The sequence below is a fragment of the Poecilia reticulata genome, chromosome 9 (genome assembly GCF_904066995.2).
Source record: "Poecilia reticulata chromosome 9, P_reticulata-male-v2, whole genome shotgun sequence".
Taxonomy (NCBI): Eukaryota; Metazoa; Chordata; class Actinopteri; order Cyprinodontiformes; family Poeciliidae; genus Poecilia; species Poecilia reticulata.
Window position 1 is genome coordinate 15,408,551 of NC_088838.1, and position 56,737 is coordinate 15,465,287.

At 39.6% G+C, this 56,737-nt stretch overlaps 1 protein-coding gene across 4 annotated transcripts; it reads left to right on the plus strand.

Moving 5' to 3' along the window:
• The first annotated feature begins 2,338 nt into the window (after positions 1-2,338).
• rhobtb4 (Rho related BTB domain containing 4) lies at positions 2,339-49,062 on the plus strand. 4 transcript variants are annotated; one of them, XM_081610594.1, is made up of 13 exons: positions 2,340-2,591; positions 2,815-3,272; positions 3,371-3,497; positions 30,914-31,115; positions 31,417-31,520; positions 34,949-35,134; positions 37,084-37,903; positions 38,258-38,477; positions 39,118-39,236; positions 42,680-42,830; positions 43,088-43,176; positions 43,323-43,428; positions 43,649-49,062. In XM_081610594.1, exons 4-13 carry the CDS (start codon positions 30,924-30,926, stop codon positions 43,825-43,827), a joined length of 2,166 nt encoding a protein of 721 aa, XP_081466720.1. In that variant the 5' UTR covers positions 2,340-2,591; positions 2,815-3,272; positions 3,371-3,497; positions 30,914-30,923; the 3' UTR covers positions 43,828-49,062. The 4 variants fall into 4 exon arrangements, with proteins under 4 accessions (XP_008417133.1, XP_081466720.1, XP_008417131.1 ...); XM_008418909.3 differs by lacking the exon at positions 2,815-3,272; XM_008418911.3 differs by lacking the exons at positions 2,815-3,272; positions 3,371-3,497 and having other exon boundaries at positions 2,339-2,591.
• The last annotated feature ends 7,675 nt before the right edge of the window (positions 49,063-56,737 follow it).

Below are 56,737 nucleotides of genomic sequence, written 5' to 3' on the forward strand. Positions count from 1 at the left end.
CTTTTATAACCACTGGAATCAGCAGTTTACTCCTCTTCGAAAAAGAGAAAGAGTGAGGGCTGAACCACGTGGATCCCTCATTGTACCTCTATTGTCCCCATGCGGCTCTATCAATAGTGCTATTGCCGTGTCCACGGGCAAGAGAAAAGTGCTGGAGATGACACTTTGAGATAAAAGCTGGGAGCACCTATGTTGTGAAATGAAGAAGAGTGGAGAAACTGAGCATAGCAAATGTTCGGAAGCAAACAAATGGCACGGTCAGTGATGTGTCCTTTGAGCAGCAGTTGTCAGCATAATTTTGCTTGAAGTGCTTATCCTAAACTGATACATGACTACAGCATGTTCCGCTACTTGTCCACCACTTGTGGGTGTGCGCCCGTGCGTACGTGAGATGACTCCGTGTTTGGTGGCCACAGCTTGGGGCGGTTGCCTAGAGCCTGCATCCATGCTGACACTGAAGCAAGCCTGGGCAGGTTGTACCATTACCTGCCTAGGACTGTTTTAATCGTTTGGCTGCAAATGTGTTATAGGGAATTGCAGAGAGACAGATGTTAATATATGTTCTTGTAGTACTTATTACGCCCCCTGATCTTTTGCTGATGGACTCAGTAAAAGTTTATAAACTAGAAATCTTTGGACTCCCAAGCTACACTAAATAAAATTGTTGTAGTGATGTTTTTCTTAGGCTATATTTAGCAAAAAGATAAACTTAGTCATTTATTTATGTTAAGAATGCTTCTAGACTTTCACATCTGGAAGTAACTAGTACTGTTGCAAGCAGTGGAGTTTACGGCAGACTTCTGCTTCTACTTTGCAGCGGTGCTTCGCCAGCGGATGTCTAAATATTACAGCTGTCGCTGTTCCTTTTTCCCGTTGTCACGTATTTATTGTGTAGGTCTGTCTGCACAGCATGAAGGCCTCTATTGATAGCAAGTTCCAACTGTGCTCTCTTCAAAACCAAAGGAAAGCCGGTCACAGACAATAAGTCACAATCTGACGTTTCTCTATTGGCAAATTCGAATGAGTTTCAACTGTTAACTGATGCATCTATCATATGGGTAAAAAACTATGAGAAACAGTCTGAAATACTATTGGAAATCGTAACCTAGGCATACTGCTGAATATTGACTGCTGATTAATACTTTCAACTTAACCCTCCTTTAAGTCTTTGCTAAACAATAGTTTTAGTTGGTAACCTCCCACAGGGTGAAAACACCTGTTCTAATCTGATCTATATCCATGGTCCACCCAGCAGTTTCAAAATGTCTTACATCAGCTTTGACAATGATGAAACACTGGTGAAGGCTTTACGTTAATTGCAATTGGTTAGCATCCTGCAGCCTTGCATAAACAGACTGACTTGGTTGGACATGGACATGGTCTGAGCATGTAAGCGTTAGTTATATGCTCAAGTACTAAAGTGCTCCAGTGAAAAAATTATAATGTTTCTGTACCTATTCCCAAAGCATGCGAGATTCAAAATTTGCCAAACGGTTTACCGTCACGGGCTGCACAGTGGCGCAGTTGGTAGAGCTGTTGCCTTGCAGCAAGAAGGTTCTGGGTTCGATTCCCGGCCTGGGGTCTTTCTGCATGGAGTTTGCATGTTCTCCCTGTGCATGCATGGGTTTTCTCCGGGTACTCCGGTTTCCTCCCACAGTCCAAAAACATGACTGTCAGGTTAATTGGCCTCTCCAAATTGCCCCTAGGTGTGAGTGTGTGTATGCATGGTTGTTTGTCCTGTGTGTCTCTGTGTTGCCCTGCGACAGACTGGCAACCTGTCCAGGGTGAACCCCGCCTCTCGCCCGAAACGTTGGCTGGAGATGGGCACCAGCAACCCTCCCGACCCCACTGAGGGAAAAAGGGTGCAAGAAAATGGATGGATGGATGGTTTACCGTCACATCCATCTACTGTCTACATTCATGGGATGTGCAACCCGATTCTGTTGACCCTCCGCCAACAGAATGACCATTCAGTCCATTCAGCAAAACCTTAATTTTAGATTAAATATATTATTATTTAAATAAACTAAATCATAGACTTGCTTATAGTGAATCTATTTAAAACAAGAGTTTCACTTATTGAATAAATTACCTTTTTTATTTAATTTTTGGTGATAATATATTTAGATGTGTCTATATGAAACAGAACTGTAAATGCATGCAGGGTTCAACAAAAAGTCAATGGACGAACACAGCAGTGAGCGTGAGAGTTACACGATCATCGAGCACTACACGATGCTCAGTCCTTTATCCCCAGCTTCCATAGGAACTCGGTGGAAATTGAACCGCCTCACGTCGGCGCACACCGTCCCGGCTCGGAGAGGCTGGCTCCACTTTATGAATGGATGGGTGTGGCATGAGTGTCCATAATGAGGCTGTCGTCACCGCGCTTGTTGATAGGCTAGTGGCGTGCTGGGAGTGAAGGATGGTCCTGGAGTGAAACACAGCTGCACCTCCACCACGGCGGTCACAAGAGACAACGAAGGAAAGGAAAACAGAGAGAGAGAAAGAGAGAGAGAGAGAGAGGAGTGGAGAGCGCAGCGTCTTCACCCACTGCCCCTTCGAGGACCAAACTTCTGGGTGACATTCTGGTGAGGGCACATTTGTTTAGGGTGCACCTAAACAGAGCGCACAGCGAGTTTTTGCTTTGATATGCGTGCTCACTTTACATGCAGCGTCCCCGAAAGTGTAAATCATGTGATGGTCAAATGCGAGTTGGTAAAATCCTCTCGTCCGCCGTGTGTGTGTGTGTGTGTGTGTGTGTGTGTGTGTGTGTGTGTGTGTGTGTGTGTCTGCATCGGATCGATGATTTAGGTTTAGGTTGGACAATATGCTGCAGCTAATGCGGTGAGGAATATTACGGAGTAAAAACTGGCAGACAAAAGAAAGTCGATGCGAGGTCTCCCTCCACCCCATGCGATCCCTCTTTGTAGGTGTGACAGAAGCAACAAAGGGACGCGGAGCAAACTCGCATCAGGACCACAAGCGGGACAAGTCTGCCCAGACAGAGCACACAATAGCGGTGGGGCGGGGTGTCGGGGGCTTGCAAACAACAGTGCGTCTGCGGGTTTTGCAATATGCAGCAGTATTCGTGTAATTACCCTCCTCCTGGCGTCTCTCGACTACAGAAGTCGGGGATATTTTTCTCCTGTCAGCGCTGGCAGATCTTAACCCGACACGAAGCTGAACCGATCATTTGAAGACTTTTTTTTCCCCCAAGTCCGGGCTAAAAGCGAGAGAGAGAGAAAAGAGGAAAAGAAAAGAGAAACGCCGCAAGTGTTACAATATGCGAGTTTTGATCTTATATGTTGTCGTCTTAGGCGGGACAGTATTGTTCTGAAGCGACCTCGTTTTTGTTTGTTCGTTGCAGTTTAATAGGGAGAGGCGAGGGACGAGCGCTGCTCAGAGTAAACTGGAGAGATCAGAGCAGAGAGGAGGTGTGAAGTCAGAGCGGACGGCAAGACCTGAGCTGAACACAGAGGCTAATGCGTTAAAAGGTAGGAGACTCCATGCAGGACTTGTGATATAATCTTTATGTTCCTTAAAAAAAAAAAAAAAAAAATCTGCAGGATAGAGCAGATTACATGTGGACAGACAACGAGGGGGGTTGCATAACGGTTCAGTTGGGGCTATTCAACTGCTCTGCTCTTTATCGACAAAACCTTCACCCAGGATCTGCACAATGATTCCACTGCTTTTTAAAGTTCTGCTCCACAGTGATTGATTTCCCAGCAAAGCTTAGGCACTTTAAGGTTCTGCTAGTGGTCTAATTTAAGAGTTTCTGTTTTGTTTCTATGGAAGTTTGCAAAAAAAAAAAAAAAAAAAAAATAGCATGGGTGTGTCACTTGAAATTAATCCAAGACAAAAGCCGCACCAAAGTGATAGCAAACGTGGAGAACGAGTGAGCAGAGAGAGTTTCAACGTTTGAAAAAAAAAAAAAAAATGGCTATGGAGGACCAAAAGTGCCACAATTTAAAGCCATCGCTACCTGTTTATTTTAAGTGTGTGGTCAATTGATTCAAATTACTAACAGATCCATAAATGACACTATGCAATATAAAAACAGCTAGATTATCCACTAATATGATGCCTGTTTAAAGGGCATAAATATATTTTTTTATCACATGAATTTCTTTTTCAAATGTGATTGAGCTTGTAGTTATATAGGTATGATAATAATATCCGAAAATATAAAAAAGTGAACAAAACAAAGCAAAAAAACAACGACCCCCTCAAGCCCCCCCTATCCTATCCCCATCCACCACTCCAAAAATAACAGGAATAATGTAGCTGAATAAACAGACAAAGGTTGCTAAAGTGGGAAGATGTTGCATCTGAAACACTATCCCAGACAGGTCAGTTTCCCAGTTGCTCTACTGTCCGTTTGAGCACGAAAGGCTTGGACATCTCTACCCTGGACCCTGGGTAGAGATGTCCAGGGTCCGCTAGATTTCCTGATGGATGCCGATGCACATTCCAGATTTTTGTGTTCAAGCTGGTTGTGTGTGCAGACAGCGAAAATAAGACGTCTGTCCACAGATGTTAATGAAAACAGTCTGTCCAATCTGGAGCTAAACAAAGACAAAAATGGCTGTTTTTCCACCAACATAATGTGGGGAGATTGGCTTTATCTTTCAGTTCTTTTTCTTTTTCTGCTCCACTGAATACACTGTATGTAAACAAATGCTTTATCTCCCCCTATGAGAGACACAGTGAAAAATATATTCAGGTTTTGACAACACGAATAGTCACACGAAAGAAATAGCGAAGCGTCCGTCTAGAATTTGAGCTCGTATGGTGAAGACCTAATAGTGGTTTGTCTTGTATTGAGGAGGAAGTAAAGATAAAATATTGTCTACGAGTTAGTGGTGCTAGTTTGAACCTGCCTGATAAGAAGGCTTTGATGTGGCACATGAGTTGGAAGCTGTGAATGAAACTAGCTTAGGTGACACTTTTTGCCCTCCAAAGTTTCAGGCTTGGTTCTTGAATTAAAACATTTATTTTTTAGCCTGAAAGAGATTTCTGAGAAAAATCATGGAGTGATAAAGAATTTACATAATGAATGCAACGTCAATGTAGATCAGTTTTCTTTTTAACGTCACGTCTAATGATTTTACTCTGAAACGTATCACGTAAAGCTAATGAGATTTATAAAGTAGCCCTCAAAAGTGTGTTTTATCTTCAATAAAAAAAAAAAAAAATCCTTTTAGTTTTGCAAAACAACTAGTTTTTCAGCTTAGTTAAACACAAAGTTAAATCCCTCCTCCACCTGCACCACGCATTAGTGAGTTCAGCCTGAAGTCACTCTCTGTGTTTGCTGCAATTTTTGGCCCAAGCCTGGAAGGAAACTCTGTATCTGTGACAACAGCCAAAACACATATATCCCTGCTGCCTGCATGACATTTCCTGGATTTTTTTCCCCTCGCCTCTCTCTGCCTTTATCATTCCTTCCTCGCAAAGCCCCGAAAATGGAGTGGGTGTGGGGATGGTTCGAGAGAGCTGACATCAGTTCCTCCGTTCCGGCCCACTCCTCAGTGTTTTTCTATCAGCTGTGGAATTTAAACCATTCTTTCTTTGGGGTGAGGCCCGTCCCTCTGTCTGCCCCTTGCTCATAGTAACATGTTGTTTCTGAAGCGCCTCTGTGTATGCATGTGCATGTGGCTGGGTGGGTATGAGTGGGGCTTTCCAGTTGGGGTTACACACCAAACATTTCTGGCTGCTGGATAGCCATCTAGTGAGCCAAGTTCACACAGCTGGGAGCCGAATAAGAAGAAGAGTCTTTGTGAGGGCTGATCAATGTCCCACACACATGCGGGGTGTCTTTTAGTGCTTGCCTCAAATCGGTTTTGCAGTTCTGCCTGGCTTATTCTGCATTATAAATACGGATTTGCAGCAGTGGTGAGTTGTAATTATTAAGGTTGCATTCTGAAAAAGAGTCCCTTAGATGCATGCAGAGTTCTGCAGAGGCCAGTGTTCGCTGAAGAGCCAAAAGTATCTAACAGAGACTCATAGTCATCGCTCACAAGCGTCCTCCTTTCTCACCCGAACCACATGATGTTCGTCCTGTTTAGCAAGTCCTGAAAGGAGGAAAGGGAGAGAGGGGGCAAAGAATAACAAGAAAAAGAAGAAGAGGTGATGGCAAAGAGAGTTTGTTTCTCACTGGCTGCTTCTTTCTTAAACGAGATGTCAGCGAGCAGAAGTTGTGTACGGAAAGAACGGAAAGCTGGTCAAGTTTGTCGAAAGAACTCCGGGGCAGGGTGCTAAGAGAGGAGGAGAGAAACAAATAAAACAGAAACCAAGCTGTGGAGAAGAGAAAGAAGGGAGGGCAGCGGAGGGCAGAACCAGAGGAAGAGGGACACCAAGGGGTTTTGGCTGAGGGGAAGTAAGTGTCGAGGTTGCTATGGTACTGAAAAGCAGACAGTAGGGGAGAAATTTCCAGATTGGACATGACTGTAAATATAAAAGAAAAATCATACAAAACATGTTGTTTGCACCACTCCTCTTCCTTCTTCTTTGTTTAAATAAAATAAAATGTAATTATTTAAAAGTTACATTCAATCTATCAGTTTAGTGGGGTGAGGGTAAAAATCTATACTGTTATAAATATACATTTATGTGGATGTATGGTTGGTTGGGTTAGATTAAAATATATTTTCAATTTAATATTTTTAATCAGGCTTAGTTTGAATGTCCCGGGATTAAGAATTTTTAAGAGACTTTTTTTTTTTAAGTAGGTAGGACTTAAATGATCTTACAGAAAATCCCCCAAATACCTTGTAGATCTGTGAGAAGTGGACTTTGATGACAACAGAAATGTTGGTGGTTATCTGGATTTTGTATGTGGGACGTATAGCAGTTCCGTCTTTGATATTTAGAAGTCAGATTTCAAAGCGTGGCCACACTCACATGCTTTAGAGTCAACCTTTTCATCACTTAAGTCCAGTGCTTCTCAATTCCAGTTCTCAGGCTCCCCGGCTCAGCAAGTTTTAGATGTGCCTCTATTCCAGAACAGCTGATTCAAATGATTGCATGACCATCAAGTACTGCAGAAGCCTGTTAATTACCAAAATATTCAATCCAGGTGTGTGACAGAAGGGAAAAACCTAAAACATGCAGGGCAGGGGGGGGCTGAGGACAGGAATTGAGAAACACTGCTTTAATCATCAATGCCTTTAAAAAAAACCTTTTAAGGTGGTAAGCAGAGTTAATCTCAAGTCTCAAGTGTGAAGAAAATTAAAGCTTTGATCCAAAATGGCTGACCTCCTGTAGGGTTTGGTTGGACTTTGACTCTATTGCTGATTATAGAAAAATACATGTGATCCAAATGTAATTTACATCAGTCAAAGCAGCAAGAGAACTGAATGCCTCTTAAAGGTGGTGCTGTAGTTAACATTTTACCATGCCCCGTACATTAATAAGATATGTAACTTCCTGTTGTCAGTGAACCAGGCATTTACAGGTGATATCAGACTGTAAATGTAGTTTTGTTGGAGATTCAATCTGAATAATTCTTGGAAAGTTTGGGGTGACTCTGATGATCTGTGAAAAATGTGTCTTTTATCTTGAGATTTTCTGCGATGGACTGGCAATTTGTCCAAGGCGTACTCCGTCTCTCGCTCAATGATCACTGGACACCCGCGTGGCGACCCTTCAAGGAAAAGTGTGTTTAGATAATGGATGGATGTTGAGATTTCAGAATTTGACATTAGGCAAGCATACTCTGCCAAAAACCGATGCTTTTGATAACTTTAAACCCCACAAATATCATAAATATAGTGAGGAACATGGAAACATTCAAATTGACAGGAGTTCAAAAAATTCATGATTGTATAGGTTTTGGTTTTCAGCTCTATTCAAAATGGCTGACCTTCTAGTTGTTGAAGGAGATAGCCTCAAGGTACTTTTGTGAAGGTTTGGGGTTCATACATGTAAGTGCCAAATGTCCCCAGCACAAAGACAATTCAAATATATATATATATATATATATATATATATATATATATATATATATATATATATATATATAAAACATAAATTTATGAATAGATGAAGTCAGGATCTCACAGCTTGTGGGTGAAGACATAAGGAGTTTATGTGGTGAGAGAAGTGGATAAGGAGGTGTCGCATTATGAGCAAGGACAGGACAGACCAGAACTGGTAGATAAGAAAACTCAGTTCAGTTACGAGTGGTTGTCTCCGTCAAGTTATGGCTGATGAAACTCCTTTGGGCTGGAGTAAGGCCAGGGCCTGAAAGAGGGTCTGTGTCAGGAGGTCCAGGAAGCCTTCGTTGAGAGGGAGGAGTATTACACAACATGACTGCTGATAGTACATACTATGTTGGATGCCAGAAAGATCAACGCTACAATTTGGATGTCTTCATTCTTGATGGTGATGTTAAACTAAATAAGCTAACTAAAACAAAAACGTCACTGATTTCCCTTTTCTTATGAATGTGAGTGTCTTTCATGCCCCTCTGGTTTGGCATAACTTATATTCTACACTTTAACCCGGAGGAAATTCTGCCTGGCCACATTTTCTGCATTGCATAATTTTAAAATAACAGCCTAAGAGAGGTCCGAGAGATGATTGGGTCAGCTAGAATTACTACTGAAGACGAGATCTGAAGATGACCAGTAAACAAAGTTTCAAAACAGGCATTGACCTAATGTACACTTTGACTGTACTTAAGCGCTTTTTCAAGGTTCTATATACCAAATGCTGTGTCTTAGTCTGTGCCTGAGCAAGGATTGCGCATTATGGTCTAAACACCAAGGTGGGACAAATTTGTTGCTTGGCAGTACCTACTTTCTATGTTTGTTTGTATTTGTGTCCATGTGATTTTGTGTAAACATAGCACTGCAACAAATATATCCTCCTGTGTGTTTGTTTGTGCAACTCCTATATGCAATTTAATCCCAGGGTCTCTATTTTTCAGCATCTGCTTCACTCATTATGGCAGAAAGTTGATCCCCCTGGGTGAATTGGCCCCGACGTCAAATGACTGAGGGAATGCCAACTAGGAATTCAAGAGTACATGTGTTGAGCAATCAGACATTCAATTTCAGGCTATATATAGTAAAGTAATGTTTTGATAGTGGACGTTGTACATGTTTGTTTGCAGTAGGGCGATTGATTACAGACAAACAGGTGTGTTGTGTTTCTGCATCCCCTGCAGGACCCTGGAACTTGACCCACACACCATGTCCTTTACATGTCTGCATGGTCCCAAACACTCCCATATGTCAGGCTTCTGTGTTGTTCACACAGTGGTAATCTCTAGCGTCTCTCATTTTTAGTGCCTGCAAGCCTTGGCTGACTGTCTGCTTATCTTCCTGTTTGTTTTCCCATCTTGCCTGCCTGTCTATCCATCTGGCTTTCCTTTAAAATGAAGCTGCGGAACTCATTAACCGAGAGTCAAGAGAGCCCCAATTAGCAGCTACAGCGGCGTAGACAGTGTCAGTGCTTGGAGGGGAATATTAGAGTTAGTAAAAGATCAGAGTTTGGGGATTGTCCATGAAAGACGTGCGAGCGGGGAGGAGGGTGTCTGAGAGGATGACCCTCCATGTTAGATGTCATCACTTGGGTTTTGTCCTTTTTTGGAACTAATTACAGCTAATTTTGAATAACGTAAAAGTGATTTCTGTAGTCACTCTTCCTTCTTTGTGCTTTTATATCATGACATAGACACAGATTAAGATTCAGATTCAGATTAACTTTATTTTGGTAAATTAACAACATAGAAAAAGAAAACTCAATAAAAAAAACTATTTTACAGAAGCAAAGGCTTATACTTGCATTTAAAAGTCATCTAACACACCCGAGCACGTACACACAGTGACACAAACAGTAATAAATTTTTAACTCCAAAACAACTACAATGACAATGACAATGACACAATGAGACGTAAATGTCTTTACCCGGTTTGTGGGCACTAATCTGTGCTCTTGTATTGGAGGCTTTAAACTAATGTCCAGAGAAGGAAACACCCAAGGGTGCCATTCCTATAAACCAGGGTAAGACTTGTTGTTCTCTAACTAATACTGTCATGAAACCGCAAGACTTTAATTGTGATTGTGTGTCTATAAATATCAGCTAGTTAAGGTGTTTCCCTTAGCTGCTATTTTCATACATTGTTGTGGGTCTGCCCAGTTTTTTTTTCTTTTCTTTACAGTTTCAGAGTGCTGATGCAACCTGACTGACACCCTCTCATCAGCCTCTCTCTCCATTTCTCACACATTCCTGAATGGATGAGTCAGTTATGGAAACCAATGGTAGCAACTCTGAGGACGAGAGCTCTGTCATCATTCTCGTCATTGATTGCCTGGGTCAGGTCTCTGTGGTTAGCTCCCAAATGAGTCTCTGAAACTGACTCACTGCGTACATTCAGATGGATGGGATATTTTTAGCTTACCTACCTTCAGTTATGAGATTCTTAATGGGGATTTTATCTAAAAAAGTCAAACCCCTCACACTCACCCCCCCAAAAAAATTCTGTCCCAGTCCAGGATCTTCTGTACACTCTGTACACAACAGGTTTTTGTGTTGTATTCTCATATATTTAACTTCATCAGTTATCTGTCAGCTCAGATCTACTTCTTTGTCCCTGCTGAAAAAGCTTCCTGCTGCCACCACAATGTGGCCAAAGAATGTTTTTCATTATGGGAAGACAGGTGATGTGTAATGAATATGGGTTTTTCCTCTCATTTAACAAGAGCATTTTTATTTACACTGATGTTAAACACAGCATGACTTTATTTTCCATATTAGTGACTTCCGACGTGATTAAAGACTGCTGAATTTAAATAACTTATTCACTGATAGTTTTTCTTTTAAAAGATTTTGAAAACTCTATTGTTTTCCTTCCACTTAACAATCATGCACTATTTTTGTATCACATAAAATCCTCCAAAAATACATAGAGATTTGTGATTGCAGTGTGACAAAATGCAAACTCTTCAAGAAGTATGAATACTTATCTGAGATACTGTAACTTTTGTTGACTTCATTTTATCACAAAAGTTGAGTAATTAAAAGAATTTCAGAATATAGAAGATGAAGCATGCATTTTTAAACTGGGAAATTTACTGGTGACAGAAATCTGTAGAATTTTTCCAGGTGCAGTAATCTGAAAACAGAGTGCTTTGCTGTTCATTTTATCCCCCTTCTGTCTCTCACTGTAGAATGTATTACCCACATTTTAGCATAAATATTTCATCAAGCAAGCCATTATGATACTAAATATCAGGTGACACTTAACTTTGAAACATTAGACACCATCAGATACCAGTTTATGGAGAAATATTGACTTTTTGAGTCATCCTAAGCTCCATTATGTCTGTTTAAGGTTTCCTAGTCAATTGCCATTTACTGTCCCTTAGATAGAACGATAAGTAATACTGTGGGGTTTATTGCGGGACATTAAGGCCTCATTCATCTGTTTTCTGTCTTGAGTTAAGTTTGCAAAGGAGAAAGATCCAGACATCCCACTCCTCAGTGAAAATCTCCAGCTCATTTAGGGGGGCTCCTCACCGCAGAGGGAATTTTTAATCTCTCTTGTGAGTTCTGGGTCTTCCTTCAGTGGGATGTGTTTGGAAAACCTGCCAAAGGGAGTTGCTGAGGAGGCATCCTACTCACATGTCTAACCCCCCCCAGTGATCTCTGTTGATGAAATGGAGCAGCTGCTTAACTCTTATAGGTGGTGCAACTTCAAATCTTTGCCTACAAGGTTGAGTCCAGCCTCCTTATGGATGAAGCTCATTTTAGCCAACTCTGTATGGGTTTTTGTTCTTTTGATCATGTCAAAAAATTAGAATATTTTGAAAATATTCTCATTTTCAAATATATTTTATATATTTTTGTCACATTTGAGAAAGTGAAGCATATCTCAAAAAAATATGTGAAATATTTTATGCTTTTATCTCCCAAATTCTGAGATCATTTTAATGTTGTGAAAAAGTTAAGTATTGGAAACTTGTACTGTCACCCCCTAATCAGCTAATTAACTAAAAACACCTGAGCCTCTAAATTTTCTCTCACTGAGCCAGAGTGATACAGCCATGGGGAAGACTGACGGCTTGACAGATGTCCACAAAACAGCCATCAACACCCTTCACAGGAAGAGAAGCCACAAAGGACATCGCTGAAGAAGTTGGTTGTTCAGAGTCTGCAACCGAGCATAATCAGAGAAAGTTGAGTGGAAGGAGTAGCAACGTTTTCACCAGCAACAATTATAACAACAGGCTAGAGAGGGTTCTCAAGCAAAATCCAGTCAAGAAATTGAGGGAACCTCCCAAGGATTGGACCGGCGCTGGAGTCAGCGCATCAAGCGCCACTATGCTCAGAAAATTTTCCAGCAGGACTTGGCATCTGTCCAGACTGGCAAAAGTACCAAAAGTTGATTCATTGACCAGTGGTCAGTTTGCTGACAGACTAACATGACCTGAAACCAATAGAGTTGCTCTGGGGTATTGTCAAGAAAAAAAAAAAAAGAGAGACACTACATCCAACGATGCAGACGAACTGAAAGTCGCTATTACATCAACCCAGGCTTCTACTACATCTCACCACAACCACAGACTGCTTGCCTCGATGCCAGACAGCACTGATGCAATAATTAATTCATGCAAAATGAGACCCAACAAAATACTGTGTGGATAGAAATTAACATACTTTTCAGAAAGTATATTCTATTAAGAATATTTTTTATTGATATTATGTAACATTGTAGTTTATGAAACACAGAATTTTGGATTTTTATTATCTGCAAGCCACATTTAGCAAAATTACAAGAAACTTAGGTTTAAAATTTGTATTTTAAGCTTTAAAGTACACATGTTTGGGCTTAAAAACTCATCTGTTTGTGAAAATAATAGAAGGGTTTCACTTTCTGAAATGACTGACAAAAAATACTGAGCTTTTTTAATAACATTGTAAATATTCTATGTGATTTTTTTTTGGATGTACCTGGGAGCAGCCCCACTTTTACAGCATATGAGGTCATATGCTGCTCAGTCATTTTTTTAATATAAATAAGAAACTCTATTTGGTTCCAAAAGAAGGGTCAGTTTATAAGCCCTGTGGCAGGTGCATTCATTCCCATTTTAGACATTACAGTCTGATTTTAAACTCCAAAGATTACAAAAGGCTTCATGGCAACAATCAGGAAATTTTGTACCACATTAAAAGTGTTGATAATAATAAACCGATGGTCAGCACTTCCTACCCTCTGCCCTCTTTCAAATATTTCAAACATGTTTCTGTGCACTGCTCAATGGCAAATAAATGACATGTGGCCACAGTGTGAGATGATCATGTCAAGCTGTTTGTAAACTATGGCACGACGCAGCAGAACAGACATAACTGGACACTAGTATAGATTTTTCCATTGCACTATTTTTAGGACATCATGCTCAGTGTATCAGCTGTGTAGACTTGTAGGTAGATCTTAAATTAGAGACACAGGATAATTCCCTTTCAGCTGATCCAAATCGAAGGTATTACATTTCATTGTATTGGGATGTTTTTTATATTTATTTTAGGCCATCTGAAGGATTACTTCCTTCTTTATTATTCACAGAAAAAAATGGGATTACAAAATCCACTCAGGGCCTCTTTGAATAAAATTGAAGCGCATTGCTTTTGAGATAAATGCTTTTCATCTCACAATAGATTTGTTATTTGTTTGCTCCATTGGAATACAATATGAGGAACTCAATTTAGTGAATGGACAAACAGCTTGCAAGCTATTTGAAGTAAACACACAAAAAGGGGACCTTCCTGTTATACCTTGTCTCGCCGTAAAATGGTTTATTTGTGTCTCAGTCTCTCTGAGATTTTTGCTGTTTACACTCTTGCACTTCCTCTCCCCTCTATTTCTGTGTGTGTGAGCAACAGCTCAGACGAGAGATGGATATTGAATTTGTACAATAGGGATGTAGAGCTACACAGTAGGGAAAGTATCTTTATATATTTCTAAATAGAGTTTTATGTTTCTCTATATATAGCTATACATATGAATCTGTCTGTCCGTAGAACTATTTAGATAGATAGATAGATAGATAGATAGATAGATAGATAGATAGATACAGAGAGGTATTTCATTTTAAGGTGTAAAGAGCCGTGTGGAAGTTCTGAAATGCTACAGTTTTTGGGTCTGAAGTAACTTCATACAGGACGATTTCAGCAAGGCTTGAGTTCTGCTTTTCTATCCCAGACTGCAGTCCAGAGGTGTTTGTCTTGGCTTCGCTCTCTGTTTGATCAGGCTGTTTTGAGAGTACTGACTGACCTGTGCGAAGGTTAGATACGTTGCACTCTTCACAACTTTTCCTTCTCCTCAAGGTAATTGCTCCTTTGGTCAGTACTTTTCACAATTCCATGTAATTTAATATAGATTTTTTTTTAAACTCGGATGTACTACAAATATGTCTTGTTTTTTTTCTCTTCTGTGCTGAGAAGATCTTGTCTTACTTTTTTCTTTTTGTCACGTTCTCTCTGCAAATGAAAAGCATTTTCTATCTTTCAACATTTTTCTTTTCATCAAATGATCACAGATTCTGTGTCAAAGGTTAAACAATGAACTTCAGTTCAGAAAGATTTACAAGCAAATTGCAGCGAGGTAACTCACCTACACAAGACTTTGTTGTTCATCACATATTGATCTGCTGTTAATGCACTGGTCAATAACGCACTTATAGTTTACATTGCAATGCATAGCATTAGCTTCAAGTGGAAGCTTTCCATCAGGCACAGAACTAGTTCAGCTCAGACTTTCATTAAAGGAATATTCGCTACAAGATTCACTTCTTCTGACCTTACTTCACCCTGCTGGTTCTCTGACCCTTCACCTGGATCTCCGGTTTATTTACTTGCTTCCTGATCTCAGCTCTCCATCCTTTGACCCAAACACATGGCTCATCCTTTTTTCTGTAACGGCCTAAGACCTTCTCAGTCACTCAGTCATCTAACCCATAAATAGTTCCGTACTGACGTCCTGTGGCATTTGAAATCTTTTTTTTCCTTTACAATATTCACCCTCCTTCTTGTTTACACCTCTTCCAAGCAATTCCTGAGTTTACCATTTTTATTGTAAGATTTATAAATATCTATTATAATAAGAAGCCCATTGACTCAAACATCATTCCGCCAACCTTGACTTTAGAGAATCTCTTCAGGTTGCAAAAAATAATTAGTGGCAGTTTTTAAGCTCGATCACTTTTAAGAGTTTAGAGAAACAGGTGAAGAGAGTCTTAATAAGATTAGCCCTGACACTTGCCAGCCACAGCTTATGAGGGACCTCTACTGACCTTTGTGTCTCCATCTAGCAGAGATGCGCATGTGTGTCTGATTGAGAGCTTATTATCTTGAAGGCATGGCCTAGAAAGGGAAGTTGAGGTACCTGTTTCTTTTTTCCCCTCTCACACATCTGATTAAAATCTTAAAACCAGAAAATAAACCACACATATTCTCACTTTGAGCTTGGGGAACCTTAACCAGGAAGCAGGAGCAAGAGACAAAACTAATAGAGTCATTTTGATGTCATTCCACCTCCTTTCAGGCATTCACTCTGTCATGACCCCTGATTGCAAGGGCAACAACACTTTCTGTCCTGGAACATGGCTGCATTGTTGAGCTCTGCAACTTTGAAAAGCACCTTTGATGTCGATGTTGAGCATAGAAATCATTCTGAATTTCTTAGTAGATCCTGATGGGGTCAGAGCTAAAATGTCAAGTTGTGGACCCTCACCAAAAATCACGTTACCAATTGGTGAATCCAGTGGACAGTCCGTGAAGACAGAGGCAGACCCTTGAGCCAAATTAAAGCCCTAACTCTGATGGCATCTGTGAGAGAATAGATTACAGATATGGGCTTTAATAGCTCTGAAGGTAACATCCCTTCTTGTGCTTCATGCATTCCTGCAAGAACCACAACTTGCTTGCATATTTATATTTCAAGCTTTCTTAGCCACAGTGGTTAATCACCATTAATGTGATTAATATGTGTATTAATCTGATAATTTTTTTTAAATCAATAGACAGCATTAAAAAATTGTAACCTTTTTCTGATCTTGAGATTTTCATCGGGGTGTACGCTTTATTTAAGGCTGAGAAACAGTACAGTGTCTATCATGAGTATGTGTTCGAGCACTGCAGGGCACGCCTGGGCCGCATCTTGGATATGATATAACTCGGAGGCAGATTTATTTCAGCTGTCTTCTTTTCAAGAAAGACTGAAAAAAAAAACTTAGATTCAAATCTTTTGCACCCTAAAATCTTAATATGCATCTCAAGCAATCTGTTGTCTCAGTCAGATAGGTTTAACTTAAAAGGCTTACAATTTAAAATAATACACAAACAATTCAGCAACTGTAAATCTCAAATTTCTCATTTGAGTCCCACGTACTACCCACAGGCTGATTTGATATGTGTGTCGGGTGGGTGGGGCTGTCTGATGATGACTGTTTAGACCGCATATGCCCCAAAACTGAGTTATTATTTAAGATTTAGTGCTGCAATTGAAGGACAGGGTAAACTGTACAGCACCTCTTGTTCTCTCCAGGCAGTGTTTCTAAGGATCACACTGAGAAACATTTAAGTTGAACTCATCAAAGTTAAATTCTAGCAGCTATGCTCCTTTTCTTCTAATTTATCCTGGCCTCCATCTGCTATCTGCTAGCCTCATAGACTTTGGGCTTGTACTTGAAGCCACTCTGCATTCCTCACATACTTCCTCATCATGACCCTATCATCACCAGAAGAAATTTATGGCTGATCATACATCACGTCGTTATTGTCTGGGAAAACTCAAACTCAAGTTTTCTCAAGTGTGAATGCCTGGAAGTCAGTATTTTCTTGACTTTATAAGGAAAAATATTTCACAAAATAATACTAAAAATAAATTTTTTATATCGAAATAAATATTTAAAGTGCCTCGAAAAGACTTTGTTGAATTTAAAATATTGCACATTTTGTCCCATTAACACTACATACTACTACAGATAAACACAAAATATTGCATGGTTATGAAGAAAAATGATACAGACTTCCTATTTTAAAAAAAAAAATCTTTTTACAAATAATCTCTGAAAGTTTTCTGTGCACCTTTTACTTTGCTGTACTAAATAAAACTAAACACAACCAACTCTCTTAAGAAGACACCTAATTGGTGGGCTCACTTCTTGCTAATTTAGTCTCAGCATGAACCCGGCTGTTTTATGGAGGCCTTCATAGGTTTGCTAGAAAATAGCAGTGAACAAAAATGAAGGCAAATAAACTCAGCAGACAGGTCAGGAAAGCAGAGTTAGTTCATAAAACAACATACCAAGCATTGAACATCTCACCGAGTGATATTGAATTCTCTGAGGTCCCCCTAAAATTCTTAAATTATACTATTTTGTGTTGCGATAAAATTTATTACTTTCATGCGATAATGCAAAGAGCACTACAGATAGACTAATCTTAGATCTCCTTGTTAGTGCTTCTGCCAACTACTCTTTTATGTGCAATTTGATTAATTTTCTTCCCAAACTCCAATATTGAGCGTGAGGCTAAGATAAAAAAAAGGACTCTTTATGTGATGGCTAAATAAAATTCTCTATTCAGTTACAATGTTGGGTTTTTGGGCTAAATGCCCATATCCTAAAAATGGTGCTTGAATGGCTGAACGTGTATGTCTAAGTCTTACCTTTCATAATGTTGCAGAGTTTGCGCTCATTTTCACGATGAGGAATGCAGTGACTTCATCAGGACATAATGAGGTAACAGCAGCTGGTCAGACAGAGGTTTACCAGACACTAGTGCAAAAAAACAGCAGGCTGCTGATAATGCTTCAAGTAAACAATATGATCAGCCTCTGGCTTCCTCTACTTCCTCTTAGACCTTATCTAGCACTGAATTATTTTTCACTTTAACTCACACTCTGCTAACATGCTCATCACCCATTGCCAAAACACACTCAGTTTTATGACAGGGTGCTGGCTCTGGCAACACTCAGTCACTTCTCCATATCTGAATAGAGTGTTTGTGTATCTGTGTTTGATTGCTGTGTGTGTGTGTGTGTGTGTGTGTGTGTGTGTGTGTGTGTGTGTGTGTGTGTGTGTGTGTGTGTGTGTGTGTGTGTGTGTGTGATCCAGGCAGATGTGTTTGAATTTCAGTGCATATATTAATTTTACTGTCTTTCCTTTTCTGATTATTTGGTATTTTTATTTTTTATGGCAAGATTATGTTTTTTTTTTCCAACCATTTCACTTTCACCTTTAACATTTGACCTCTAAAATTTCCCTTTAAGTGAGCAAGGGAGCGCTCATGCCTCATATTCTTTCTTTCCCTCTTTAAAACAAGCCAACAAACAAAATTTTCCCCAAACCTGACTTGTAAAATGATACCCTGAAAGACATACTATCTGTGCTCTAACTCTCTCTCTTTCTTTTTTTTTCTTTCTCTCTCTCTCTGTCCATCTCTTTCCCTCTGTATATGTGTATTTTCAAAACTGGAGGTACAATTCCATCTTTGATATTGTTATCAGTTCCACAGTGATGAGGGGTGTGTGTGGAAGACCCACTGCAGCTCTGACCTACTTGGTGCAGTGAATGGGCTGCATGGAGGCTGTTTTTATTGAGTGCGTGTGTGTGTGTGTATTTGCTAAAGCTCTGGGATGGTGTGTGGACACAGGGAGTGTGAGAAGCTGGGTGTTTTGACAGCTTTAGAGTAGTTCCAGCACAGAGCTGGGGCAGAAGGGGGTGAGTAGACCTGTTGGAGGTTTGGGGGAGCTGTGGGGGTGAGAGCAGGGTCAGTGGGGGAGCGGGCAGGAGGGGGATCAGATGAGGGTGAACATGTTCTCCTAGAATGCTCCTTGGCCATTAAAATGCTACATGATATCTGGTTCTTGGTGATGGATAAACTCATGAGATCATCCGAAACGCTTCAGATGAACCTTGCCTGTGCAGTAATGAAAACAATGTTTTCACTTTATACCAGCTAAAGTAAACAGGTAGTGACTTTTGCATATAAGTTTGCAAACTAAAAAGTCGGTTGTTAGGCATGTATCAGCTACAGTGCTTTGCAAAGATATTCATCCTTTTCACAAAACTCCCAAGTATGTTATTTTGATTGAGTCTGGGAGACCAAAACAAAACACTTACTCGTGAAGTGGAAGGTAAATGATACGCCACAACTGACCTACCACGGCTGCTCGCCAAAAACCAAGCAGGGAGAACAATAATCAGAGAAGCATGGTAACTTCGGAGGAGCTGCAAAGATCCACAGCTCAGGTGAGAAAATCAGTCGAGATGACAACGATTATTCATGCACTCCACAAATCGTAATAGCGGCAGGAAGTGCGTGCAGTATGTTATGTTGTAAGCCAGGTAGAAAACTTAGCAAATAATGAAAGAAGGTGAAACATGGTGGTGGCAAGATCACTCTTTAGGTATGCTTTCTTCAGCTGGGACAAGGCAGCTGGTGAGAGGAGACAGAAAGATGGATGGATATTCAGCTTCTAACAAGTCTAAGTACACGGGTGGAACTACAGTGTTACAGTTTAGATCAAAGCTTTTCGATGTTTTCGAACAGTGAGGTCAAAGTATAAGATTAAATCCACTTACAAATTTGTAGAACTTGAAAATTGCTGCTCACCGATGCTCTCCATTCAACATAACTTAAGCTATTCTTCAAACGGAAAGACTTGCAAGTGATTTTGGACCAAAACGTGTTTCTAAAAAAAAACCTAAATAATCAGAACAGGTAAACAGAAATGGACGCCACACTTTTCAGATTTGTATTTTTTAATAAATGTTGAAAACCTTTAATCATTTACTTACACTTTGCAATAATTATCATAGATTGGGTTATTTGTGTTTTAAAATCACAATTTTTTTTTTATGGTTGTTTTCCATTCACCATTTTCCCGAAGAGGTGAGTTGTTTCCCTTTTAAAAGCTCACAAAATGACACCGAGGTATTTTAGAGATGTCTATTTTATTTTCTCCTCACACAAATATTCATTTCTTCTCCAGCCACACCTTCATTCACAGCTGGTCAAGCATTAATGAGCCATTTTGAAACTGATATTTAATTGAACTAAATCAATTTCAGGGTGTGACCTTTTCAGTTTGAACCACGGGAAAATTGTGTAGCAATAAAGACACTTTTTTATCCCGACACCAAAATGCCAAAGAATGACCACGGCCCGGTGTAAAATCTATGGGAGCACATGTCCCACTCAGTCCATAAAAGAGCTATAAAACCGATGGGAAAAAGGAGCAGCCTTTTTTTGTCCCACTGTAGCTGAAAAGGCCAGACATCACCTCAGACTGTGCGGCTCAAGAGTTCTCACAGAAGTTCTGCTCTCCAACAAAAGGGGCTGCCTGTCCACGGCTCTAAGCCCTCTCAGTGCCAGCGGTGCTGAACCCCTGCTTTCTATCAGCATTCCTGCCCATCTTTCATGCTGTTCTTTTCTGACCATGCCAGCTAGGTCAGGGGGCAGCATTTTCTCAGGGTTACTAGACAACATTGGACAAGGAGATTAAAAAATGGAAATGCCTAGCAGCACATTTAGCTTCAGCCCTGCTTATTTTGATACTGATTGTACAAATTGTTTGCTACGCAGCTATTATTACAATAAGATATGCATATTGTGAGCAAAAAGGGATGCAATGAATTATGCAAACAAGCACATCAAAAAAAATCTTTTTTTTTGATGTGCTATAATATGACAATTCTTTATTTACTAATGACAGTTTGACTTGAACACTAATCCACACCAGGATCTGCTACAAAAATGGAAGCTGCTGTTGCATTGCCAGTTGACGCCTCCTTTGTTTCCCTGTGATCAGTACCAGTATCTGCCAGTAGATGTCTGTCTTCAGTCTCACTCGGATATTTGAATAAAGTTAAGAGATCCTCTAAACAAGATGCACATATGACCAAACGCTGCAGGATATTCACAGGTAATTATTTTAGGTTACAATAAAAAACCCACATGCATATTTTATTGAAAGCTGCTGTTTTGATTTGATTAAACCACAGATTAAATTAATGCAATGTTCCTCGCCTGAAAGCAATTTCTGTTGCCTGGTGACAAGGAAAAAAATGTTTTTTTTCTATTGTTTTGTTGCTGCTTAACATTCCAGAAATTAATTCCCGGATCCTAGGAAGGGACTAAGGAAATGCGGGACTTTCCCTGATCCAGTCAATGATCTGCCTATTATGTGCGACTTTGCTGGATTCACTATAAGTAACTCGTTGCTATGGGGTAGTTGCTATGAATGAGTGCTCAAAATAACCATAATGCTATACAAATTCCTCGGCTTTGCCCGTGAATGATGGCAATGGATGCAACCTGTTATTTACAATGTGATTGTTTCCTGCACCCTGCTTTTCTTTGAAACCTTGAAGTGTTTAAGAGGCACCACATACATATATCTGAGACATTGACTGCAAGTGGTGCATTCCTTGTTTTAAACCAAATAAATGTGGCATTTCATTTTGAAGTCCCATAATCTGGTGGAAAACTCAGAGCAGCCATCTTCTAGGAAATTGTTCATCACCAGCCCCCCTGGTGAATCCACAAGGATAAGCGTGTTAGATAATGGATTAATGGATAGCTAAACATACAGTTATATTTTTAAAATTATGTCATTAAAATGTTTTATTGGTTTGGTGTAACATTCCAGTCTTAAATGAAAACATCAGTCGTAGTGTAATTAATTTATTTTATGTATTTAACTTTGAGAATTGAGTTACAGAAGTAAGTAAGCTTTTCAATAGTACTCTATTGAATGTGACTGTAGATACTAAACTGAAGGAAAACAAACAAGATTTTAAACATACATGAGGACGGGTTGCTGTCCTTAATGACTCAGCGCAGTCTGTCGCCAAATAACTGACTGCATAATATTGCAAGAAGGACTGAATTGAAATGTATGACTTTGAATCTGTCTCTAAGATTGGGTTGATATGTTGTGTGTGTACACTCAAATCTATTTGTCTTGTAAAGTGACCGAGGTAACATTTCTTATGGATTTGGGCTACCTAAATAAACTGAGTTGAGTAGAATTTTGGTGTATTAAACTGAAAGACCCCTTTCATATATCTTTTAGTCAATATGAGCCTGAAGAACACTGCTTGATACTCTTTAAAATTTCAAGACAATTATGACTTAGGTACTATAAATAATCACAAACATTAAGGTATGGTTTTATTTTTCTTTATTTAGTGGATTTTGTCGAACAACTGCTTTTTTAGAACGGAAAAGAACAACCGATGTTCGCTGAAAACTTCAGTTTCCTACCAAACATGAACGCCTCACAGGATGAGTTTGGCGTCCTGGGTAGTGACGCAATGCCGTGGGGGCGTGTCTCTGGTGAAATCAGCTGGGGCAACAACAACACAAAGGGGGAGGGCGGCTCAGCTCAGACTATAGAAATTGGTCGACAAGTTATACTCAGATTCAACTCGGAAAAGCGTGCGCGTGGAAACAAAGCAGCACATCATACGGGCGAGAGTCGGTAATAGTTGAGCTTAGAGAGAGGCTGATAAGGAGGTAGCACCACGGGGAAGTAAGAGGAGGAGGTGGAGGAGGAGGATGTTTCAGGGCAGAGGTCCTGTCCGCAGCTTTCTGTGCTACTTGACAAAGAACGGAATCAGCGCGACTATCTTTTAGTTCTTCGTGCGTCTCTGTCCGGTTTGATTGGCCGGCTGAACCCCCAGCAGACTGGCATGTGGGTCAACTCCGGAACCGTCGGAAGGTAGGGACCCCCTCCTGCAACCAAACCGAATCACATGCCCCTCTTTAGATCTTTATTGTGCACAAAGCAGCCCTCTCACTACGTTTTCTCCATAAAAAGTGCGAATAATTAGCGTTTTATCGTTTTTAAATGCATACATTCCCAGTTATTCAGCTGTAATAGGTGTAATTATCCAACTGCAGGCGGTTTAACCAAACGTAATTATGTATTATATAAGTGGGACATTTCATTGATAAATTATTGGCATTTATTAGATTCAGCACGTGCTGCAGAGACCATTAAATTATTATTCGGTGTCATTGTGAAGCGGATGGGCTTGGCTTATTACGCAAGACTCCTCATCGCATCACTTGGGATGGATAGGCTTATGCACCTGCTTTGTGTTGCATCTGAAGCCTGTGTGTGTTTTACGTTGTAGGAGGAAAACAATGGGCTGCCTGATCTATTGAGTCGCTTAAAGAAATGAATGAACCAGGTGGTTATGAATGGGGAGCACATGAGGTTCTTTTCATTGACGAGCGTATAGCCATCCTACACCAGACTATTTACTGAAACCATGCGGATCACAACTGGGACGACAGATAAAGGGGGCGACATCTTGCAAGATGCACACCTATTCTCTTTGCAGCATGCACAGATACTGGCATGCTGTAATGCTGATCCTGGGGCTATGACGCCATCAGAGAGATTGTGTTACGCAGGTGGGTGAGTGGCCGATGAAGAAGCCTCTCACTTCCACCCGGACATAAATAAATAATGTTCTCCGTGTTTCTCTGGCCATATTTTCACTTCCCGTCAGGAGCAGATTAATCATGTCTCGAGTTTTGGAGTTGCATAAATATTTGGCACAAACAGGTTATTGCGCAATCCTTGCATTTTGGCCAATTAGAACCTATTCCGCCCCCCACCCCACCCCACCCCATGAAAACATGCCTAACAATGCACTCAATGTGATCATGGCTCATCTCATTTTGTGCAACATTTTTTACTTTGTGCAGTTGTGATTGTGGTCAAAATAAACCTGCATCCTGAGGACGTATAAGCACATACTCACTGACTTTGAGACTAAGGTACAATTTGGCCTGAAATTCGTAGCCATTTCATCAGCACTCCAGTTAATGAATCAAAAGATCGCAGCTATCATTAGGGGCACTGCCTGGCGGATTTGTAACAGAGCTACCTATTGTTCTGATTAGGCATTAAGCTTTGACTGTGTCAACAGCTTTGAGATAACAATGTGCTGCACTCACAAACCCACATGGAAGAGTGAGCCTGCATTACATGGCTGACTTGAATGTTGTGACCCTTGAAACAGGCTGCTGTGGCAGACACACAGAGGTAATAGGGCTTCAAATTATGCACATGCTTTTATGTGTTTGCTATTTAGTGCTGTGAATACAGATGACCAGAAAAGGATGAGTCGGATGGATTTACTCCTAAATAATATTTGATAAGTAAGGTTCAGATTAATTTGTTTACATGTTATGACAGATAGAACATTGTATCTGATTCACAGGGGCCTCGTCAGGTAATCTTACCATTTCAAGTTTACCTGTTTGGCCACATTGCAGGTACAGATTTTATTGTGATTTTCTGTGATAGGCCAACAAAGAGTAGTGCCTAATTATGAAGTTGAGCAAAATTGAGCTTATTTTTTAAGCATTTCCTCCGAATAAAAATCTGAAACAAGTTGTGTGCATTAAACCTCTTTTGCTCTATACCAAAAGAATACCCAGTGTGCTTCAATTAACTTTTCGCCCCGCAAAAACCCTCCATATCGTATAAACCAACCCTTCGCATAATCTTTAATAGACATTCCCATCAAGAAACCTGGTGGTGGACGTTGGTCAGAGTTGATGCAATGATTGATAGAGCTAAATAAATGGCAGTCTTGAAGTAAAACCTCCTAAAGTCTGCAAAACACATGAGACAGAGGTGGAGGTTCACCTTCTAGGACAATGACCCAAGCTACAGTGGATTGATTATTAAGAATTTCCGTGTCAAAGTCCAATTAAGATGTAAGAATTGAACATTGCCCTTGAACATTGCCCTGTATCAAAGCTACAGCTGTTTTGCAAAGATATCAGTTTCTAGATATACAGTTGTAGAGACTCGGCCCATAAGACATATAGCTGTAGTTCCAGTGAGAAGTTGAACATGAATGCCACACTTTTCAGATTTTCTGTGAGATACAAAGGGACCATTTTTGTTCACTTTTTCAATACACACTGTTGTTGTTCTAGTTTTATTTAAATAGTGCAATGACAGCAGTATAAAAATAATCTTAAAGAATGATACTGCTACACCCTTGACTGTTGTAATTTTTATCAGCGGTTAAAAAAAAGAGGTGCAAAAGGAAGAGATGTATGCAAAAATAACCTCCTAGACATTAGAGTGTGGAACAGAAGGGAGGTAAACAAACTAATATAGCAAGAGAGATGAGAGGAAAGAGTAGGTGGAAAAAATGGACAGGGAGAAGGGAGGATGAGCAGAAGGAGGAAGGAGAAGACGATAGGGAGGGAGAGAAAGGAAATGAGGGCATTGAGAGGAGTCTGTCTGTGTTTACAAAGGATTATTGCTGCTATGGGAAGAGAGGAACATTCTTTATTCTCTAAACCAGACTGATATGCAACTACTCCAAATAATAATAATAATAATAAAAAAAAGACATTTTTATTTACTGTCACATAGATGTACAGATAACATTGTCTGCCCCTGGGCTGGTCTTACTATTATCAGTACCATCTGCATAGTGGGTCAGAATACGCACATACAGGCGTGTGTGTACATGTCTGTTCTCGTGTGTCTGAGTCTGAGGTCTACTGTCAGCCATCCAGGGAGTGATGCAGCAGCTATGAACCAGGTTATGTAACCAGTCTGAGCCAGCTGTGCCTGTGGCAGCCACTGTCTCCAACATATACTCATGCATCCAGGCACACACTATCGTACACACCTGAAGAGCTTACAAGTTTGTGAGGAGAGATGATACCTTTCCATTCAAGACAGAAAAAGTTGTTTAAACAAAAAAAAAATTAGGATTGCACCAGAATACAACGTTTTCTGCTGTTATTTTCTTGCACCTTCATCTCTGCAGTCATGCCTGCGGTACTGCAAAGTGGCCCATGCATCAAATGAGTGTTTGATATCTTCGGGTGACAGGAGCAAAGGCTGGTGTGATCTTTAGCGCCAAGAAAGTTGACAGACAAACTGTGAATGGATACAGGGTTCAGGACGAGCGGCCGCTGACAGTGGATCACTGAAGTTGTTGCATAACAGAGAGACTGAGGACAGGCAGGTTGGGACAGCGTGGGAGGGATTTTTGCTTAATGCCACTTCTTGGTTACAATTCAGGAAAGTCTGAGCTTACAGACTTGCTAAAGGAAATGCAATGTGGATAGTGAACCTGATAAATAAAAATTGGAGGAGGAGAAGAGGAACACGCTGGAGTGAAGTAAAGGGTGAAGAATCAGTGAGCTGGAGCATTACTTGGAAATGTGGTTGAGTAGGTTCAGCTGGGAGGGCCTCAGAATAGAATGGATTTTTAAAGTAATTTTGTATGCAGTGAGAGGTCAGAATGATTAAAAACTGCACATCATCTAATAAAGCCAGGCTGGCCTCGAAAGACTTCTGCACTGAGACAAAAATTGTTCCCATTAAGTTACAATTAAAATCTTGATGAAATGTTTGAGATGCCAGAATATACTGCATGTTTATATTTGTATCTATTATCACCCATTTGAACACTAAATACAGAGCCACATTTCACTGTTGAGCCTCTTTGTCCTTGCAGACTGGTTTACTGCCACAGTTAGAGCCAGCCAACAGATAAAGTCTAGACGCCTGTGAAAAGTTCAGTACAGGTCGCTGACTGAAAATGAAACCTGATCTCTCCAGCTTCTCTTTCGGCTGCTCTGCTCTGTTAACGCTGCCTTTCTGCCTCTGCTCATTTTTCACTCATAAATAGAAAATAAATGTTAAACTCTGAGCATGCACGAAGCTGAATGAGTGAATTATAGTTGTACAAATGTAAAAAAAAAAAAAACCTCTTCGTGCCCCTTGGTCTTTTCCATATTTCGTCACATCTACAAACTTTGATGTATTTTGTTGGGGATTTATGTCATAAAGCAACACAAAGAAGTTCAGAGCATTCAAGTTAAAGGAAATTGCTGCATGATGTATATATTTTCTTACACATCAAAATGTAAAATAGTGCATACTCCATATATATGCGCACCTACATTTTATATTTTTACTTATTCATCGGTGCAAAATAACTCAATATGAGTCAGATTGGATGTAGAGCTGTATTAAATTTCAGTTTTCTAGTTCTGACACAAATTCCCAAATTGATTCAGGTCTGGACTTTGTCTTAGCTGGTTGTAATCCTGAAGGTATTTTTTTTTAAATCTAAGCCATTGCATTGCAGCTTTGTCAGTATACTTTGGGTTGGGGTCATGAGAAGAGAAGCATCCATCCCTGGTCCCAGGCCTTTTGCAGGTTCCAACAACAGGTTATTTCCCAGCATTGCCCTTTATGCGCTATTTCACAATACAAGTCACTGTATCTGTTCAAACACGGTGGACTGCAAGTTTGGTTTTATATGTTGATTTAATGCATGGCTGAATGTTTTTGGCCTAATGTGCAGTCCCAGATGTGGCTGACTGATATGATCTCTTGATTCCCCTGGAGATAGTGTCTGTATCACATCACCACCCCCCCACCACCACCCCTTCTGGTTACATCACTGCGTGGATGGCCCTAAGCTCATCAGCACACTCGAGCACACGCACTCTCATATGCAAGCTTGTGTTGACTTCCAGGCTCAAAAGGGTAGTAGTAAAGGGTTATAGACTATACTCTCAAGTCACATCTTTCTTTCTTTTTTTCAGTTGTGACTGTACATGAGAGAATTGCGCTTTACAAAGGAGAGAGACTCATCAGCAGTAAAAGCTGTGATTTGTTCCCTGTGCAACCTTGATTATTGCTGGTCTTGCTCTTTTGATCCCCGTTGGCATGACTTAGTGACTCTAGCACTGCTCCCTCTCTCTTGTGGAGAGATTAATAATTCCTTTCCTGTCTTTTATTTTCAGCAATTTTCTCGGCTTATCTACTGTCACACAGAAAGCACAAGGATCTAGCCATGATAAACATCCCTTCTCCTGCTGTGTTCCAGAGCCAGCAATATTTTTCTCCAGTCTCAAGTGTCCTTTGAATCATGGGAACAACACAGAAGCACTTGCACACTTGTTGCTTTCACAACTGGTTGTTCGTCTCATCTCTTCCCGTAACACAGAGAGAAATGCTGCTGTGGCAGCTGCCTTCAACATTTGGCAGGCTGCTGTTAGATAACTGCAAGGTTGCGCTTCTCTTTTATTGCCTCTTCTGTCTCCCTGTACTACGTGCCTCCAAATGTGTCACAGCCACACAGGTGCCAAAGTAAAAGGGATATTTATAACTCCCCAAGTCATATTAAGGCAACACGCCTGAAAGCACGCCTTTCATTAACTCTTTCCCTCCTTTCCAGATAGATATGTATGATATCTTCACTTCCTGGTGGAGGTGATTTGACACCCCTTGGAAGGAAGGTGATAACATGGAGAGTTTTCAGGTGTTTAAGTAAAAAGAGCAACACCGACTTTTGCAGATAGAATGGAAATACCTTTCATGCTAGAATACCAGGTCATGCCTGGATAGCAGGACACATGGTTCACATGTCTGAGTAGTGGCCATTTTTAGCTACTGGTGTCTGTCTCTGCTGGGCTGGACTGAGGGATTGTGCTGGCATCTGCATCAATGTAATAACAAGCAAAGGCCTTTATGAATGTTTCAGTTGCTCTATTTATGGGGTCCCGCTGTGGCTCTTGGAACGACTTGCAATGACGGATGGGCTGACTAGATGACTGCAGACTTTGAATGTGTTTGTGGGGTGACGTTTTTCTTTTTCAGTTTTTTTTTTTTTGGCAGTCATTAAGTGTCTTCCTTCAGGAAGTCTTTAAATGGGCAGCATTAGTGAGTGTTTGGACATGTTAGAAATGTTTGTAAGCTGTTTAATGTTAAGGGGATTTTGATAAGCTCTTCACGGCGTTTGTTCTGTTTAAAAGAGGAAGTTGGCCGAGCTGTACATAACTGCTTCCTTCTTGGGCTGAAGTTAAGCTGCCAGGTAGTCACTCATGTATTCACAATTAATTTTTTCCTTTTACCCTTCAATACATTAGTAACTGGGACAATATTTGGAGTAAAAAAAAAATGTTTTAGAACACCTTTTTCCCCATTTTGTTAAAGATTTATTATTTTTTCTTTTATTTGACTTAATCTTTAGCAAACAAAAGATTAACCAGACGGCCTTTAACCTTCTGGCTAAAGGCGGTGTGTCTTTAACCAGTTCTTCCCTGGTCAGCCCTGGGTAGATTTGACTCCATTCATTAATCCTGTGCGGTTCCTCCATGTTTCTTGTAACCATTCAGGGGTGGTACAACATTCGAAATTAATTTTAACCCTGCTTGCCCAGTAAGAGTCCGACTTGCAGTGGATAAGTTCTCCTGGATACTCCAAAAGTGAACGCATCCTTTTTCTTACACCCTTATCCCATTGGGGTCGGGATGGGTGCTGGTGCCCATCTCCAGCTGTCAACAGGCGAGAGGCGGGATACACTCTAGACAGGTCGCCAGTCCATCGCAGGGCACAAAAGTGAACCACACTGACGTTTATCATACTGCATAGTGGAAATGATGCATAGCTGTCCAGACAGGTTTTTTTTTTTTTGTTGTTGTCTTTTTGTCTCATTTTCGGAGACACAAAATTTTGGGTTCTCTGTACCTGGAAACCCTAATCATTAAAGTGCAAATAATAATAATAAAAATGAAATGGCTAAAATAAAAGCTTAAATATTTTGCCTTGTGAAAGGAATCTCTATAAAGTGACCGTTTAACTTTCTGAGATGACTGGCAAGAAATATTGCATTTTTACACAATATCAATTTTTTTTTTAGATATGCATACTAATCATGGATTGCATTTTAATCCTATCATTTATTTCAGTCATTAATTTCTATACATTTATCTGACCCAGTAGTTAAAAATACTGGTCTACAGGAAATTCACATCTTGCTCATGAGTATGTTTTAATTTGTCTATGTTCTTAAGGATAAAGCAGGGTTGTCAAACTCCAGTCCTCAAGGGCCGGTGTCCTGCAACTTTTAGATGTGCCTGTGCTGCACCTCACCTGAATAGAATAATCAGGTCATTAAGGCTCTGGAGAACCGAACTACACTAGGAGGAGGTAATTAAGCCATTTCATTCCAGCGTTTTGTACCTCTGACTTATCTAAAAACTGGAGGACAGCGGCCCTTGAGAACTGGAGTTTGACACTTGTGGGATAAAGCCTAGTAGTAGGTTTTTTTTCTCCTCATTTTCATATGACTTGTTAATTATCAGCTCGTACCATATGTCACTGTGGTTCTAGCTAGTTGAATGCAAACACATTTATAGAGAAAGTGGTTCTTTAGAAATCTTAGCACTTTGTTTTGAAATTTGTAAAACTTAACTAGTGGTTCCCTACATCAAGAACTTACTGTGGATCGGACTTTCTCAATACTTATTTAGTAACTTTGAGAGCCACTATTAGTTTTCAAAATTGCCATGCTTTTATTGCTAAGGACCTTGACCGCTTAAGATAAGACACAGACATCTGTAGTCTTGTATTTTGTTAGGCAAAGTTAGACATTCTAACATTGTGCTTAGACTAAAGTGAAAATCCTCCTAGCATATCCAAAGGGTGGCAAACTGGGTGCAGATGGCGCAAGGGAAGCTGAGGACAGTGACCTCCAGGGAAGTCTCTCTTTGTCTGTTCATCCATCTCTCTCTCTTTGTGTTGGTACAGAAATAGCTCTGTGGTCTCTGTTACTCAGTCTGTGAGTGGGAACCATGTGTTCTGTTGTGGGGTTTGGCAAAGGTCTCTATACACTGGACAATAGAGCACTGGGAGCTTCAACTATGCATTCCCTTGGCTGGGACTAGGGCAAGAGTTACTGCTCCCAGTGCCCCTTGCCGTCACTTAAAAAAATGCATCGTCACTCCATTTGTGATACTTTCTCAAACTTGACATTCATTTCCATGCATATTGGATTAACCCATTTCCTCCCTTTTTTGCTCTCCTGTTCTCATGTTCCCTAGGGCCCTCTCCATGGATATAGACACAGACTATGAGCGGCCCAATGTGGAAACCATTAAATGTGTGGTGGTGGGGGACAATGCAGTAGGCAAGACCAGGCTAATCTGTGCCCGGGCCTGCAATGCCACACTCACACAGTATCAGCTGCTTGCCACCCACGTGCCAACCGTCTGGGCCATCGACCAGTACCGAGTATGCCAGGAGGTGGGCACACATACACACACACGCACTCGCGCACAAACACACACACAGAAACACACTTTGTAGAAAAGAAGCCACAAATAGACAAACCCTTCTAGCATTTTCCTGCAACTAATTTTCTTTTTTTTTTTTTGCTACATAAAACATTTAACTTTAAATGCCACTGTACGTCATGTAGTTTAATCCCGGGGTTGTTCCTTTTAAAGCCAGATAACTAATTGTTCCTTTAATCCCACGGAAACACAAATCTTACAAATAAACGTAAAACGTTCAATCTGATTACAATGACATGTCTACATTGTAGGTGCTGGAGAGATCTCGGGATGTGGTGGATGAGGTCAGTGTGTCCCTGAGGCTTTGGGACACATTTGGGGATCATCACAAAGACAGGCGATTTGCCTACGGCAGGTGAGAGTGCACATGAACACCAAGCCTTAAGCTGTCCACCAGCCTGAACGTACTGACCTAATAACACATCTGATGCTGGATAACAAGGTTAATTACCTGGAAATATTTTAATGTAGCCAAGAGATACATAAGATAGAAATGTATCTTTGTTTTTTTTTTATATTGTTTTATATATTTATACAAGTTAGAAACGTCTGATTAGAATTTAACAAACTTTTCATAATCAAAAAATGATATACAAGCATGAAAGTAAATCTCAAAACAGAACATCACCAAATAGTTGTTTGATTTTAGTATAAAAATTTACATTCTATTTTCTCATATGCATTAAAAATGTGCATATTTCTATTTATTTGATAATGACATTGTGTAGACAAAAAAATAGAATATAGCAGAGGTTCAGTCAGAAAAGGATGTTAAATGGAAAACACAATTGTGGGAACCTTACATTTGAGTTCTGGGAATTTAATAAATTTTCATTTTCAGATTTTCAGTAATGTTCAAATTTATTGAAAAAAACTGCTTACATATTTGTTGTGTAATCCGACAGTTTTTATCTTTTGCATTGGACATCCCTTTCAAGCTGTTGCATCCTTCCTCCACAGGAGATGATTGGATGATCCCTGTACCCTCTTGTTAGTCGTTCTCTCGTCAAAGCTGCTTTATTGGCATGAAATGCAGAAGGATTTATTGCTAAAATAAATCAGGAAATGCCACATATCACAGCAAAGTCGGTATGTTTTAACCACAAAACCTCCAAACATTAAAAAAAACTTGATAAAACACCTTGTATGACTTTTAACTTTCTTTAGTTGGTACACTGTAGAGAAAAAAATTGACCTTTTTCCAGAAAGTAACTTGGTTTTATTTAAGATATTTGTTCTTGCATACAGTTTCATATAATGGGTTCTTTCACCAATCAACACAAAGACCCCACAATTTTCCCATAAATTTAAGTAGGATGTAGTAAGGTTGTTTGGAGGGACTTTGCATAAGGTGTCACCTTGTTTCCCTTTATATAAAGGGTTTGTACGTGACAGACTTCATTTATGCTTTTGTCAGCCGCATGGAGGTTAGTTTAAGGTTCAAATTTTTACCCCTTTCTTGTGTTTACCTACTGTTTAAATGTCTGTACATTCGCCTGGGGATCTGCTACTGTTTGTGTGTGTGTGTGTATGTTTGTTTACGCGTGCTTGTGTGTGTGCACATCTATTCACCCTGTGAGCCTGGAGTCAGCTGATTAGAAACACAGTGCCAGCTCAGCTGGTTTTACCCCAGCATTAAAACAACATCAAGCATTCTTCCTTAACCATCGCCCTTTTTTGTTCCCATCTCTTGTCTCCCTGTTTATCTGAGCCAACATTGCAACTCCCTTTCCTGTGTGCTTACCATCCGTACTCCTTCATTAATAAGTCTAACCTCTCCATACAGTTGGTATGTAGCTGCTCTTTGACCCTCCTCACACCTGGCTAGGTTTTTGTTGACATAAAACTTAGAACATCACACCCACCGTCACATGTCTTGTTAGAAGGAGTTCAGGAAAACAAGTAGCTGCTGGAAAATAGATTAAGCCCAATGTAACTTGAGTCAGCCTCCTCCCCACCCATTTTTTTTTTTTTTGCAATTCATCATCGCAGCTAATTGTCTTACAATAAGGAGATTAAGATGGATCATTTTAGGCAAACCTGTTATAAACTTCTGCATTTAATCTTCTTAAAAACACACCTGATTTAGGTTTTTCACTTACAGAGAAAGTGATGAACAATAAATAAAGTTCAGCTGTTGTAGTTTATTTTTGTGGCATTTTTTGACTTACACAATTTACCTAAAGCTACAGTTGGCAGAGAGGCCACACATAATCTAAAAGATCTTATCGTATAAAGTTATTTGTCAATAAAAAGATGCAAAAACATCAAAAAAGGATAATATTGGAAATGTATCATGATATACTAACTAAAGGCAATCAACTGTCAAAAACATATGGAACATGAGTGCCAGACAAAGTAGACTGTATGCTGAAAATGTGGAATCTGTGAAATCTGTATTTCACAAATACAGATACAAATACAAATACAAATCTGTGAAATCTATATACAGTATGTATAATTGTGTGAGCTGCATCGTGTGCACCTGGCTAAGATGTAGTAATAATCCTTTGATAAAGTGCTAATGGGAGCTTGCTTGACTGTGTGTGCTCGCATTGTGATTTAATGGCCTGCTGTGTTATATTATGTCCTTGGGAGCTTTTCAGATATTATCTGAGAAATACAGAGGACTGTGGAATCAGAACAGCAAAGAATATCCCAGCTGATTACTTCTTAAGTCTACAGGGGCCATGTGAGCTTAGCAGTGGGACATCAGGTTCCTTTCATCTACGTGGTCAATCAGATTAATCTGTAAACTCTCTTCAAGAATTTTCCAAAATTGTTAAACAACAATAAAACCACATTTCTTCAACAGCACATCCTTTGTTGTCTCATTAAACACTCCATAACTCCTGACATGTAGGTATTTTGCCCAAGGAAATGAGGCATATTTTACTGTTTTATAATGTTGCTCTCAAGTTCAGTTGATGATTTACCTCACTTCCTCTGATAAGTACTGGATTCCTGGCAAATGTCAAAAACTGCAATATAGTCATATGATTGTCCTCAAGCCACAAATGATGATGAATGTAGCACAAGTTACATAAGTCTGAGTATTCTTTTGCTGCTGAGGCTAAAAGTCTTGTCCTATGCATGGTTGCAGAGGGTGAGGAGTTACAAATTGTTTTTTTTTTTTTGCCTTTTCACTAAGAGTTAATGATCCACCCTTGACATTACCTGGAAGTAGGCAGACATGCACCGTCTTGTGAGGATTAGAGATCTCCTGCTAAATGCGGTGATCTGCTGGCTCAGACAAATCTGGTGAATCTGTGTGAGAGTTTAAATCCAGAACTATTTTTAGATTCCTTTTTCTTGTTGCTTTCAAGAGCTTTTGGAGATTTACACAACAGAAAGAAAGAAAGAAAGAAAGAAAGAAAGAAAGAAAGAAAGAAAGAAAGAAAGAAAGAAAGAAAGAAAGAGGCTCAAGCCACACAAATAGTTGCGAGGTCTAGACTCCTCTTGTGAACCTCTCCACCATCCGCCACACACCTCCTAGCTCTCACATAAGCTTCCTGCTCCCTTGATGCCTTGCAGAAGCTGAACAAGCTTCCTCCTTATGCACTTTGCACAAGTTTTAATGCAAGCTGACATCATGTTGCATGAGTCAGCAGTAGCTCTTTTTTTTATTTCTTCCTTTTCTGTTCCCATATATCCATCAAAGCCCAAATGCCCTGTCTTGACTGACATTCCCTGACAGAGCACCTCAGCCCACCTTTGTCTCTGACGTCTGTTATTTTGTTCGTACATAAAAAGAAGTGTTTTCTCTCTCATCCTTCCCTGTAGATCTGATGTAGTGGTACTCTGCTTCTCTCTGGCTAATCCCAACTCCCTGCGCCATGTTCGCACCATGTGGTTTCCGGAGATCAAGCACTTTTGTCCCCGAACACCCATCATCCTGGTCGGCTGCCAGCTGGATCTGCGCTACGCTGACCTGGATGCAGTCAACCGTGCGAGACGACCGTTAGCAAAGTGAGATTCATTCCTCATTAAGCATTAACATTCTTTCTGAGACACAACCTGCAAGAATGTTGCTTTACTACCTTGCTTGCAAATTGTAAGATATGTCTTATGGTGCAAAAAAACTGGCTTGAAGGATTTAAGTGGGGCCTTTTTTCAAGTAACAAACCTGTTAAAAATTATACTTCTCCTTAAGTTTGAGATGATATACATTTGATGTATATTTGATGATGTATATTTTACAGGATAAATGTCACATTGTACGTAGGCTTGTCGCGATAAACGATAAATCAATTAATCGCACGATAAATTAAACCTATCAACCTCATTTTAATTATCTGCTTTATCGTCTCTTCCTGCCTTTTTTCTTTCTGTTGATGACACTGAATGGAAAAAAAAGGCTAAACTCCGGTGCTCTCCACTGACAAATCCCTTCCTCATTTCTTTTGTGTAATGTTCAGCGCACACTACACGAGTTGTCGGCCGATTGTCGGCCCATTTTCAAAACCAGACCACAAATTAGCCGACAGAAATCCTAGGTATAATGGTTCGATCGGGTTCGTCATGGCGTGTGGTGTCCAGCCACCTGGGCACAAAATAATGGCTACAAGTCCAGTTAACTAATTTTAAAATGAGGCATTAATCAATGCTTTACTAGAATATACCTGTGATGCATGTGGCTAGAGTCAGCGTAAAGTCTTGTCTTAATGAAAATCATTATAACCTATTTATGTCACGTTAACGAAGAACAGCTGAAAACTTACCGGGTTCATCAACTGCGGTAGCAATTTAGCTCCAACTCCTCTCCTTGTCATTTCTATATTCTTTGCACAAAGTATTGAATAAACATTAATGTTGTTTCCACATATCATCTCCAATGTCCGCTGGACTTCGGGTTGTGCCGTTTCAGCTGTTTGGGATTCCTCTCTGTAATTTCCCCTCAGAAAGCAGGAGGAGAATCCGCGCTTTCTGATTGGCTACCTGTCACATTGAGCGTTAAAGCTCCCAGTCGGGGAAAACCCCTCATTTAGATTGGAGCGGCCACGACGATCTACCGTAACACACCTGACACTACAGGATGATCGGTTACGAAATCATCAATGACAATATTAGATCGATCAACGATCTAAGACTGTCATAAGGGGAAAATAGGGGCAAAAAATTGTGTAGTATTAACTATTGTATTAGATAGTCGGATGTGCCCATCTTCTCTATTTAAATCTAGTGATTACTGAAGGCCAATACAGACTTCATAATATGCACTCTTTTGGTTGAATGCAGTATTTATTTCCACTTTCGCTTTATGTTGTTCAGTTTTTATTCAAGTAAGTTTTTGTTAATGGAGACTGAGAATCCATTAACACTGGAACTGATTTAGTTTATCAGTTCCAGTGTTATGTGTTCTTTTGAAAATAAAGTGTATCTATCCATGGCAGGAAATTGCATGCATTATTAGTCATTTCCATTAAATCAGTGTCAAAAGGTCTTGAAACAATATGATCGTTTATCTAAATAATTTTTTAGACAATTAATCGTCCAGCAAAATTTATTATCGTGACAGGCCTAATTGCACGTTGAAATTGTATTAAATGATTTATCAATGAATGCAATTGATAAATTATATTAATTTATCAATTGTATCACAACACTTTTGAGACCTGGTGTAACACAAACAACAGGCAAGAAGCCAAATCATATACAAAGAATTGCCAGTGTAGGACCAATAGAGCTTAGTTGACATGATAAGAGAAGAATATCAACAGTCCAAAAGTTGTTGGAAATACAGCCACCCATAAAAACTGCTATTACATCACTGTATTGACATCACTCAGTGGTTTTGTTTCAGAAGTGAGGTGTACGCTCCATGTAGCTTGCTTATCTTTGCATGAATGGTTGTTGTTGTTGTTAATATATAATCTTGCCCTACCTGCTGATTGAACGTTTTCCTGTTTGACTCACAGGCCCATCAAACCAACAGACATCCTCCCTCCAGAGAGAGGCCACGAGGTGGCAAAAGAACTTGGGATTCCTTACTATGAGACGAGCATTGTCGCCCAGTTTGGAGTCAAAGATGTGTTTGACAACGCCATCCGTGCAGCCCTCATTTCCCGTCGGCACCTGCAATTCTGGAAGTCCCACCTGAAAAAGGTCCAGAGACCCCTTCTGCAGGCCCCCTTCCTACCTCCTCGACCACCACGCCCCATAGTGGGCATCCCCGACCCACCGGCCACAGACGGCGAAGGCCCTGACTCCCTTTTCTGTCATCCTCTTTGCGCAGATGTTCTTTTCTTTTTGCAAGGGGGCTCCACTCGTGTCTTTGCTCACAAAGTTTACCTGGCTACGTCCTGCTCCAAGTTCTACGACCTTTTCACGCTTGATCTTGGTGGGTCGAGTTTTGGGGCAATGGGAGAGGAACAGGAGGGCAAGGAAAACACAGAGAGTGGGGAGGAAGATGAGCAGAGCAGAAGAGGAGCCAAAGAGCAAGCTGGACGCACCAAGAGTCTGGACATTGATAAAGATGGAATAGATGGAGGAGTGCGGGGCCTGAACCGACCTCAGCTTCTCCAGCAGGGGTCTTTGAGGACTTCCCAGAGTGATAATGCACTCCCCTCTCGAGCCCAGTACTCGATGGGAGCAATGGGGACAGGTCGACCCCTCTCTGGATGGGGAAGGGGGTTTCTCAGTGTGTGTCTGGAGCATGTTGATGATCCCATGACTGGACGGCCTCGTCTGATGACTGTGGTTGCTATGGATTCACTTATTCAGGAGGAACCATTTAAGGTTATTATAAATTGTTTACATTACTAGTGGTTAATAAAGGTTAATGCATGATTTAGCTAAAATAAGTAATTTTTCACATAGGGTTAGTTTAATAACTTTTTTCCATTTTTGTCATGAAATGAAATGAAATCATTGTTTGAACTCTGCACTTTGTATTCACTTGGCTTATCTCTGTCTGATAGAAATTTTGTTTTGTTTTTTACTGGGAAAACCTAGCTAGGACAAAACTAGCAAAAACGGAAGAAATGTATGTTTTTTTTTTTAAACAAGACTTTCTCTGAATGCTCTGCACTGTGCATTAAATGCTCTTTAAGTTTTCGGTGTGTTTGACCTCTGGGTTTGCTGCATTTCTAGGCAGTGCTTCAGTACCTCTACACAGGCAGCCTGGACGAGAGTCGAGGCGATCTGATGCAGGTGGCCACCATTGCAGAGCTGCTTGAGGTGTTCGACCTTCGGATGATGGTGGCCAACGTTTTGAACAGAGAGAGTTTCATGAACCAGGAGATCACAAAGGCCTTCCACGTCCGCAGAGCCAATCGAATCAAAGAGTGCCTCAATAAAGGGACTTTTGCTGGTAAACCACGTCAGCCACTCAATGCTGCCATTGTTTTTGTGTAGCATTTATCATTCTAGATGTGATGCCCCCCACATTGCATCTGTCTCTTTCACTGATTCCTTCATAATCATCATTTGACTTGATGACTGAGTGTTGTGTCAGTCTGCTTATCTTGTGTTCACTCTACCCCATACACTGTCTTATTTGTTTTGCGTTGTGTCCCCTTTTAGTGTCGTCTTTGCCTTTTCTGAACAAAACTTGACTTTTGTCCCTCTGTGCTGTCATTGTTCTTTCTCTGATCATAGTTATCATTGTTCCCATAAAACTCATATGAGTTTTGATTAAATTAATAAGAATGTAACAGATTTTTCGGGACAACACAGCCCTCTCTTTACCAGACTTCTTCAGTGTTCTGCATAACCCACTATCCTGCGTTTGCTTTCCTTCCCATACAATGAGTGGAGAGCTGTTGCGTCTCCCTGTCAATTTATCTTTCTGTCTGTCTACCTGTGTCCATGTCTCTCTGTGTGTCTGTCTGGTCCTCTTGCTGCCTGTGTGCGCGTGTCTGGACGTCCGCCTCGTCTGTCTTTTCCTTTCTGTAGTTTGGGCTTCTGTGGCATTCCACGAGATGAACGCTCTTTTCCCACCCCGGTTTCAGATGTTGTGTTCCGGCTGGATGACGGCTGCCTCCCGGCCCACAAGCCGCTGCTCATATCCAGCTGTGACTGGATGGCCGCCATGTTCCGTGGCTCCTTTATGGAAAGCTACATCGAAGAGGTGAGCCCATACAGATGAAGAGCCCATACAGACGTTGGAGATATGAGTACTTTCAGTTTTGGAATGGAATGTAACTAGATGTCTCAATCCTAAATTCTGAAAAATTGACAAAACGGGAAAGAAAAGCTCCTATTGACATTATGTTACCCTGAAGAACCAATGAAAAATTTAAATCAATTAAACTTATCTAAAACATAAACCTTAGACCTATTCAGCAAATAGGAAATAATTAGTACCCTCTATGTAGCTTCAGTCAATAACAAGGTAAATCAAAATATAACTCCCTGTGAGGGCCTTTTAAAACCTATTCTGGTAATTATTTATTACCAGATTATTGTTACAGATGGATAAATAAGAGCTTCACAAAACTTCTTTCACTCATGGAAAAGGTTGCTGCAGTAGAAACGTGCCTTAGCTCACACAGAAGTGTAGTACACAGCTTGCAACATCTGATAACATGTGGTAAAGGTTAAGGGGTTATTGGGATTAGGTTAATATTTTTGATTACCTAAACCACACATATGGTTCTCTATCAGATTGACCTACTAATCTTTGTTTCACTCCTGGGTGGTGTTAAAGGTCTGCAAATAACCACATCTCTCGATGACTTAGACACGTAATGTCCAGAGATAAGAACTTATGAGTAAATGCATTTACACACAATTGACTGCTTTGGTTAGTCTTTGTCTGACAAAAGACTTCAGATTTTTATTTTTATTTTTTACCTTAAATTAAACTGAGGCGCATGCCTTTGTGAAAATCTGTTTCACCAGGGTGAGAAAACTACTTGATTCACACATATAAAAACGTGCATAGAAGTATTTCCGACTTCCTGTTTCTATTCTCAGAAGGTATCTTTACCTGAATAAAAACCACAGACAAATTGGTGTCGTGGGCTTTGTTTTTATGTGGTGGTCTGAGAGCTTAATGTTGTTTATGTTTGCTGTTTTCTGTGTGAAGTGTCCATATTGCTGAGTTGTCATAGATTAGCTGTATTTAGAAACATTGAGAAAATTACACAAAGGCTACAGAACAATGATAGCTTAAATAGGCTGTTTCTCTTAATACGTCTTTGTTGGAGAAGAGTACCTTCACTGACACCAGTATTTCTCAGGATTTGTTACCTTATGTGTGCTGAGGCACAGCTTCTGGTAAGGCATGTGTGCCTGACCTGACGTAACCTCAAAGGAAGTTGAGGTCTGTCTTTAAGTTGAACTTCTTTCGATTGTGTTTCGCAATAAGATCTCACAGTCTCTTTTCAAAGACTGCCAGTTCAGGTTACAGGGATTCATGTGTTCAGAATAGCTGCAAATAAATTTCAAACACTTTTGAATAATTTTGTTAAAGTTTACAATTATAATGGAAACCATATAAAAAAATCTGCTTAATAATAAGTAAATTATATATGTGTAATTTTAGTTATGCATTTTACTTTCTGGAGTTATGGACTTTACTGTTGAGCAAATTATGATTTAATGTTAAGATGATTGTTAATAATATTAGCAATACTAATGTTTTAGAGAGGCCCTGTCAGAGTCTTGTCTTGAGTCTGATAGAGAATCTGCAGAGGAAGTTAAGCTTATTGTGATTGGAAGGAAGCCTTGAAACGTCACAGACTTGAAGACCAAAGATAAATATGCAAAATGTCAATGGAAACATGCAAACAGCTGGTTAGGAATAAAAAAACATGTCAGAATGCCAGAAATAATTTTCAATTTGCAGAATATTTGTTGACATGCAACCGTTTAAACTAGTATGAAGACAAAAACAGACAATTTTTTTCCGTGGACCTTCTTAGTTGAATTAAATTCCGTTTAAATGTAAACTTAAAAGGAGCATACATAATTTATTACTTTAGAGGTTAATGTTATAGTCTATTTGCCGTTACTTATGTTGTGATGCTAAAAACATAATCTTTGAAATCAGAACGAGGCTGCCCACAAAACTTTATACATCAGTATCAGGCAGCAGTTAGCAATTAGAATGCATCCTGTTTGAGTCTTCTCTGTTGAAGCTTTAAACCACAAAGAAGATATTTTTAAAAATAGAAACAGAAGTTTAAGACATGGCTACACAGTGCAGTTTCTCAACCCAGACACTCAAAATAACTGTTTTCAGTGCTGTACAAAAGGGGGTCAATGTGTTGCGAATATGTTGTCATATGAGTAACTAGAAATGGCCAAAGCTTCATGAACTGAACCCTTCATAGTCATCCTCAAAACCCCAAATTAAAACAATCTTCTTTTAAATGATAAATCAGCTGTTTGTCTCTTTGCTTAAACTACAAACTAATTAATGTGCTTTTCATTGGAAAGTGCGTGGCGTTCATATTATTTGGTCGACACATTTAAACTTACAAATACGGATGTATGTCACAGTTTTAGCAAGTTCATTAGGTCAGTAGCTGAAGCTGTAAAAACACTGCAATCTTTACAGTCAAAGCAAGCCTGTAACATCTGCTTTGACTCATCAGTCCACTTCCTTAAAGTCCTAACAACAGACAAAGGTTTTCAGCTTTTGCCTGTAGATTACAATGAGATGAAGTAGATAGTGATCGGAGAATCCTAAACCTGCGTGAGGAACTGCACAGTTTGCTGCTTTGAAGACTTTGTAGCAGCGGTTCAGTGTGTTCGTCTCTCTTGGGTAGTTCATTTGAGAGGTTTGTGCTATTAAAATCCCCAAGAACAATAATGAGAGTCAGCCAAGTATCAAGGCAGCCATCAGCAGAGTCATCGTGTCGGTTATTATCACATTTATTTCTTTGTTTGTTCACATCATTTGACCTGATTTTTTAGTTGTTGTTTTGTTAATTTGCATCTGTAGGTCATCACAGATGTTTGTCTGACGGATGCGTATTAACATGTAACACTTTTGCGCTTTAGTCTTACCATGAATGTTTTTAAATTTAGCATCCAGTAAACTAATAATGGTGGAATTCTGAGAACAAAACACAATTTGTATAGATTACAGCTCGTATTCGTATATGTCACTACGTCTGAGTCCAATCATTAATGCATCCGGTTGCTTAGCTAGAGCTTTAAACTATAGAGACTACCTTTCTCTGGGACGAGAGACCGCACCATGCTGGCATTTCTTAATTGTTTATGAGAGTGGAGACTGTAAAGTGACCGAGTGGGTAGACTCACTGGGGGGGGTCATAATGGTTCACCTTCCTTCCGTTTTCTGGGGCTATCGCTTCATTAGCTGCTGATGAATTTGTTACATGTAATGAAACTGTGACAATAGATCCTTTTCAGAGGAGCGTATAGTATATAATGAGCAAAAATGCACCACAAGGACTGAGAACCATTATGACCTTTTTTTTGCAGCACTTCATATTTTCTATTTATTGCATTGTATTTGCGTTGCACGCAAATACAATGCATTAATGTACAGAATTTTACAGTTGACCCCCATCTTCTCTTGCTGCTATTGCATTATAGGTATCGATTCCTAACACCAGTACAGCATGTATGCGTGGAGTGCTTGAGTTCCTGTACTGTGGTCTCCTGACACCGTGTCCTGGATTGGAGCCCATGGAACTAATAGTTCTGGCCAACCGTCTGTGTTTGCCACGACTCGTTGCCCTCACTGGTAAGTATTACTGTGTGGGGTGCTGTAAACACAGCGGAGTCTAAACTTCACTCTCTTCTTTGTTCCCTACCAACTGGATGCAACTGAACATTGTTTTATTGTTAAGATTCACATTTGTAGACCTTAATTTTATAACTTTTAAGAATAATGAAAACCTTTACCTCTATGTAGTTTAAAACAAAGGATTACAGAATTACTTGTCAGTGGTGCATGCAACTAGAAAATACTTTATTCTCTTTAATTTTTTCCCTCTTCAGAGCAGCATGCTGTGGATGAGCTACTGCAACTGGCAGTGAAAGGAGTGGACATTGATGGACAGGTGCTAGCTTACCTTGAAGTTTCACAGGTGTGTTTTGACTTAAAAGTGCATTTATGTAGACAATAGTTTGCGGTCATGTATTTAACCAGTTTGTATTCATTTCATACAGACATACATTAGTTTTTTTTATTTCTTTTGAGCAGTAATACTTTCTCTTTTTTTTCTTGTCACAGTTCCACAATGCCAAACAGCTTTCTGCTTGGTGTCTTCATCACATCTGCACTAATTATAATAGCATCTGCCGCAAGTTTCCCAAAGACATGAAGGCTATGTCTCCAGGTACGTTGCAGTCAACTTGCCCTCCTGTCCCTGGTTGCCTTCCTCTCTAAAGTCCATTTCATTACCGCTATGTCATTCTGCTATTTTAGTTTCAACCAAAATGTAGAATGCAATTTCTCTACATTTGGGAATTTCATTAGCCTGTTACCTTAAATCAGTAGCAAATGATATTTGCACCAACAGCATTTTTTTGAGGACAAATTTGCATTCTTTCTCACAGAAAACCAGAGGCACTTTGAGAAGCAGCGTTGGCCTCCCGTATGGTTCTTGAAGGAGGAAGACCGCTACCTGCGTTCTCAAAAGGAGCGTGAACGCGAGGAAGAGATCCTGCGCAAGCAGCACACCAAACGGGGCTGGTGCTTCTGGAGACACCCGTCTTCCTCTCCACACATCTCCTAAGGGGTTTTCCACGTCTAGCTCTTGGATCTTCCCCTCGGCGGACGCTAACCCACGGATTGGCAAAGACAAAGGAGAATGGTTGTGATCCCTCTATCTGTGGAGAAATAACTTTCAGTGCTAATATTCCTGAATGTCTGCATGCTCGGGAGGAGTGTATGTGCCTCTTGGTGGCAGTGGGTCACCACATGACTGTGTTTTGGTGGTGGGACGGATTGGGACTCGACAGAAAGGGGTATTTGCATGAATGTGCGAGTGTATGTATGGATTATAGTGATGCTTCCAAGTTGAGATGCAGTGATCTCTAAAAGGACAACGGCGGTGCAGAGCAACCCTTCCTTCTGTACGTAAATGCTTTTTCTCCCTCTACCAGCACCCGATTGCCTTGGAGTGTTGGGAACTGGAAGCAAGGGCTCTCTTTTCTCTCTGTTTTCTCAGTCTTCAACCTTCACATCGACCTTAATAACTTTTACACATTTGACACTGCAGCTCCCTTTGGCGAGTGGGGGAGTCTACGTTTGCCTTCACCTCTTATACAGACTGTTTGCTAGCACACGCAGATGCATCTCCACATTTCACCCTTGTGAAACCAGCAGTAGATGCAGGAACTAACACTGACAATTAGCTCTTTATTACTTATCTTTTAATCACTTAATGTGCATTTTGGGGCCATTTGGGAGGCTATTATAAGTAGGGTAAAAGAGCAGAAACCTCAGACAAAGTCAGAAATCACCACTGCAACCACTAATGCAATCGTTCTGTTGTATTCTCAACTAGATAAAGTTGGGAAAATAGACATAAATTATCTACCAGTCAGTCCTCATATCTCTTTTGTCATGTAACCCTGCACACCATCTTTCTGCACTCAACACTTATTTTCAAAATGTTCATGGAGACTGACATGGAGCCACTCTATAGCACTGACGTTTTTTTTTTTTTTTTTTTTTTTTTTAAAGGGCTAGCCTTACTTAATACCTCTGTCGTGAAGGGGAAATTTAATACAGCATTAAATGTCCTCGGCCACTAAGGTGCATTGAACCATTGGAGCAAGCCTTTACACCCGTACACCACCAGGGGTCGCACTGCTCAGGGTCCCATCACTTCCGTAGTAGGTGTTTTATTATAATTATCAAATATATTAATTTCTCCTTGCAGAGTGTTACAAAAGTACACACTACTAGTTCACTAGTGGATTTAAAATAATGGATACTTAAAAGGGTTTTCAGCTGATTCTGAATACCAAAGGTGTAGTTCTTCCTTCTCCCTTTATTTTTGTTTATTTACATTTTCTAACTTGGGAGGGGCTGTAGTAGAAAGTAGGACAAGTTTTAGAAGCAGAAGGCAGTATTAGATGCTTGTTACAAGTGGAGCCGGCCCAATGGGTAAGCAAACTAACCCGCTTAAAACTTCTTATTTATGATGACTTTTGAAATTGGCAGGTCAGACCTAAAAAAAACCCAACAAAGTTTAAATGGCCCAGAAAAAAACTAGATATGTGCAACTCTAGTTATGTTAACAATCTTAATTCAACTTCAGCATTCTTTACTTATTTGCATTTAATATTTTTGCAAATAAATCTGGATAATTATCTGCCATTACTCAGCGACTACTTGTGAGAACAACCTTTAAAGGGAAACACCCACCCTACCCAATGGGCTGGCTCTGGTTGTAAGGACTAAAGATGGTCCATTTAAAACATTGCCTTCTGTTCTCTGCTAGGATTAAACATTGGTGCTGAAAACAGTGTCCACATGAACATAGAGACACACATAGTTTAGAGGACTGTCTGATGGTTTATTTGTGCAGAACTTACAGAAACTTTAGAATAGTTTTTAAATTTTATGAACTTGATTTTGTTTTTTTTCTATTCACAGAGTCTGTAAAAAGCTGATAAAAGATTTTAGAGGTTGAGGTTTGCTCTAAATACTGGGATGTCTTTTGCTGCTTTTATATTCTAAACCAATGTGACGTATTCCTTCTTTCTAGCTAACACATAAATAGGGCATTTCTTTAGATTCATTTTTGTTGTTGTTTCACCAGTTTGAGCAAATAGGGTTTTCTCATTTAGGGTGCTAATTTCTTTGGGCTTTCATTTGAATGTGGAAAGACAAAAAAAAAAAGTTGCAGCTGTGAGTTTTTATTAGCACGTTTTCTATTTGTGGGTTTGCGCCCCACAGCTTTATCCAGGCAAACTCTCTGAGATGGGTAGATTGTATGAGGCATGTGGTACATTATGCTGTTGTTCCACAGGAGGTGTGCAAAGCAATTTTCAACTACCAGAATAGAAGTCGCATAGGCTCTCACTTGGCCCAAGTGAGAATTGAGCTGATTTAGTGTGAGAATGAGGAAACTGAGTAAAAGTGAGCAAGCCTCAGTCAGCGTCAGTCTCTTTCCACACGCCGTGGAATGAGTCCGTCAACTTTTGAAGTTACACCACTGCAGTTCTGTAGGAATTAAAAAAAAAAAAAAAAGGAATTTTGTTTCCCCACAGAATCACTAAACAGATCTTGTGTCCCTGTGCCTTATGATCCAATCTGCAGGCTGGTTCTGCAGTAACTGGCATGGTGGTGGTAGGATTCAATGATAAATGTCAGAACTGTAAAATGTTTTTTTTTTGTTTTGTTTTTATGGGCTCTCTGCCACTATCTTTTTGAAATTTGAGGGAGAGAAATTTTAAGCCAGCCTGAGCCTTGCAAATCTGTGGGTATGATATTTATGCAGATAAATGATTTTTTTATTTCTTCAAACAGCGATTTGAGACAAGGTTTTTCTAATGAAATGGCTTAACACTAGATATACAGCGTCCTCCACAATTATTGGCACCCCTGGTAAAGATCAGTTCAAGATCCTTTTACAGACCCTCAGAAAAAATTAGAAGGTAGGATTTACGAAAAAAAAATTATTGTTTTCAAATTTCTTATACATGTAATTATTCACACTGTGGTATTTTTTTGTCCTTATTAATTCAGTTTACTTATATTCACTATTTTGTAGTGAGAGATTATGTTACATCAATTAATGAAGTCTTTTTGATGCGGAGGTACCAAAACTTGAGTAGGATGCTGTTCCAGTTATGTTTCTTTATAAACCAAGTGATTAAAAGGTAGCCAGTTAACATGGATGCTTGACTCCTGCAGTATAACTTCTAAACCACTGACTGTGAGAAGCTAAAGCTTTGCAAAATGCACCGGCGGGCCTGTGCACTGGGTGGGTGCAACATCATGTGGAGTGCAATGAACTTGCATGACGTCCAGACTTTGTTTAAAATGCAATTTGTGTTCTATGTGTTTCTGTAGTTAGCATGAATTTCTCTTTTAAATAAGATAGTTCCTAAACCATCTTATTTGATTGTAGCATGAAATTTCCACTTAAGTTATCAACATTTTATTTAAAGGTTGCGCTCCGAGAAGCTGAATAACAGTTAGTGTCTTGAATGTCTTTTTGGCACTGAACCCTATCAAGGTTCTTGTCTTTGTAAGTGATTTTATTCACATGTCTGACAACTCAATGTAGCATTAGAGGATTTAGCATTTGCATTTTTTAGGGTATAATGTGAGGAGATCAAAAGACATGAGTTTGAAATCTAATTTAGAAGATCTGTTTGATGCCACAGACGTCCCCTTGTTATGCTGTTACTATTAACGTGATGAAATAAGGTTGATCTTGTGATTTAAAAAGAAAATATTTGATAGTTTGGGTATTAAAGTGAATAAGTATACACAAAGCATTTCATGTTTCTAAACAACTTGCATGCATAGGTGAAGGAAATGTGCAAAGTAAAAGCTTCTTCCTAGGTGACAGATATGTAGACGTTTGATTTTCTGAAACTTTTGTTATTGGGGCTTTAATTGCAGTTACTAAATACCTTGATTAAAGATGTGGGATTTTTTATTGTATACAAAAAAAAATGATGCCAACAAGCCAAAGTTACATGTTCTCACATTTTGATATTAGATGTATTTTCATCATATTTTTTATTTTTTTAATTATTTTATTCTCCCTCTGTGTCTCATCCTTGGAGCACTTCTTCCTACTTTTCTGGCTGGTATCCCTGCTTCATTGTGAGGCCTGGTGACGGAGAGAACACCGCACAATAATTCGCTTGCTTTGGTGTCTCCTCTCTTGTGCCTTTAGTGAAATCTCACTTTCAGTTCTATACAGAATGACAGCAATGCACCGATAGCCAACTAAGCTCATGTGTTTGTCTGTGAAGCCAAGAAATATACAACACATTGACGTAAAAGAGAGTAGCTTTTTTTAAGATTAAGCGTCTTGGATAATAAATGAGTTGGCTTCCTGTTATGTTAAGCAATTTAATAACGCTTGTAATTTTAATCGATAATCTGAAGAGCTTAACGAGTTTAATGTGTATTGTCATCTATGCTAAAGCTACACCACAGGTGACTTGAGTGCTGAAACAAGTAGGAAACTAGCAGTTTCTGCTGCACTCTTCCAGGTGCCTGCTCCTTCTCTTGTGTAGCCTAACAATAATTTTTGTATTATCTCTGTATACTCATCTCGATCAGCGTTAAGATACCGTGTTCTGTTTTTTGCTCTCTCCAAGTCGAATCCAATTATTGCTTCCACTGTTTATCTGCCATTTTATATTGCAATCACACATGGTATCCTTTCAGTTGAAGCTTAACAATAGACTGGATTAAAGGCAAAGCTATTGGCTGCGATAGCTATATGTGTGCTTTAATGAAGATGGGGATTATCCAAAGTACAGCAAAACGTTGTAAATTTGATCAATTCCAGCTGCAAGTAACGTCTCACCTTTTTAAGTGCACAGCACACTATTAACTGAGTTAGATTGTAAGTAGGAATGTATGAAGTCATTTATATTGACAGACTTGCTGTAATTAACTCCCGGTCAATACTGTAATTGTAAGTGGATTGTATCTATGGTATAGTATTGTTATGCACTTTTGTTTCCATGAACTCTTATGGGTGTTATTTACAGTCAGTGTTTATGTTATGTTATAAAAGTTAAAAAGAAAAGAGCACACCACACTCACATGTTATTAAGGGCTTTGACATAAAAAAAGAAAAAAAATCTGAATGTTTTTGCTGCTGTTGCAAAAAAAAAGTTTTGAAACTAAAATTTTGTAATATTTTTAAACCACTGTGATTTGTACAATATTAAAAAAAAGAAATACAGAAAAACTTTTTTTTCTGCCATTTCAGTATTTTGATGTTTGACTTGAATTTTATTAAATCTGTTAATCTTTTAAAAAATGTCTTGTGTGTCGTAATTGTGTGATTCTTTTTTTATTTATTTTTTTTATCAGAGTCCATTTTAGTTTTACAAGCAGAAAGAAAGCTTGTGTTGGTTTTATGAAAGTATATATATATATATATATATATATATATATATATATATATATATATATATATATATATATATATATAACAAGTTATACTTGAACCAGTTTTGAAATAGTTCACAATCTTCTGACTGAATGAGTTAAATTAATTTAAACTTGTTGGTTTCTTCCCCAGACCCAGCTCTTGATTTACTGCAAACTTTCATTTGCAGTAAGCCTGGAGCTCTCAGAAGCGTAACGGTGGGCTGTTTTATCCATTCAAAAACCTGTCTAAATGTGTATTTGAGGTTCTTAGGCTATTGGAAACATCAAATTTGCGCTGGTTTTAACCACGAGATGCAAATTATCCCCATTTTAGCAGGATGACCACACAAAACATGCAGCAAGAACTAGAATAAAATGGTTTGGATCAAAACATAGTCAAGTGTTGGAATGGTCTCAATCTAAATTGAACTAAGAATCTGTGGCAGCATCCAACACTCGGAGTAACTGCTTCTATCTCCAGCACAGTACCTCCTGCTCTGAAGAGCACGTGGGAAGAGAAAGAGCTGAAGAAGTGTGAACCAAATTTTCAGCTGACTTTCTTTAAATCTAGTTAAGGTCCATGTGTTGGTTTAGCTATAATTGTGGTGGCTTCTCTGCTGAGGTATAAATGTCTGCGGTTCCACTAAAGTGGCATAAACTAGTGTTAATAAAAAGTCAAAAATAAAAGGCAAACAAAATACTTTTTTAAAATCACAATTACTCTGTTTTTTCTCTCTCCTGTTTATCACTAACCTAAAGCATTAAGTTTCACATGCAGAAACACTAAGGTTGATGCAGCTTTGCCACCTTGTGGCCAAAAGGGGCCATGCAGCCGCTGCGTGCTACGTAGAAAGAAAAATAACAGAACTGGAACTACTCATTTAAAATGACATCTTGTCCCGTTACATATTATCAAAGGAAAAAAAAAAAGAGAGAGAGACGTGTGCATCCAAAAGATCAACACACCGGGAGTTGCAGGTTTTAATTACGCAGATAAAAGGATCACGCACACACCCACAGCAACATGGGGGATGAAGTTGCAATGACGACATTTAGTGATGTGGCTGATAATTGATACTTTCAAAGGGTCATTGGGGAAGGTAGCGCCACAGAGCAGGACAATATTTGAGTGTAGGTGCTATTTTTACATGTGTTCGTTACAGTCACGCTAGTTTTCCTTGGAAAACGCACTGGTCCAAAGTTAACAAGCTGACTTTTTACTACACGGTGACGTACATCAGTTTTCCTTTGATTCCCCTGTTAAATAGGCAATCAAATATCCCCGTCGTAGCCAGTGCGGTGGTCGCCGCCGTCAGTTTAGCACTGATTACAGACCTCTTGGCAGAACAAGTCTGAGTCGCGGACTGTGTTCAAAATTCCCACAAAACCTTACTTACCCCTGCGCGCAGCGCGCAGCTTTGGGAGTCACCGAGACGAGCTGACATCACCACATCTGGATGTCATTTCCATTTCCTTCTGCTTAGAAGCAGATAAAGTAGACGTAAAATGTACAAGCACTCGTTCACTGTCGGGATTTGTCGATCAGCAGAAACATTTGGCTCTAAAGGAGCTGAGGCAGGATCCGTTGCAATCTTGACATCTTAGAGCGAGAGGATCTACATGAATGCGTGCTCATGTCTTTGGGGGTTTACAGTCTAAACGGTCAAACACACCAATGTGGCAGCAGGCTACTAAATGTAAGAGCCACACTGCATAATGTGCAGCACATTGGAGCAAACATCACTCCTCTAACCATACATAATGTCGTTTATTAAGATTTGACGTTGTACTAACACAACGTGGCACATTTCATGAAGTGGGAAGAAATTAATACATGCTTTTAAAGATTTTTGCTAATTAAAAACTAGAAAATCATTTCTTCATATACAGCCCAATTTCCTAAGTTACACCTAAATAAATAAATAAAGTAGAAACAGCATAGAGCTGTTTCTATGTGGTGAAACACCACGGTGTTTCACCATCCCCTTTGTGAAACACGGTGGTGGCAGCACAATGCTGTGAGGATCCTTTTCTTCAGTCGGGACGATGAAGCTAGTCGAAGGCGATGGGAAGATGGATGAAGCTAAACATGGGACAATCCTGGAAGAAAAACACACACACTTTAACACTAGGGAGAGGGGTTGGGTGGGGTTGGGTTGGGTGGGGTGGGAGTTCCAAAAGGTCAGTTCATCTTGACTGGGTTTTTTCAGAAAAACACAGTTGTTAAATGTGTCAACCTCCAGCTGACCTGAGTGGCAAGGTTAAGATTTTTCTTTGATAAAAAAAATAAAAATAAACACAATTTTCTTTCCACTTTCACCTAAAAGTCCTGTAAAAGACAATAAAGTTTGTAACTAAATGTGAAAAAAGATCAAGAATTACATGCGAAAGACGCTACCTGAGGGAGGGCAACAGATGCAATAACAGCACATTCCTTCATGTTGTCAGGTCTCCTTATAATTAATTTGCTTGATGTTGATCCTACCTCCCTTTGTTTTGCTCCATAAACAAACCCCGGACACACGTCTCCAAATCTGAGCCTTTCAAATCTAAACATTTATAACTGTGACACTACAGTGTAAAGAAGCTGTAAGTAAAGAACTGTTTTGTTTTAATAGTCTGAAAGTTGCATAGGCTTTTAGTTGTATAGGCCTGTCATACGTATTTCATGAAAAAGGAACTTTGTGGAAGCCAAATGGCTTTGTTTATGATGTCATTAGATTCACAAAAACTTCATTGATCCCAAAGGAAAGTTAAAAATGGGGGAGGATCCAATTTAGAAAATCCTATTTTGCTGACGGTACTTTTAAATGTAGCGTAGCACATTTACACTAACACTCGTGTGGCTGACTAGTGCACATACCGAGAGATATCTCAAGGTTGTTGTGAAGCTGCATAGCTGAGCCCTGACCTCACCTGAAAGACTGATGAGAAGACTTCCAGATTCACAGAATGTGTGCAGATCAGAGCCAAAAGATAAGCGTGACGTCGCTTTACGTTTTTGTTTCTGGCTTGGCTGTGCGTTCGTCATGTTCCCTTCCTGTTATCAGGTCTGTCTGTCTGTCTCTGACTTGACCCTAATTGTCTTTCAAGGTGACATCCTTGTGGTATTTGCCTCTTTCTGACAGCTTTGTGATTTCCTATGTAACAGATTAATCTATGTAACAGATTTCCTATGTGAGTTGAATTATAGGTAATTCAACTCACTTCTTTTTAAGTCTTTCCCACGTACTCCTCTTCTATATGCGTATATAAAATTAAAATTAAATGATGCAATGGCAAATTGTGACCACAGATCTAAGTGTACTTTGTCTACATGATTTACAGTGACCCAGTCACAGACCTAAAGAAACTTGTACAAATGTATAGAAATAATCCGGATTCAATCTGATTTGGTTTTTGCTGTTCAGCAAAAAAGCCTACAGATGTGGAAAGCTGGTTGACTTGTGACTCAGAGGAGCAGACTACAAAAGCATGCTATACTTTTCAGTAAAAAAAAATAAATAAAAAAAGTTTTTTTCAAACCATGTCTAATTTTTCGTTCCATTTGAAGATTATATTTTACTTTGTGTTGGTTAATCATATGTCCTTTCAGTAAAATACACCAAAGTATGTGATTTTAACAAGATTTCATTCGTGTATGAAAGCCTTTGCAAGGCACTGTCACTGTCTGGTAAAATAAATTAAAACACCTGGAAAATACTGGGATATGTGATAAGACAGTAAAAAGTTTGAGGTGGCCTTGACTCAGAGGGAAAAAAATAAAATAAAATATTTGTGTAGTTTTAAGTCAGTTCAAACGTCAACTCTGCTAAAGTGTCTCCTGGAAAATAAGTGAGTTCATGAGATAAGAGTGGACATTGAGCTGCCTTATTTTTGATAAATGCCTAGTTTGAGGACGATGTGCCAAACAACTACACAGTTTCCTTCTTCTGCTTCTGCTTCTACTTCTGCTTCTGCTCACCCATCAATGACCTGTGCAGAAACATTTATTCAGCTAGGTTTTGTTGTTTGAAAAGCAGCCACTTGGAACAATACCCAATATCGATGTTAAAACATGAGCTATAGTCAAACCCCGTCATGCTAGAATCCGAGGAATGTGTTGCAGTTACCAGTTTTGATAAGCGAAGGAATGTTCTCCAGCGTGATTTGGCACAAAGGTTTATTTCAGTTGAACTGCATAGTTTCCCCGCTAATTACCTCTCTTGTCATTGCACAATAAATAAACGGGATCGAATCTTGACAAGTGGATAAAATCTTGCATGTCAAGTGCAGACAGTGTGAAATTCATTGGCGCAAATGTCAACATGTTTGAATATCTTCCAGTGAACCGTGGTCCTAAGGGCAACTTGAACACAAATACTCATGAAGGGTCAACGGTTTTTCTTGCCAATTGAAGGATCTCACACAGGCATTTTGGCAAATATATTGCCGGTGCGGCGCAACAAATCAGCAGTGCAGAGCTGAAGGTGTGACTCAGATGCTCCAAACACATGTCTGACCTTTTAACACCACACTCTACTCCTGAATTCATGAAAACCTTTGTTATACCCCAATAAAGATCTGCAATTTGACAAACCTCCAAAGAAGGAGCTTAGTTGAAGAGTAAGACGTTTCATGTAACACCTTAAACATCTTTAAGATGTTTAAACCTTAAAGATGGTTTAAACATCATAGGTCACTCATATGAACTACAGTTGTTTTCCAGGACGCCTGTGGGAGGTAAAGAGTTTAGTGGGAACAAAAGGGACCCTTGGAGGACGTGTCTGACTGGACCACTCAGCACCCTGTCACCCACACTCAGACCACTGGTTTAGACTGTGCCAGGAAGACAGGAAACTGAACAATCAGACTCCCACCGCTGGAGAAGAAAACTCACTAAATGGATGGGGGGAAGGAGGAAGAAATCCCGTATTAGCTCACATTAACACATATGTACAGACAGACACACACACACACACACACACAGATGCACATACGCACACAAATCCCCACCGGGCTTACAAAACTCCCACATTTATACCCCATCCTCAACAACAGCTGCCACCGCACCCCAGCAGAGGAAATGCCAAAGTCCTCTGAAGTGGAGCATAGCAGCACTGCAGTTCTCATCCACCATGAAGGGCTGGGAGGCAGGAGGGCTCCTAATAGCAGGAAGTCGTACGAATAATGCCGGCGCGAGGATGTCACGCTCCTTGTCCTGCCAACTCCAGCCAAATCAGCAGAGTCACAGAACTCTGAGAGGGAATGGATTAAAAGTGTGTGTGGGGTAAGAGTGCATTCAGCACTAAACAAGTCCTGCCTGAAGGCATTAAATTTGTCATATGGGCTGTTGTTGAACTATTCAAATGAACATAACGTATGTATCACCATATACTGTATAGTCCAGATATTTCTTCTAATAGGTGAAATTCATAATGTTGAACTCCCATTTTTGCCTGTAGATTTCATTAAGTGTTGTAAAAATTCAAACAAAGTAACAGGAGAAAACCCTGAGAATAAAACCTACATTTTTGTTAGAGGTGTGAATACTTTTTTTTCTAATTTTATCTCATAAGGGCCATAAAGTTAAATGTATTTTAGTTAGTTTTTTTTTTTTGGTAACACTTTATTTGAAGGGGGGTGAATAAGACCGTCATGCCACTTTCATAAACATGACATAACTCCTGTCATGAACATGAATAAGCATTCATGAATATTTATGGTTGTTGTCATAAAGCGTCATTCGATAAATTATGACACTTTTAATTCAAATAATACAAATACTGTTTAAACTTTACCTTTAATAACATGAAGTTACCTAATTTTTAAAGTGCAATCAGTAATACTTTTATAACAATTTTATATCAGTAATGATTTCTTGGTTAATGTCAAGTTGTCATAACAAAGACATTTTGAATAATGTCAACTTTGTATTAAAAGTGTCATAATTTACCAAATGACGCTTTATGACAATCTGGGACAGATTCTGATCTGAAAGCACGTCACTGTATGTTGCCTCAGAGCGAAACTCCTCTCCAGTCTCATGTTTTCCAGCCTTTTTTCAGTTTTTCTTTCCAGATTGATCTGTTTTTAGCTATCAATCCTTCCGTTAACTCTTAACCGTTTCCCTCTCTTGCTGAAGAAAACCATCCCTGCAGCATGAGGCTGTCACCACCTTGATCAATGGCCTGCTCAAGGTGTTACCTTCTCCACAACTTTGACTCAGACCTGTCCGCCTTGTTGCTTGATCATCAAGCCGTTGGTCCTCTGAAGCCTTCACAGAACAGCTGTGTCATTTTTTTTTTAAATATCTTGAAAATTATATATTATTGTCTTGTTGAATGAATACTTTTGCGAGACACTCTAAAAGAAAAATTTGAGGCTTTTCTTTCACTGGGGGCTGTGTCTGTACCAATGTTCTTCAGAGAACTATGAAGAACATAAATCAAAAGTTCTGTATAACGGAAAAATAAGCAAACGAAACAATTCTTGTGAATAACACAGGCATGAGACTTCAAGGTGTAAAAACCTGTGACTTTTATCCTCTGCATCTTTCCTGGATTATCTAAGAATGGCAGCTAAGCAAATTAAAGAGCTCAGGGATGTTCACATAATCCACAATCCTAAAACCCTTGCGCTAGTGACCCACTGCACCAGTATGGACAGTGTGTGTGTGTGTGACTGTAGTGCAAATGCTGTCTAAGAGTCTGTTGTCAGCTTGTATGAGTGTGTGTGACTGAAGAGACCCCCAGTTGGTCTTTAAAGCTGAGACTGCTTTTTTTTTTTTTTTTTTGAATAATCAGACCCAGTTCCCATGAAATCGGTCCTCTCTGCAGCTTGTTGAGAAATAGCCTGTTCTGTAACTGGCTTTTCTGCAGTCTGCCAAGGCCCATTGGGGGCCATTTTAAAGACAAGAAAGGATTTAGAAAGCCTGTCAGAAGAACCACAACCACTGGACTTTAACCACTGCAGCTTCTATCAACAGCATATTTGTTCTAACAAAGCTCTTTTATTAATGCAATTACAACCAAATGAATAAAATCACTCATTTATTCTGCACAGCAAAACATATGAGAATATTATTGAAAAGTTTGATATCTCATAGATTAATTGAATGTGACCTACAGCTTAATTTTAATTTTTAATTTTTTTTTTTTAGAAATTTTGAATATAACATAAAACCAACACAGATAGCTGCTTGTACCGGTTCTTCTGGCGGATTCTTCTTGTTGAAGGGGAGTTTTTTCTCCTACTGCACTTTTTGATAACTAGGATCAACTGGATGTGTGTATGATTGAATAGAAGCATTTTTAATTTTTTTTTTTGTAAAGTGCCTCGAGACGACATTTGTTGTGAAGTGGTGCTATATAAATAAAACTATATTGAAGTTATGTTATGGTTATGTTAAGACCTACACAATCATGTTGTTGTTTTGCAAACACAAGGGACACAATAGTTTTGTAGCCCATGTCATGGATACGTGTGTGTGTGCACGGCGGCTCTTGAAAAGCTGACTACAACAGAAGCAATAACACAATAACTGTTTAAAATTTTTTTTTAAATAATATGAGTTGCAATTG

Coding starts and splice junctions, on each gene's coding strand:
- rhobtb4 (XM_008418907.3), top strand. CDS start 22,714: ATGTGGGTCAACTCCGGAACCGTCGGAAG. Junction 22,743..30,913: donor AACTCCGGAACCGTCGGAAG/GTAGGGACCCCC, acceptor CATGTTCCCTAG/GGCCCTCTCCATGGATATAG. Junction 31,116..31,416: donor AGTACCGAGTATGCCAGGAG/GTGGGCACACAT, acceptor TCTACATTGTAG/GTGCTGGAGAGATCTCGGGA.